The sequence below is a fragment of the Arachis stenosperma genome, chromosome 9, assembly GCF_014773155.1.
Source record: "Arachis stenosperma cultivar V10309 chromosome 9, arast.V10309.gnm1.PFL2, whole genome shotgun sequence".
NCBI classification, from domain to species: domain Eukaryota; kingdom Viridiplantae; phylum Streptophyta; class Magnoliopsida; order Fabales; family Fabaceae; genus Arachis; species Arachis stenosperma.
The window spans coordinates 5,027,923-5,088,870 of NC_080385.1; the positions used below are offsets into that span (position 1 = coordinate 5,027,923).

At 29.6% G+C, this 60,948-nt stretch overlaps 7 protein-coding genes across 10 annotated transcripts; 3 read left to right on the forward strand and 4 right to left on the reverse strand.

The window, feature by feature from the left end:
- Window positions 1-6,089: 6,089 nt before the first annotated feature.
- On the forward strand, window positions 6,090-8,910 carry LOC130947817 (uncharacterized). Of its 2 annotated transcripts, none has more exons than XM_057876533.1 (5): window positions 6,090-6,692; window positions 6,849-7,014; window positions 8,097-8,156; window positions 8,415-8,551; window positions 8,731-8,910. In XM_057876533.1, exons 2-5 carry the CDS (start codon window positions 6,907-6,909, stop codon window positions 8,732-8,734), a joined length of 309 nt encoding a protein of 102 aa, XP_057732516.1. In that variant the 5' UTR covers window positions 6,090-6,692; window positions 6,849-6,906; the 3' UTR covers window positions 8,735-8,910. The 2 variants fall into 2 exon arrangements, with proteins under 2 accessions (XP_057732516.1, XP_057732517.1); XM_057876534.1 differs by having other exon boundaries at window positions 8,493-8,551.
- A 2,216-nt stretch (window positions 8,911-11,126) lies between these two features.
- Window positions 11,127-14,727, reverse strand: LOC130947816 (29 kDa ribonucleoprotein, chloroplastic-like). Of its 2 annotated transcripts, none has more exons than XM_057876531.1 (4): window positions 14,215-14,727; window positions 13,273-13,374; window positions 12,921-13,193; window positions 11,127-11,367 (listed from the first exon to the last, which is right to left on the reverse strand). In XM_057876531.1, the coding sequence occupies exons 1-4, from the start codon at window positions 14,638-14,640 to the stop codon at window positions 11,218-11,220; spliced, it is 951 nt and encodes a 316-aa protein (XP_057732514.1). In that variant the 5' UTR covers window positions 14,641-14,727; the 3' UTR covers window positions 11,127-11,217. The 2 variants fall into 2 exon arrangements, with proteins under 2 accessions (XP_057732514.1, XP_057732515.1); XM_057876532.1 differs by lacking the exon at window positions 11,127-11,367 and adding an exon at window positions 12,315-12,648 and having other exon boundaries at window positions 14,215-14,708.
- Window positions 14,728-33,035: 18,308 nt separating this feature from the next.
- LOC130948907 (LRR receptor-like serine/threonine-protein kinase IOS1) lies at window positions 33,036-37,663 on the forward strand. Its single transcript, XM_057877770.1, has 13 exons — window positions 33,036-33,152; window positions 33,264-33,804; window positions 34,182-34,660; window positions 34,792-34,930; window positions 35,020-35,091; window positions 35,231-35,302; window positions 35,461-35,468; window positions 35,629-35,858; window positions 35,947-36,073; window positions 36,165-36,233; window positions 36,317-36,509; window positions 36,643-36,719; window positions 37,056-37,663. Exons 1-13 carry the CDS (start codon window positions 33,068-33,070, stop codon window positions 37,385-37,387), a joined length of 2,424 nt encoding a protein of 807 aa, XP_057733753.1. The 5' UTR covers window positions 33,036-33,067; the 3' UTR covers window positions 37,388-37,663.
- A 176-nt stretch (window positions 37,664-37,839) lies between these two features.
- On the reverse strand, window positions 37,840-39,990 carry LOC130951070 (cytochrome c oxidase-assembly factor COX23, mitochondrial). Of its 2 annotated transcripts, none has more exons than XM_057879681.1 (3): window positions 39,784-39,990; window positions 39,037-39,113; window positions 37,840-38,160 (listed from the first exon to the last, which is right to left on the reverse strand). In XM_057879681.1, exons 1-3 carry the CDS (start codon window positions 39,878-39,880, stop codon window positions 38,113-38,115), a joined length of 222 nt encoding a protein of 73 aa, XP_057735664.1. In that variant the 5' UTR covers window positions 39,881-39,990; the 3' UTR covers window positions 37,840-38,112. The 2 variants fall into 2 exon arrangements, with proteins under 2 accessions (XP_057735664.1, XP_057735665.1); XM_057879682.1 differs by having other exon boundaries at window positions 37,840-38,213.
- A 3,053-nt stretch (window positions 39,991-43,043) lies between these two features.
- Window positions 43,044-48,054, forward strand: LOC130950818 (LRR receptor-like serine/threonine-protein kinase IOS1). Its single transcript, XM_057879406.1, has 13 exons — window positions 43,044-43,141; window positions 43,617-44,157; window positions 44,624-45,102; window positions 45,414-45,552; window positions 45,660-45,731; window positions 45,846-45,917; window positions 46,004-46,084; window positions 46,243-46,439; window positions 46,578-46,807; window positions 46,899-47,025; window positions 47,134-47,202; window positions 47,284-47,473; window positions 47,567-48,054. The coding sequence occupies exons 1-13, from the start codon at window positions 43,054-43,056 to the stop codon at window positions 47,994-47,996; spliced, it is 2,715 nt and encodes a 904-aa protein (XP_057735389.1). The 5' UTR covers window positions 43,044-43,053; the 3' UTR covers window positions 47,997-48,054.
- A 559-nt stretch (window positions 48,055-48,613) lies between these two features.
- Window positions 48,614-53,814, reverse strand: LOC130950502 (vacuolar protein sorting-associated protein 26A). Its single transcript, XM_057879018.1, has 12 exons — window positions 53,541-53,814; window positions 53,245-53,283; window positions 53,018-53,092; window positions 52,682-52,756; window positions 52,468-52,540; window positions 52,194-52,238; window positions 51,946-52,057; window positions 51,749-51,815; window positions 51,357-51,401; window positions 51,016-51,071; window positions 50,429-50,604; window positions 48,614-49,379 (listed from the first exon to the last, which is right to left on the reverse strand). Exons 2-12 carry the CDS (start codon window positions 53,245-53,247, stop codon window positions 49,201-49,203), a joined length of 906 nt encoding a protein of 301 aa, XP_057735001.1. The 5' UTR covers window positions 53,248-53,283; window positions 53,541-53,814; the 3' UTR covers window positions 48,614-49,200.
- A 4,063-nt stretch (window positions 53,815-57,877) lies between these two features.
- On the reverse strand, window positions 57,878-60,118 carry LOC130948908 (transcription factor bHLH87-like). The gene is made up of 4 exons (XM_057877771.1): window positions 60,047-60,118; window positions 59,740-59,794; window positions 59,004-59,627; window positions 57,878-58,398 (listed from the first exon to the last, which is right to left on the reverse strand). Exons 3-4 carry the CDS (start codon window positions 59,587-59,589, stop codon window positions 57,878-57,880), a joined length of 1,107 nt encoding a protein of 368 aa, XP_057733754.1. The 5' UTR covers window positions 59,590-59,627; window positions 59,740-59,794; window positions 60,047-60,118.
- Between the last annotated feature and the right edge of the window lie 830 nt (window positions 60,119-60,948).

A 60,948-nucleotide genomic window follows, 5' to 3' on the forward strand; every position in this document is an offset into this window, starting at 1 on the left:
ACTAAAATAGGTAAAATAATTAATTCTAAATTTAAAAGTATAAAAGTTAAAAAATTTTAAATATTTTAAAATTATTATAAAAAATAATTTAGGCAAAAGTTAGACACCAAACAAAAGGCACCATAGAATTGCCCTTCCATTTATTGCTTCCAAAGTCTTTTCTCTCTTCTCTCTCCTCTCTCTCTCTTTACAATTTGGTCACATCCATCAAAAAAAGAAGATTGAAGAAGTTATCAAAAGCCTATAAAAGACAGACTATGAAGAAGAAAAGAAGATTTTTACTTCACAGAAGAAAGATCTGAAGTAAGGCAAAGCAAGATTCTTGCCATTGAAGGCATAGTTTGAAGAAGAGCCTCAAGATTTTCTTTGTCAAAAATAGAAACAATCCCCCTCTGTCAGAAAGTAAAATCTGAGTTGAAAAAGTTTATTTCCATTTTTGTTCAACAAAGAAAGAAGGTAGCCACCGAGCTACATGTAGGAAGAAGCAAAAATAAAAGGAAAGAAGTTGTCCAAGACCAGAAGCTCATCAATGGTTAGAATCAATTCTTGGGATCAAAGTCAAGATCAATGATCAAGATTAAAAAAAAAAAAGATGAAAGAGGTTGAGAGAGGTACATGCATGTAGTTTCGGTTTTTCCTCTCTCTTCCTTTTGTTCAAACCATGACTTAGTCTATGTTGGAGAAGAAGTTGCTGAGTTGGTTGAAACGATTTTAACCTTAGAAGCTTCCCCTTCTATAATAAGGAAGAACGGCCAAAGATTGAGACAAGGAGTTAGAGCACACGTTTGGATTCCTATAGCTCTTTATTTGAGTTGTTTATTCTTCTCCTTCATGGCTTTCATTGAATATTTCTTTTTCTCAGTTTAGTCTGTTTGTGTTTCATTGGTAAAAGATAAAATGTGAGGTTCTGTAAAAAAAACCCAATGAGTTGAAAAAGGCAGAGATAAAAAAAAGGCATAGTTATCTCAAAAATTCTTTGTATATATTTCTGTTTTGTTATCATAATCCTGAGAGGATTCCCTTACAAGTTGAGTTAGTACTTTGCGGTTGAAAGCTAGGTTTGAGTCCTAGTCAAGTTCAAGTTGGGTTAGAATCTGAACTTGTTTCCTTTCAAGTTGGGTTAACACTTTGCAATTGAAAGCTTGGTTTGAGTCTAAGTCAAGTTCAAATTGGGAATAGAATCTGGATTTGTCCCAAATAGGAATGGGTAGTTCCTAGGGAGAAATTAATGTTTGTAAACTTGAAAAAGAGATAGTGAAATTCTATCATTGTTGTGATGGAGACTGGATATAGGCCACATTGCACCTAGTGGCTGAACCAGGATATATCCGATGTTAATTCTTCTTTTCTACTCCTTTCTCTGTTTCTATTAATCAGGAGACGAAAACAAAAGCGTCTCTCAACTCAGCATGAGACAAAACAAAAGTGTCACTTAACTCGACACGAGATAAAAGCAGAAATATATCTTAAAATTTGGTTGGAAAATCAGAGATTGAGATTCAGCAAAAAGGGACTAAAATTCAACCCTTCATTTTCTTAGTCACTGATTACCATCAATAAAAAATATTAAAAAATTATCAAAATTTATTATTTTTTACTATTAGTTAATCATTAATATTTAAAAATATAAAATGAAATATCTTATTATATTATACTAAACTAAAAAAATTAAACTAAAAAAATTAAATTAATAATTAAATAATAATAAAAAATAATAAATTTCAATGTCTCTAGTATTTCTCCATTAATATTACTAGGATGCCTTTTATGTGTTAAATTGTATTAAAAAGAAAAATTGCATTATAGTGAGGAGGAATTTCAAAATAAGAAGGAAAATATGTATTACAACCGGCGATCTTGGTTTGGTACTGTCTTTAAATTTTCTTATGAAATTATAATTCATCGAAATTGCTTCTTTATTAAAGCAAATTCGGGCTTGTCAGGGATATAAATGAGCTTTAACAAATTTAAATTTTCAACTATAAAAAAAATGCAATAATTTAGTTTCAATTTCAAAGGGCATTTTCATAGGTGATAGGACAAAAGATATGATACTCTAATTTGTTGATTTTCCGCCCCGTTTTACTTTGACTCAACTATAAGTCTATAATACATATTAGTATAAGATCCACGCACAAATATTAATCCATTAGAAAAATTTGTTGGTGCTTATTCATTGATACTAAATTACTAATAATTTTATTTTTAATTTAAAAAAGTTCTTGTTTATAAAAATTTATTGTACATTGTATAACACTGTTCTATTCTCGACCTAAACCAATTTTTCTTATTAATTTTTAATCTATTTTAACAAATTCTATTTAAATATAAAAATTATTATATTTATGTGTTTAAATAAATGTTGTTACACAATATTACTATATATTATAAATCCAAAAAAATTAAAATTTTAATAAAAATAATTTATATTATAATCCCACAAACAATAAATACTAAGTGACATCTAATAATAATTATTAGACTGAACTGCTTAACCCAAACTTTCCTTGAATGGGTGAAATTCTATTTTGGGAGTCAGTATATATTTGATATGTAATTAACCTGCCTCATCAAACTCATGGATTTAAATAGACAGACCTAAACTGATAAGGACAACCCATTAGATATCTTTAGTTATTTCACACATTTTTAATTGTGTATTTTTATATTTTAGCATATATTTTTTACCGAATGATTGAATTGATAATTAGTCACCAAAAAAAATTGATAATTAATTTTTTTAGTGTGTGTACACATTATAATATAGTTGATTTTTAAATTTTAATTTTCTAAAATTGTATTTGAAAGAGGGACTAAGATTAAAAGACAGAAATTGAAAGACTGAAATTAAATTAAATCTTTATATTATATTTAGTATAAAATGTACAAAATTAAGTTATATTTTAATATCTTATTTGGTTCAAAATAAACATAAATATAAAATAAGAATATTTACTAAAACATTTTTAATTATTAAAAAAATATTGTTAAAATTTTAGTATCTAATTCAAAAACTTTTAATCATGTGTCTTTATTTTTTAGAGATATTAAAAGAATTGAAATTTTAATTATAGGGTCACTAAATACAACACAAAATTCTAATCTCTAAGTCTCAGTTATATATATATATATAAACACTAGAATAATTAACTTCAAAACAACACTTTGCTACAACGGGAGGTTTTACGTTTTGTTTATTCTGTAGCTCTTGGTGCAAGGAGAGGACAGAACGAATCAAGTGATATCTTAATTTTAAAATTATTTGCATAGAAACATAATTAAGAAAGATTCTAAGCTTATATATATAAAAGGTGATCTACCATAAATTTGTTATTGCAAGACAAAAAAGAAGAGAAGCTAATGGCCAAGAACGGTGCAACACTTGCAATTACAATGCTAGTAATTTTAGCAAGTTTTTGTTCTGCTATAGCTGAATTCCATGAAACAATTCGTGAAGAACCTTGGACTACAACATATTATATTCCATCTAACACTGTGCAAGGTTGTATGAAGGAGTGCAAGATACGCTTTGAGGCGAACCCGATAAAGAAGAAACATTGTCTTCAGGGATGTATTATCTACGAATGCAACAAACTCTATCGACGAAGTGAAAACAAGAGGCTCCAATGCATTGGGATTCTTAATGCTAAGTACATCAACTAATACCCGTAAGAATTTCTAAGCTTTGGTCTTTTTGGTTTTTATTATCTTATATTTTTAGTTGATATCATCATTTTTAAACTTTTTTTATAGTATCGAGACAATGAATCATTATTGAGAAAGTATTTAAGGCTGCGTTTGTTTTTTAGAACATGATAAGACAAGACACTGAGAATAAGAAAAAAAGATAGAGACACAAAATTTTGTGTTTTTGTATTTTATTTGGTGATAAATTAGAACAAATTATGAAAATCTAATTTATTCTCATTTTTTTCATTCAAAAATTTTGAGACAAAATATATAATAATAAAAAATATAATTATAAAAAATTAAACAGAATAATAAAAGAAAAAATAAAAAATAAGTTGTGTCTCTTGTTAGTGTTTTCCGTGTCTTCCCTGTCAGATAGATACAAAATACATTAATTCAGTGTCTCTATCTCTATCTATGTGTCTTCTATTAAACACAATTTTGTATCTCTGTGTCTCTGTGTCTCTGTCTCTGTAAACAAACGCAGCCTAAGACATTTACTATTTGATATAAAACAAATTTGTTAATAAGTAATTTAAAATAATTTTGGCACATATAATTCTTATGTAGTTATGCCTCTTTAGTTAGTCGGCTATATGATGCAACATTTCAAAATTTTAGTTTTGAATTTTTTTTTTATGGTGCTTCAATATTTTGTTTTAATTTGGTTTCTTTGCTTTAAACAATTTAATCTGGAATCATTGTACTATCATTACCATCAAGTTAGGGTGAAGGGAAAATAATTTCAATAAGTTTGTTCTTGTTCTCATATATGTGTATATTTTTGTTACAGGGTTTGACAATGCTGAAATTTTAATAAATTTTCCATTGGATGGAAGAATATTCGAGCACCTTTGGTTAGATCAGGAAGTGATTCACACTGCTGGTTTATTTAGTTAGGTGTTTTAATTATTTGTTTACAACATTTACTTTCTTGTTTTGTGCTTAAATAATTTTCATTCAGTTTCCAAAGTTTAAATGTATTTTCTAAGGCAATAACTTTTGCAATCAAATAAACTAAAATTATCTAAATGAAAATTATTCTAGAATTTGTTTCTGACAAGTTCATCCAAGTTAAAATTTAAATTAATCAGTCGAGAAATGGAAAAAGATCTGAACGCTTGGATAATAAGAATGAAAAAAAAATCATAGTTCTGGTTTTCTTCATTTTTTTTCGCAATCTTAATGATACGAAGCAAGCAGCATATAGGAAAAAAAATATTATTTACTTATATTATAAAAAATGAACTTATAAAATTTGATAAGCGGAAGAGCAAATGTAGAAAAAGTAACTAATAGAATCATGGATTGTAGAATTTGAAAGAAAATAGCTATAAATTTACATAACCAAATGATGCACATAATAAAATTGCAAGAAAACTAAACATGATGAGCTACAAAAACTCACATGCATCCACACCTCCCTTTTCCCATGTTTGTCAATGTGACTGGAAGTTTCTCAGTAAGTATGTATGTGAATCATGGATTCCCCCTTTTAGTAACCCTTGCTTCTTATTAATAGGCAAGTTTTTTTTAGTATAAACAGTTTTATTTTTGCTCCATATTAATATTTCAAGTGTGAGAAAGATTGCATAAAATTAGTCTCACATAAAAAAAATTAAAAAGCGTAAAAAATTTATAAGATAAAAAATTCATTAATTTAGTATTTAAAATTTTGAGTTGGACCTTGACCTTCGGGAGAATACTCTTGAATAGTTTCTCTTTCATATTTATTTTTGGTCCCACCTATGAAATCAATGGTGAAAGATCACACTTTACTCTCTAAAGTGAAATTCAAACTTCAAAGGATTCAAATTCATTAATGTTCATCTTTGTTGTTATGACTGGTTACTTTCTTGTTTTTATCGATGTACATTTCTTGTTAGATGAGGTCAATTTCAATTTCTTTTTTATCAACAAATTGCCCATCAAAAAGATGCACAATCTCTCTTTAATCACTACAAAAAAAAAGGCCTATAACCACGTTTTAAAAGTGTGGTTAAAAGTGGTCAATAGCCACGCTTTTACGAGGATAGCGATAGATTAGAGATTTGGCTACTTTTTTTTTTGCTATGCTTGAAAAGCGCACCAAAACTGCAAAAGGGGTTTACGGCCACGCTTTTATAAGGGTGATAATTGATTCGAGATTTGGCTACATTTTTTTTGCCACACTTAAAAAGTATAACCATAAAGAGAAACATTCATGCTTTTAAAGCGTGGCGATAAAGTTTTGTTATAGTGATATTTTAAAAGCGTGGCTGTTTCCTACAACTCTTTTGACATACTTCAAAAACGTGGCCAAAAAATAAAAAAAAAATTCAAAAAGGTTATAATTAATTAATTACATATTTACATTACACACCCTGTTTGAAACTCTACCTTTCTCCTTTCCTAAAACTCCTCCAACCCTTTGAATTCACCCAAAAAAGAAAAGCCCTTCTAAAGAACCCTAAACTCTTCGAAAGAACCAGTACTCCACGACCCCAGCAATCCGGAGAACATCGCCGGTGCTCCCTGTTCTGGCATACTAACCTTACCCCTTTTTAATTCACAAACCCTAACCTAACACCCACCACACTTCCCTCCTTTCCCCTCACAACAGCGCCGCAGCCCCACTCCCCCTTTTCCTCTCTCCAGCGCACACAACACGATACACACACGCACCACCTCACCCACGCGAAAGAGGAGAGCTCGAGGAAGGAGACGCCGCCTTGCTGCCAGCTCCGTCGAAGACCAGCCCGCCGCCGCTGTCGAGTCAAACCCGAGAGAGAGAGTGTGTGCGACGATGAGAGAGGAGGAGCCGTCACCAAACGCGTCGCCACCGCTGGAGGAGCTTCACTCTTCGCCGTCGCCGAGAAGGGGAAAGAGGAGCTGCTCCCGTCGGGCCAGTCTCCGTCGTACTTCCTGGTTGCCGATGAAGGTGCCGCGAGAACCGTTGCCGTCGCGGAGGACGGGGACGCGCGAGAGGGAGCCGTCAGTGTGGTCGCCGTCGCAGCTGTCGAGTAAATCTTTGTGCTTTTTCAGTAAATCTTCGATCATCATTTAACTGAAACCATCTTACAAAATTTTACTAACAGCAAGTTCAAAATGGGTCTATTAATTTTCATTGAATGTTATGTGCTGTCTGAATTTATGTTTTATTGTTGAATTTTTTATAGTTCTCAGTAAATCCAAGGAAATCCAAGTTCTGGGTTGATTCTTTTCTGGTTTAGTAAGATGAGTTCTCAGGAGAAATCTCTGACTTTGGGTGGAAATGAACAACAACATGCTGATGCTGATGCAGCAGCTTCTTGCAGAAGAAAAGTTTCTCTGCCAGCTCAAAAGGTATTACTATTGCAGAAGAACAGGTTTTGCTTCTGATTCTCTGCCTTTCATGATTGTTGGCTTCTTTGTTGATTTTTTTCCCCTCCTTTTTTTTTCTGATTTCTCTTGCTTTTCTATGATTATCCATGTCATCTGTTTGTGCTTTTCTTTCACCTTCTATTTGTTTTTATGTTATGTTTGGTTTAGTTGACGATTCCTCAAGACTGAGATTTTTTTTTTCAAAGTCATGTGTAGTGTTTTTTTTATATATCATAGACATGATCCTAATACAAAAACTAATTAGTTATGGTTGCAAAGTTGTCGTGTTGCCGTCTCCCTCTCCTTCACTCATCGCACCTCCGTTTCCATCTCTCAACCTCCTCCTCGCTACCGGTCAGTGCCAACTGTCAGCCACGTTCAATGTTTGCAGCGTCGTGGTAATGATGGTTAGGGTTTTGATACTTTAAGCATTCACGGTTACGGTTTTGATTTTTTTTAATTTTTGTTTTGTAGTTAGATATAAGTTGGTGGGCTTTGTTATTTTGATATCTTTACATAATCATGCATACTGTAACTCCGAAGAAAACATTGTTGAATTCCGCAGACCAGCCTCGAAGAGTCCAAAGCACAAGAGATATCGAAACTGCAGAAAATCTTATAGGTTCTTTATAACTGCTTTTTAAGCCCGCTGTAACTTGGCCTTAGTGGGATGCTCGAAGCAAACTTTTGTGTTTTGATATGAAAATTAATACAATTCTTGTGAATTCAGCACTAGATAAGTACAATAATTGAAATTCAAGGATTAAATTTTATTTATAGAATAACTTCAACATATAATTTGCTAATTTACTCAATAAAACATGTATCTATATTTAAACATGAAGTTGTATTGATTGTGTGTATAGTATGGTAAGCTTCAATGAAAATATTTGACAATAGCAACTTTGTATGGCATGCCTTTTTGCTGCCAATATTGTGCATTGTCTGGTAGTTTCTTAGTTTTTGTTGAAATATCTTTGTTGACTATTACACTTATTCTTTCAACAATGCTGAATTTGTGGTTAGATTGCTTCGAGTAATACTTCTCTTTTTGTTATTTGAAGGAAGAGCTGCAATTGGCACTATTGAAGACCCCATTTGGCGAGAATCTTTTCCTTGATAGGGTAATTCATCTCTAATGTCGTTTTCATTTCTCTTTACCTCTCCCAATCCCCCTTCTCTTAAATATGTTTTTTTGCTCTTAGTCTTATCCCTATTTGTTGTATTAAAAGGAAGGAAAATTTAAGTTGCATGGAAAACATCTTTCATTAGCTACTTTGTATCTGAGCAAAACTCTTTGAAAGATGTCTTTTCTTTTATTTTCTGAGTTTTTATATTTGACTTGTCTAATCTAGGCCCTTTTGATTTATGACCTTTCCTAGGTGTGTGATCTCTTCGAATTCCATTCTTATTTGTGTAAAGTTGACCCCTTTTGTTTTTTGCTACTGTGGCTACCGAAGGTGGCGAAAATGGAGACGTCGAAGAAAACCATGCATGAGGGTTATGGAAATTACTCGGGGTGACGACATTTTGTACTATTTAAAGAATATCATTTTTGTTGTTAGTTGGTAGAGGACAAGCATAGAATTCATTATATATGTGACTTTTAATTTTAAATTCTTGAATTCCTTCAGTTCTTTTATCCATATAAAAAGAGTGCCCTAATGTTTTCTTTCTCGGTGGGACTAATTTATGCAGATGATGGATTTGGCCATTTGATTATTTCTATGCTTTTATGCTGAGGTTGAGAAGCTTGTTGAGAAATCAGAGTTTTGAACTCGAGATTTATTTTGTATTTGAGTATTAATGTATAAAACAATTATAGAAAAAATGTCACTAATTACTGTTTGATTTATCTTGTAATAAAAATTGCATATTAAAAAGGATTGAATATTTATATTGTACAGTGATAAAGGTAAAGTCAGAAAAAGATTTTTTTTTTAATTTGACAAGGCTATTGCCACGCTTTTAAAGCGTGGCCATCTCTTAAGCGTGGCATCTCTTGCTATTGCCATGCTTTTAAAGCGTGGCCATCTCTTGCTATGGCCATATGTAAAGGCGTGGCCGTATCTCTTACACAGCCATGTCTTTAAGCATGGCCATCTGTAAAAGCGTGGCGATAGAGTAACCGTCACGCTAGCAAACATGACCCTTTCAAAAGCAGTAGTAGCTCAAAAAACGTGACAAAAAGTTATCGCCACGTTTTTTTCAACTTTTTGCCATGCTTTAAAGGGGTGGCAATAGAACTGTTTTCTTTATCGATGTACATTTCTTGTTAGATGAGGTCAATTTCAATTTCTTTTTTATCAACAAATTGCCCATCAAAAAGATGCACAAGCTCTCCTTAAAATTCAAAAACGGCAGTGGATTAAGCTTCCACTATGCTTATCATTGGTTTTCAACTTTTCATAAATACTTCAAGAAGAAGTTTATCTTTCATTGTTCACCTCTCTTCTTCAAGGCTCTCATTTCTTTAGAAATTTCAGAATTTTTTTTTCATTTTCTATTCAGCTAAACATTCTCCATCAACTTTTCTTTTTCCCTTTACTATTCACATGACTTTTGAAAAGACAGTCACATTCGTTTATAACTTCACACTAATTTAATTTGATCATAACTTAAATGGCAATGATCTAGATCATGTGATTCTAGTGTCTTTAGGAATTTAAAACACAAAACTTCAAAATAATATTCATATATTTATATAAAAGATTAATGCCGCGCACGCAAATGGAAGCCGTGCCAATGGAGTTAAGCTCCACTTTGGTATCTGAGATTGACGAGTTGCACTGATTTAGTCCTTGAGATCTTAATTGCACTAAGTTAGTCTCCATATTCTTGCCACCGAAACATTGATGTCGTCAGTGACGTGGCCAATTCTTACCACGCTAGACATAGTAATGATTAGATGACATGACATAAAAGTGTATTAGCTCCAATTTGGTCCTTTGTCTCCTTTTATAACCTAAATTTCTTCCTCTACTTCTTTCTCCTCTTCTTCTTCCCATTTTTTTTATTCTTCTTGTTCTTTCTCGTTGTGCACCTTTCCGATTTTGGGATCATGATTGCAGGTAGGAACTAGAGTTCCATGCGATTAAACACAAGGACCCCCAGTCGAAATAGATCATCAAAAGGTGGTGCGGTTTGTTCGTGTTGGATGACATTGGACAAAAAGACATCGGTGGAAGGATGATTTCCACAAAGGATATTTGACCAAGTGAGGATAAATTTGTCTTGGAGAATTAGGAAGTTAGAAACTGAAGTTAAAACCCAAAAATTGTACATGTTGTTGTTGGCCGTATTTGTAATGTTTGTTGGCCGTATTTGTAATGTTTGTTGCTGGTTTTTATGTTGGTGTTTAAGGTTTGAGGATGATTTTGTTTTAATGTGTTTAGGGTTGATATGTAGTAGAAGAAAGAAAAAGTTTCACTGTCAAATGTTCAAGTTGTTAGTCCTGTTATAAACATGCAGTAAGTTTCTTTTTTATCATCCAACAAAATTATGGGAAAAATGTTGCAAAATAAAACTTTCCAGGCAAATGTACAGTTTACATCGTTTTTTAATAGTCTCCGAAAATTCAATTGCAGCTACCAATCACTAATTTCTATTACTCATGGAAGAGAGATTTTTTTAGCATCACTCATGGAGAAATTGAAGAAGAAGAGAAGAGATAAAATAGGGGTAACATTTTATTTCTCATCAAAGACAAACGATGTCGTTTCAAGTGGTGTTAGGGGCCAAATCACAAACAACATCGTTTCTCTGTATCCAGCATGACAAAAATTGACCATGTTAGTCAGTGATCTGGTGACGAAAAATGGGGAAGAGACTAGTGTGGTGTATTGTTTAGAATCTGGGAGATTTATTCAGTGTAATTGAGACTTCAAATACTAAATCAGTGCAACTCGTCTGTTAGAATTAAGAGACTAAACTGGAGAAAAGATTTGTGTATTATTGAGTGTATTCAAGTTGTCTTAAAATGATACAAAATAAAAGGGTATTTAATTATTTATAGGTGATAAGAAAATCGTAATAATAGAGACGTAATATTCTATAATAAATATTCAGATATATTAAATACTTCTAATGAATGCTAATTGATCTTAATATATGCTGACATCCCCCTCAAACTCAAGTGATAACTTGAGTTTGAAACTCATTTAAAACAACAAAAAAATGCATAAACTAATAGAACGGGTGCAGACGGAACTGTCTGAAGGAAATGCAGACGGAACTGCCGGAAGGAAGCACAGACGAAACTGCCATAAGGAAACGCAGATGGAACTGCCACAAGAAAACGCAGATGGAACCGTCACAAGAAAAGCACAAATGGAACTGCCACAAAGAAAACACAGATGGAACTGTCGGAAGAGTGGCCAATTGGCGAAAAACTGCGGAAAATATGGTAAACTGTTGGATAACTACTAAAAAAAGTGACAAAGTGTAAATAGATGACAAACTATCATAAGGTGACGAAAAATATATGGTTTCTCCATGAGAATAAGTATGTAGTGAATGAGCTAATCAGTTAGGTACGGTAATTTTACCAGAAGAAAAATAACATATCATTATCAAAGAAGATACCATGTCTCTGATACCATGTTAGAAATAAGAGATTAAATTGAAAAAAAATTTGTGTATTATAGAATATATTTAAGTTGTCTTGAAATAATATAATATAAAAAAGTATTTATAAATGTTAAAAAAATCATATAATAAAAATTTAAATATATTAAATAATTCTAATAAATACTAATTAATTTTAATATATTCTGACATGGTTAATCTTAAGAATTAAAACAGAAATGAGTTCGTGCACAATGATGGCCGCATAGCAAAGAATTGTCCCATAGATGGCCGTGGTTTCACCGGTCTTGCTTAAGTGATCACGTGCATAGGTGCCTAGGTGGCACTGATTTTCAAAAATAAAAGAATAAAAATCAAAGGAGCTAGCTAGAGCTAGAGAGTTGTATTAGGTTTAGTTTATATTTTATAATTTTAATTAGTATTTTAAGAAAGAAAATTTCTCTACATTTTCTAAAGAGAAACTCTCCATATATTTTACTAAACATAACAGGTCAATAAAATTGTTACAGGTTTTAAAAAATAACTTTCAAAAAGTAAAAATAAATCAACAAATTTTTCTACATTTTTTTTAAATAACTCCAACACCAAATTTACTGTAAATTTCCCTAAGATGCAGAATAATTTTTTCTCTTCGTGTGTATTGCTCAACTTATAAATTTTCGAGTATAAGTTGTATTTTGAAAGTGGCTCATTCATTGTAGTAATAAAATTACATCTTTTAAGATGCTGAATGATTCCGGCATTGTTACATCGAATAGATGATGTGATTCAATGAATAAATAGTAGTCGGCCAAGAAAGAAATAACATAAAATCAATGTTAACATTATGTTACACAAAATATTGTTGCATAGTAGAATTTTTGGAAACGGTAGGAAATGATACGTAGACAAGACAAAAAGCATTTCTCTTCATAAGTTTCAAGGTTTCCCTTCTCATTCAACTGACACCATGTCCAAGTTTTAGCGCTATTAACCTTGCGAACGCTTACCTTGCGCCACACTTACACGCATTGCCCGTCCCTCTAGTTCCTGATGGTGTAGGGTTTAGAAGAAGCAGAGAGACAAATCGTGAATTTCTAATCTATATTTACATAATGCCTTACGTGCTAGATTGATCAATTATAAGAAGACAAATTGTTAGATATATATGTGTCTAACTAACATTATATGATAGTACAATATCTTACCTCTTTTAGCTATAGTCATTAGGTTCTTTATATTTTAATAGTAACTTTGATTTTCCATTTTTTCATGTAACACAAAAGCAGTATAAACGAAGAGACCATAGGTTTTTGGCATACCACATCATTCAGAGATGTAAGGGCAGCTTCCATTTCTGCCTTTGTCGAATAGCAAACGAAGCCATAGCCGCGTGACCTTCCTGTTTCGCCATCATACAAGACCCTAGCTCCAACCACAGTTCCATATTCTTGAAACGTTTCTGTAAGGCTCTCAGAAGTTACTGACCATGACAGATTTCCAACAAATAGCTTATGCTCAGTTTCAGGGTACAATGGTTCTTTTGGTTTTGGTTTGTCAGCGAAGTTTACCCGTAAAGTTCGGCCCAAGAATTCCTAGGATGTTAGTACAAACCTTTAGCATGCCAATAGTTTTGAAAACCAAAAACAATTCTCAAAGGGGTAGAATACTAACTTTTCCGTCAAGATTTTGTATTACTGCATTGCAATCTTCAATGCAACTCATTGTCACAAATGCAAAGCCTCTGCTTTTTCCAGTGTCCCTGTCATAGAGAACCTGGAAATATATATATATATAAAAGATTATTAACATTATGGAAACTTCTGGAACGCATCACATCCTTGTAGAATGAAATAAAAAAATGCAATTTAGATTAAGAACTTGCAAGTATGAGGAATCTCAAACCGACATGAAATGCAATTTCCATCAAAACAGTTATCAGCTATGAAGAATCTCGAACAGACATTAATGAGAAGATGAAGAGACCTTATTTACACTTTAAAATTTGAAGATGCTACTTATAAACATTTTGTAGCATGTTGAATATTGCATAGTATAAATTTTTTTTGTTTAGTCTGGTTTTTGTCTTGAATCGTCTTGGTTGGAGGATCTTCTTGACCATGTTAAGTATGGATTTTCAACATTGATTGAATATTTATGTGAGTGTGCTGAAAACTTATACTTAAGTAGATTTTCCAATTGAGAGAATCTACTCCTGCTTACAAGAGAAAGATTTACATGAACCAATTTCAATTCAAACCCTTGAATACACCAGCCATAATAAACGGATGGCTGAAGCCATAAGTTGATGAATCATTGGATTAATTTAAATAGAGGAAGTTTGAAATTTCGCACATGATACGATTTATGAATGTTTTCTCATGATTAAACATTAAACATACTATATAGTTCGATCCATTTTGGTGAATTTTTCACGAGGAATATTTTTTTAATTTTAAATATAATATTTGTTTGAAATATAATGGATGACTTCAAATTTTTGTTTACATGATAGATTGTCTATACAATAAAATAAAATAACACAAAATTATTTAAATACAAACAAAAGATTTAAGTTGGCAAACAATCAATATATATAGACAATTACATAAATACCTCAATTAGTTCTGCACTTCCATAACTCTCAATTAAACCCGCAAGTTGTGCACTGTCAACACTGTACGGCAAATTTCCAAAGTAAAGCTTAGTGTTGACAGAGGACTCAGCAGAATCATCTTGTTGCTGTTCTCCCAACACTTGCCTTTCTTTTTCCTCTTCAACTAAGCCCGCATCATCAGACAAAGCAATTTCTTCTTGTGAAACAACAACGGCTGCTGAAGTTTTAGGCGTCCATAACTTAGTAACACCAATTAATGACAAAGGTTCCACAAAATAATAGCACTGGGTCAGTGATGATAACTTGCGATTTGAGGATATTGCTATGAGAGGAGGGTCTATTATGGTTTTTGAAGCGAAGCAATTTTTGACAGTAGTGTTGATTGAAGAAGAAAATAAGGAGGAAGCTATGCGGGTCGCAGCCATGTTGAGCAAAGTGCGTGATCAATGTTTATTACCGGTTGGGGACTTTAATGTTTGATTATATGAGAGAAAGAGAGAGAGAGAGGAAGAGGCTGGGATTCTGTAAGGTGTTGGTGCTTATGTGGCAGAATTGTGTCCACTGTCCACTGATGGAACCAGATATATGGAGATAAGATAAGTTGCTGTTCAATTGAATTTCACTGTGTGATGTTTAATACTCGTTAGCAGTGACGCTAATTTGAGGTCAGGACGCATAGCAAAAACTGAATAATATAAATAATATAAATAAGTAATTATAAAATAATTAATTTTCTTAATTGACATTATAAAATAATTAATTAGTAAGCTATATTTTAGTATATAGAAAATAATAAATAATATAAATAAACAATCACATGTCATAGTTTTTTTAATGCATTAATACATCATATTAAAAAAGATATTCATGTACAATTATTCTTAATAATTAATTTCATTAATTTTACCTATTTCATAGTTTGGATACTTTGTTTTTAGTTATAAAAATCTTATTAATTTATTTTTTAGCAAAGTAGAGAAATTATCTTAAATCATCGTTTTCCTTATCTTAATGATACTCTCTTGATATATTTTCACTCATCATTCTAGAAATAGTTTTATTTATTTTTAAAATTTCAATTGAAAAAAATACAGGATGAGGTTACTTAGTAAATTTAGATGGCATGATGCCAGTCTTTGATGGTGAAGTTCTTGGTGGTAAAGTCAGAGTTAACAGATCTAAAGACACTTACGATTTTAGTTAAGGATTCTGATGTAAAAGAAGAACAATTAATGATGGTTTTACGTAATAGGAGTATTGTGGAGTAGATTAACGGCAAAATGAGAACAAGCTGGAAATTAATAATAATTTTGAGGAACTAAGATATAAAATAAAGCAAGTGATGAAAAATTGCTGCGTGAAGTTCAGAGGTAGAAATGACTTCAAGGAAAAGAAGAAATGGGAGTACATGGCGTTGAACAATCGCAATTTCGCAACAATTGCTTGGAATGGGAAGGAATGGATCATGGCAAGGCAACACAAGATGGAACATGTAGAGTAGGTTAACAATGGAGACTATGTATAGAAAATATTTTGTGGAACAGGAAGATTGGATATGGGTAATGGGAATGCAACAATCATGTTGGCCATCTTTGGAAGGAGGTGACAATAAATACAAGGTGAATCTAAAGTTGGGCATGCAGCGGGTGCTTTTACATGAGCACAAAATGATATGTGTATGTGTTAGTGCTATTTAATTTGTATGTAAATTTCTTATGTATGTTTTGTTAGTTGAGATTTGAGGTGCTTTTGTTGTGTTTGACAAAAACTTGTAATTTGTAGTGGTCTTTGATGGCATTACTAATGGGGATCACTAAGAGTCAGTAACACTTCTCTCCTATTTGAATCGAGACTAATACTAAGATTACTAACTATCTAAAACAATTGAGAAAATACATTAAGAATGTGTGTGGTTCAGGTATTACTTTGTTATAAATATTTCATTCTGATGAGAATCAAAGATATTCTAATTCCTTCAACCACACATACTAAAAAGAATGTTAGGGTATGAGACAAAGAGGTGACTGGAATAATTATGTTGAATTTTAGGATAGTTTAAAACCTTTGAAGAAATGAGTTGATTAAATAAGATTACTTCAAAAAAAATTATTACGATTTTACTAAGAAACTAGAGTAAATAACCATTCCTAATCACAAAAGATATAAACAATGACAAATTTATCCCTTCTTTACCAAATTCATTTTCACAACCTCTCTTTTTTTTCCTCTTCCTCTTCCTCTTCCTACACCTCTACCGCCGCACTTAACTTCAACTTGATAAACCCACCAGAAATTCTCCCTTCCAAAATTTGTGATGATTCATATCTATCGTACCTATCCCCAATCCCTTTCAATTGATACAAAAAAAATTGAAGATCCCGTTAGGTTTTCCCTCGCTGGATTGAACCTGGTAGCTAACAGACCGCACTGCATTAGATTTGATGCCGTTGTGGACAAGATTAGCCACGGGGACGCGGCATTCGTCGATGAGCTTGTTGCCGAGGAGAGTACCATCGTGGCAGAAATCGAAGCATAAAAAGAGGCCCTCGGAACCTTCTAGAAGCGAGGGTGTATCACGCGAGGTCAAAGATTCCGTAGTGGTGCCACTCCGGGTTAGCTCCGTCGCCATCGGTTTCTCTTTCGATTCTGGTCCGCTGCTATTGACTCTAGCATGGTAAAGAGAGATCCATTGATGGTGTTGTTATTGATCTGCTTCCAGCCATCGTTAAAATCAGAAAGAGCTGCTTTTGACTTGTTGAGAAGCAAGTGATGGTAAAGGTGGTGGTGATGAGTTGATTTCACCGCCGATTTTGATGTCGAAGTTCCTCCTTTCATCTGATCTTTTTGAACTATAAAAGGTCTTTTTGAACTATAATTGTTGCTCCAAATGAAATCGTTCAAAGACAGGTTCGCCAGTTTCAAAGCCTACACATGAAGTTGGTCACCGAATTACCAAAATGACTATTCTTAATTTTTCTCCATCTTCACAAACCCAACACATATTCCTTTAAATCCGAATGCACTTTTGAGTATATGTTAGCAATGAATGAATACATAGATAAATAAATTGTTACTGCTATGCAGAGAGAGAAAGAGAAAGAAATAGAAGAAAAAAAAGCATTTCATGTGCAGAGAGATCTGTAGGACACTAATGGATTGGATTGGATTTGTAAAAAAAAAGAAGATAATTTTAAATTCTGAATAGTTTTTGAGATTTTGGTTAGTTTTATCTACTGGAGTCTATCTTTTATAGTTACAGTGCTGGTTTTATTTTTTTCATCAATAGATTTATCAACGTTTATATCATTTGTGGTTAGAAATAGTTATTTACTCAAGAAACTAATTAAGAGTGTAACCAATTTCAGTCAACTAGTTAAAAAACAGACTCGTTACAAAAAAAATAAAATTCACAACTTCTTGTTATACTAATTTTTTAAATTTTAAAATTAAAAATAGAAAAAGATTTGCTTAGTTGGCCTATATTGTAATTGGTTCATTTAGATTTTTTCATATTATTACACTAAAACCTTGAAAAAAAAACAACAAAATCAATCCTGCACCTCCTGATAAATTATCATCAACATAAAATCAAGTTCATTCCACTCTCGTCGCAAAATAATAATAATTGATGGTAATTAATAGTTAAGAGAAGAGGAGTTGAATCTTAGTCCTTTTTGCTGAGTATTACTTGTTGCCCTTTAAAATAATTTCAGAAGATATTTTTTCTTTTTGTCTCATAACAAGTCAAAAGACATTTTTTTTCTTGTAACCGGTTAGGAGATATTTTTTAATTTTGTCTTCTACGCAATAGAAACAGAAATAGAGTAGAAGAGAAACAGAGAATCACACCCAGAAATATCCTGATTCAGCTGTTAAGTGTAATGCAACCTACATCCAGTCTCCATCACAATAGTGACGGAATTTCACTATAATAATCTGATTATATACACCAATTCTTCCCTAGGAACTACCCATTCTTATCCGGGACAAGTCCAAATTCTTTCCCCAAAATTGAACTTGACTTGGTCAACTACCAAGCTTTCAATCGCAAAGTGCTAACCCAACTTGCAAGAGAATTCCCACATGATCATGAAACACAACACAAATGTACAAAGAAACTCTTAGACATTTATGGCTTTTTTCTTTAATTTTGCACTCTCTGTCTTTTTTTTCTCACTGGCTTTTCTTACAAACCTCACTTTATTTGTCTTTTTCACCATGAGACTCAAACAGACAAAACTAAAGAAAAGAAAATAAAATAAAACCCATTGAAGTAGAAGAACTCTGTTAGCTTAGCATAGCTATGAGAACTCTGTGCTTTCTCTCCTTGTCTCAACCCTTGGCCATTCACCCTTATTATAGAAAGGGAAGCTTCCAAGGTTGAAAACGGTTCAACCAAGCTGTCATCTTCTTCTCCAACACAAAAGCCGGCTCGGATAGAGAGAAGAGAGAGGAAAAACCAAAAAGCAAATCAACATGTATGTACCTCTCTCTCATCCCTTCTCATCAAGTTTCATCAATCTGAGCATTTCATCTTGACTTTGTCCCCAAGAATAAATTCTGACCTTTGATGACTCCTTGATCGTTGACAGCCCCTTCCTTTCCATATTTGTTTCTTCCTCCACGTAGCTCCAATAGCTACTTTCTGTCTTGGATGAACAAAAATGAAAATGAGCTTTACCACTGAGATCTTCTTCTCTGATCGAGGCCGGTTGTTTCTATTCTTGGTATGGAGATCTTGAAGCTTCTTCTTCACATATTGCCTTTAGTGGCAAAAATCTTAACCATGCCATGCTTTAGATCTTCCTTTTGCAAAGGCCATCATCAACCTAGTCTTTTGCTTCTTCATAACTTCACTACTTTTCTCTAATAACTTCTTCAATCTTCTTTTCCGAATGGAAGTGATAACCGAAAACAAGAGAGAAGAGAGAGAAAAAAAAGAAAACTTTCAATGGAAGTAATTGAATGATATTAAAACAAATTAATTTTCACTTCCATTCCTCTATGCATAAAGAAACGTGTGGAGTCATTTAATACAATCAAATCACTTTTAATTTTTCCTTTTCAATTACCAAGGCATGAATTTAATTTATTCTATCTATTCTATTATATAAAATCGGATTTCTACACTTAATGATGGAACTGACGTGGCATGTTTCTGAGAGTATTTTTCGATTTATTTCTTTTAACTCATTAAATACAAGTTATTACAATAAACTAACTATATCAACTAATTGATTTGATTAGATATTTAAATATCATATAATTTATTATAATTTATATCAATTTGATTTGGTAATATTTCCTAATTCATTTATTTTAATATTCTATTAGTATTTTTTTTAATTGAATTCTTTTAATTTATTAAACCAAATTTATTGTGTATACTAATTAATTAATTTGATTAATTTATTAGTCATTAAATAATAAATTTATGAATAAAATAGACAACTGAGATATTTTTAACTAATAATTAAATCAAATAATATATATTAAGCTAAATTCAAATCATGTGAATTAAAGACTAAATTAAAATAAGATAATTTCTTACTTATTCAAGTTGAGTGCAATAAATACAAATTAATTTTGTTAGATAATTATAGTTGTCTGGTCTACTATATATAGAGGGCCACACAAAATTATAAGAATCATAATTTTTACTACTCTTGCTATTTCAACTCTTCTTTTCTTCTTTTTTTTTTATGTATAATTTTTTTTTATAAATGTACCCAAAATGAGAAAGTATAGATGATTGTTTTATTGATTGTTTGTTTGATGAATATATCTCAATTTAGGCATTCTACTAATGTGGATAGAAATTGACCTGTAGCAATACAAAATGACCAATGTATTTTTTTATAGTATTAGATATAAGAATATTTATTAAAATGAATATACCCATTTAATAATTTTTTTTAATTGTTATATTATTATGTTAGTCGTGTAAATTCTTTGAAGGCACGAGATAATAAAATAGGTTGACTTTAATATCATTAGAAGCTAAATTTAATGGTTCAAACAAGCATCCACCACTAATTATGTTAAAAAAGTAATTTGTAATAATAATGTGATTTACATATTAATTTTTTTTTTGAGTAAATTCATTTCAAAATGTAGAAATTAGACTCAATTACACTAAAATTTTAAAGGTAATATAAAATTTGACAACAAATTTAACACTCATTAAGAAAATAAATTTATTTATGGCTATTTTCTAATTTTAAATAATAACAAGACTTATGAAAAAATATTAATGTTATCACTCTTATTAATTAAATCATAATATTAGGTAGTTGATAGCTTCATAGGCAAAAATTATTAAATAATGATGTAAAAAGTAGGAACAAACAAGCAATAAGAATTTAAAAAAAATCTATTATATAATACCAATTTCATAATTAAAATATGTCTCATATCATATTCTCATCTATTCTATTATATAAAAATCAGGTTTCTGCACTTAATGATGGAATTGACGTGACATGCATGCTTATGAGAGTGTTTAGTGATTTGTTTTTTTAACTCATTAAATACAACTTATTATGATAAATCAACTATATCAACTAATCGATTTAATGAGATATTTAAATATCACATAATTTATTATAATTTATATCAAATTGATTTGGTAGTATTTTTTAATTTATTTCTTTTAATATTTTGTTAGTATTTTTTAATTTATTTTTTAATTTATTAAATAAAATTAATTATACTAATTATCTATATTAATTAATTAATTATACTAATTAATTAATCATTGAAAACAAATCTATGCATAAAATACATTCTCAATATATTTTTTATTAATAATTAAATTAAATAAAATCATATATATTAAACTAAATTTAAATCATGTGAATTAAGGAATAAAATAAAATAAGATAATTTTTTATTTATTTCAAATTAAATGTAATAAATAAAATTAATTTTGTTAGATAATCACAGTCTTCTGATCTTCTATATATAGATAGCCACACAAAAATTATAAAAATGATCACTTTTATCACTTTTGCTATTTCAACTTTTTTTTATGTATAAATATACTCAAAATAAGAAGGTATGGATGAGTGTTTCATTAATTGTTTGTTTGATAAATATTATAGTATAAAAATGTCTCAATTTAGGCATTCTACTGCTGTCAATAGAAGTTGAACCTGTAGTAATTCAGGATGACCATGATATTTTTTATAGTATTATATAAAAAATATTTTTAAAATGAATATACCCATTGTAATTAATTTTTTTTGTCAATCTGTTATCTTTTACCTAACAAACAATATCCAAGTTGAATATATTATTTTCATCAGAAGTCATACATAATTGATTGATAATTCTATATATACAAATACTCATGTGGTAACTAAATACTATATTGTTATCTTGCTAAAGTTAATTCTTCTATGATTATGCGAATGTATAGCACTATCAGATGAAAATTGATTGGATTACATTTATGTCTAACGAGGTAGGTGATCTTTTAGGCCTAATCACAATCAGAGTTGAGGAAGGTTTGAAAAATGCTAACAATACAAATACTTTTTATTTTTAATACCCAATAATAAATATATAAATTAAAATTAATATTGTTTCATACAAAATTATAAAATGTATAGCATACTCAAAACATATCCAATCCATATTAACTATCATTATTTATCAGTTAAATTATGACAAATCTGGTTATTAAAAAAGATTAAAATTAACTTAAATATACACAATATTATTTATGCTTTTTATTTTTATTTTATTATCATAAAAGTCATACATATTATAAGAGAACCTCATCTTTTTACTAACAGTTCTTTCATTCAATGGTTTCTATAAAAAAAAAAGCATAATAATATTGTGTTTGGCAAGAATATATGGAATTTTGAAAGATTGAAGCATAAGTTTAGTTCTTAACATATTCGTAGATGAAGTGTAAAGTAGATAAAAAGATAGCTAATAAAAAAGAATAAATTACCATTTGTATCCAACTATCCATGAAAGATACAAACGCGGACAAATGTATCCATATAAGAATAAAACGACAATTGTACCCACGAAAGATAGCTTCCGTGTGCCAAAAATACTCTAACGAACCAATTGTGTAACCAACATCTGGATATTCTTGGCACACGAAAGCCATATTCTGTAGTTACAATTGTTGTTTTATTCTTATATGGGTACATTTGTCAGCATCTGTATCTTTTATGGGTACAAATGATAATTTATTTAATAAAAAAATAAATAGTTAAAGCTTTCTCAATACTAACCGTCGTAGTGTATGACAGGTGTTCTATAATTGTTTTGAATTTGATTGTTTCTTTATTATTATATGTTGTTCTATTTAATTTATGCTAAAAAGACTTATAATAATCATCTTATCGTAGTAGTGTAAAAGTTGTAAATACTATATTTACTTTGTATGCTCTTAAATCTCATGTCCTTGATGAATATTTGTGACTCAGTAATTATTAAAAGAAATAATTGGTTTAATATCTATTTTATATTCTATTTAAATTATAATAATGAGTAAATATTTTTTTCAAAATAAATAATGCGATTTTTCATAAAAACAACGTTTAAAAAATTGTAAAATTAGATTATACCACAGATGATGATAAATATCTTGATATTAGATCTGCTATAAAACCAATTTTTAAGAATATTATGTTGTATTATATAATTTAGTTATATTTTTTTATCTTCAATCTATATTATTTAGATTGGCATATTTTTAAAAAGGGTTATTTAATTTTTTTTTAAATTATAAATCAAATCAGTTACAATTTATGTTATGGTTAAACTCAAATTTTTATTTATCTGGTCATATTATTATTATTATTATATATATATATATATATATATATATATATATATATATTAAATTCTTTGATTAAACACTTATTTGATTACGAAATGATGTTATATATTACTTTTATATTGGCAATTAAATTTCAATTACTACACAAATATTATATTTTAAGTAATTGTATATTTTATTGTTATTTTGAAAATTATTATATAATTTTAAGATTATTTAATTATGTTTATTTTTTTAAAAGCATTATCATTATTGGAGAGAAACTAATATTTGTGATAGTCTAAAATTAAAAAATAAAAGTACAAAATATTAATATACTGAGTTTTTAAAGTATAAATCTTAAAGTAAATATATGTGATTATAATTAATGATCATAATTAAAAGTTTTTATTTTATTTCAATTTGTTCAGGACATATTTATCTTAAATTTTATTTTTTTATTAATTCGTATTTTTTATACATTTAATTATCATTAATTTATATAAATTAAAATATATAACTTAAAAAAATAGATATGTGTCTAAAAAATAAAAAATATATTTTATTTTTGTTAGTAAAAAATTTATGTTGCTTTAGCTTTTTTTTTTTGGCATCATATCTAACATTTTTACTATAATTAAAAGTTAGAGATAAATTATTAAATATAAATTAGTAAAAAAATATAATACTTAATGAATTATCATAATCACATTTAAAAGTATTTAAGTTATTTTTATATAATAAAAACATATACTTTAAAAAATATTTGTATATAATTTACTAACAAATATATAAGATATTTATCATAAATTTATTTTTAATAAAAATATCATTATATTAAAGTAATGCATTTTAAAGATGTATAAATTAAATTTTTATTAAAAAAATTTTAAGATAGCAAATGCAATTTTATTTTATTTTATCCCTAACATTTAGTTTTAATTTTACCTTTAGAGTTTCAATATGTTTCAATTAAATCATTAGGTGAACAACATTAATTATAACTAATTAATTATATTATTTGATTTGACCAAAATTAAATAAACATTAAATTATTTAATAAATAATAAACAAATAAATAAAATAAATAAATTTAATTTGAATTATTTTCTTATTAATTTTTATATCTAGAAATCATAATGTACTTTATGTATTTTGATTAATAATTCTTAAAGGAGTTACTATTTTATTTACTAATATTTTAATTTTTTTTATAATATTTTCATAAAACTTTATTAATAGGTTCTTCTTCACAATATTTTTTTGAATTTTTTAACAAAAATATATCTTAATTTTTGTCTTTCATCTTTTATATTCATTGATTATACTAATTTTTTTTACAGTGTATGTTGAGTTAAGAAATTAACTAAACTAATTAGTGATGACAAACATTATTTTTGGGTAAAATAAATAATTAAGTGTTGATTATTTATATCTACATATTAACTAATTATTTATTGTTGCAGGCCAAATGTTAATAGCCCAAAAGGAATAAAATTAAGAATATTGGGCTGAAAGCAAAATTAAGAGCCCAAGCAAAAGCAAAGAAAGAAGCCAAAGAAATCAAATCGGGCCAAGCATACCAATACCCGATCCAAGCCCGATCTGGTTTCAGAAAAGCAAATCCCTCTCTTTTGATTAACCAAAAGCAACGTTCATCCCTCTCTGACCAAGTCAAATCAGCTTCAGAAAAGTAAGAAAGAGAAAGAGAGAGAGAACTTCTTCACCAAGATAGTCACCAAAGAAGCAAGAAAGAGAAACTAAGCTTGAAAAGTAGAAGTCATCTCAACAAATCCAAACCAAATCAAGCTTAGGTTATAGGAAAATTTTTTCCTCATACATGCAACTCGGTCTCATCTCTTCTTCCCAACTCTCTGCTCTATCCGAAATGGGATACATGGGAAAGAGGATCTCTGTTCTTCCCTGGTGTGTATCTATGGTCTTAAACAAGACTTGGGGACCAAGTTGGTTTTCAAGGGTTCAGATCAAGTTGACCATTGGAAGATTTCTATGGTTGCTGTTTTATGGCTTTCAGCCAAGATGAGGAAGTCAGAAGGAGAGTTTCTATTCTGAGGATTATTGAGAAAAAGTGAATCTGTGGTTGGTGAAGCTCAAGGCTCAAGGTGTTGTTGACCTTGGGAGAATATCCCAACAACATGCAAAGAGAATAAAAGAAGACTTCTTGCTCATTCAGAACTAAGGAGAGAAAATTAGAGTGTGAGAACAGTGTTCTGAAGTTCCTCTACTTGAATAATGCTTACTTTCAAAGAAGCATTTGGCCAATACTGAAGAACTGTATCTGAGGTTTGCGAATCTGGTTATGCACATAGCAAAGAGGCTGCTGATGAAGTCAATCTCCTTCATGTTTTACTGATTGTAATGTACTTTTCTATGTTTATCTTTCTGTAATTTCTGTGAGAGAAGACATTGTGAGAAAACTCAAGTAAAAGCCATGAGTGGAAAAAGGCTGAGTGAAACACTTGAGGAAAAAGCCTATAGTTATTTTCTGATTTCTTTAGGTTGATTAAGTGTCTTGTATCTTGTACCTGTTTGGTATCCTTTTCTTAGTTGGGTTAGCACTAAGAATGAATAGTTAGGTGTTAGCATAGTCAATGTCAAGTTAGGTTAGAACTTGAGAGTGAAATTGGTGTATGTAATACTGTTAACTATAGTGAAATTCTTCCATTGTTGTGGAGGAGACTGGATGTAGGTTGCATAGCACAAGGCAACCGAACCAGGATACATGCTGGTGTTAGCTTTTCTCTTCTCTGCTGAGTTTTGTTTTCTGATATTCATAAGACAAAAATAAATTATCTCATAAATTTCTGCTGTTGTGTTCAAACAGAACCTGAATTGAAAGTTTGTTTAAAAGGGTAATAACTACAACAAAAAGGAAGGCATAGATTCAACCCCCCTTCTCTAAGCCTACCACAACCTTCAATGTATTTTTATCAACTACATGTATTATTTTTCTGCTTTTTTTTTTTACTTTTTTAATTATTTTATTACCTTATTTTTAATTATTTATTTTAATTTCACTCCTCATATGTTTATTATATATATTTTACTTCATCTTAACTTCAATTTCATAGTTAACTTTCAATTGTATAAAATGGCTTTCAAAACATGCTTAAATATATTATCTATTATATACAATCATTAGGATAAATAAATAAATATAAATTGAATATATAATTTAATTTTAATTTAAACTAAAAACTAAATGAATTGTCAGAAAAATAGCAACCAATTTTGTTTTTAATTTTTCTATAATTTATTTAAAGGTAAACATCTCTCTATAACCACTAACATCGCCGATAATAAAATTATAAGTCTCTAAAAAATAAAATATATATATATATAATTTTAAAATTATTAATCATAGATTATGAACAAATTTTTTTTTCACATGTAATCTTTTTATTTTTTTTCTAAAATTTTTCAAACTTATCAACATTTAAGTTGTCTATACATCACTTCTCAAAATATTATGATTTCACAAGTTATAATATGTGGAGTAAATCACCTTTATAAACTATTTGCAAATCAATTTTACGTATATATGCCAAAGTAAAAAATTACGCGCATGTCTCAATTTACATATATATGTAAATCAAATCTACGGAGTTCGAATGATGTGTTTTCGTAGTAAATCGAATCTATAAAATTCGAATTACTTGGATGCTATCTATATTACTAAATCGAATGAACGAGATTTGATTTACAATAAACTAGATTGCTATTAAGTGAATATAAATCGAACATTATTGCTTTGATTTAGCATGGACCATATAAATCAAAATTTATAAATTCGATTTAGTAAGGGATGACATAATTCGAATTCAATTTACTTTCAAATCATAATGTCAAGTAACTCGAATCCTATAGATTCGATTTATTACTTATTACCCTAATTCGAATTCATTAAATTCGATTTATATAGAAATGTAAATGGAGATAACTAGGTAACATTTTTGGGTTTGGGGGATTTAGGTAATTTTGGGTGGCTTTGGTTTATTAACATAAATTAACCTAATATGTGATATTAATATGTTATATATATATATATATATATATATATATATATATATATATGCATTGTTTGATTAAAAGAATTTGTAGAGAAATAAAATGCTGGAGAAGAAAATAGATGAAAAAAATTAATTTTTTATTATTTAGATCAACAAAAAAATTGAATAAAAAATATAAAAATGTATATGGAGCTCATGTAAATTTTTTCTCTTCAAAGTTGCGAAAAAAATTTATGTTGAAGTGCAAACATGGGTTAAAATACAGAGATACCATTTGAATTATAATTTATATATAATATATAAAAATATTAATATAATTTTACTCTATTATAATTTTTTCTCTTCTTACTTTTTCTTCCATCCAAGTAAAAGAAAATTTTTCTTCTATTTTCCTTCCATTCATTTTTTCTTCATATAAATTTTCTTTCTTTTTATTTTTTTTCCTCTTATTTTTTTATCTTATATTCAAACAATAGCTTAGTATTTATCTATTTATCTTCTATTAATATTGTTATAACAAGGATACATGTGACTATCTAAAAATAATATAACCGAAACTTTGATTATCTGAGAATTTATTGAGTGGCTAGAATAGCTCCACGTCACAAACCAATAAATGCTAGCAATAGGGATGATCACAAAAGCAGTAAAAAAATGTATTTGTAGGGATTACTCACATTTTGGGGCTAGATGGGGACTCGTGAAATCCTCACGACCTGCCACCCAAAAATGGATGGGGACTTGGGGTGACAAACGGACCAAAATCTGTTGGGCTGACCCGCATAACCCGACAAAAAAGGAGGATTGGACTAGAAATTTGAAACTGCCAAACTTAAAAAGTTTCCCTACTCCGCACCGCCTAATCCATGAGCTTTGGCGGGCTTCGGTGGAACGGTGTAGGTTTCTCCGCTAGGCCAAGCTTTTATTTTGTCAAGACCATTTTTTTACAAATTTCTATGATGTTATTAATTTACAAGAGGATGAAAATGATAATTGAAGATATTCTAAGTTATATTTTGGATTATGTTTTTATGTTTGATTGATTATAAACTTGATGTTTAATTATATATTTTGGACAATATTTATTTTTTTTGGACAATAGTAATTTTATTATTTTATTTCAAAAAATTTGGTTTATAATTATGTTTATTACATATTTATAATTATAATTTTTTATATTTTTAAAAATTAAAAATTTATTAAAATTATTGTGAAATTATATATATTGTTTAATATTTAATAATTTATAAAAAAAAGGGAGAGCCCACCAACCCGCCAGCCTACCATTAGGCGGGGCGGGGGAGAAATTTAAGACCGTCTTACTAGGCGGGGCGGGACAGGCTAGCTCACCAGATCGCGGATTTTTGGCGAGACAGGACGGGTTTTCCTATTTGTTACCCATAATAGCGACACAGACATAAGTACCCGCTCCATGGAATAAAATTATTAATTTATCCCTATTTGCTACTAGGCCCAAATATATCTTAGATTAATATTTTGAGTCATTGTTATATAGCAAATACTATACTGCAATATTATAACACTTAGTATATGTAAAAGTTGAATATATTTACAAGACATTTTTTTAATTCAAATTAAAAAAAATAATTATCTCTTTTTTAGTTTTAAATATTATTTTTTCAATGTAGCAAAAAAGTAAAAATAACAATAAAAACTCACATAATTAAAATAGATAATTTTAATATATACATGACACTATATATATCAAAAATTATTATATATGATATATAATTTTTTTTCTGTAATGACTATTTATATAATTTATTGAACAATTTTTTATTTTAATATTTAATAAATTAACATACAAAATATCATTTAACATACAAAATAAATAACTTAAGTCATCATCTAGGACAATAAATATGATAGTGCAAATATTTATTTATTTATTTATTTATTAGTAGTGAAAAATATATAAATAGTATAAACTGATTTTTTTAGTATAAAAGCAATAATAAAAATTATTAATTAAGTTAATTATCTAATTAAAAAATTATAAAAAATTATTTAAATAATAATAACAAATAAGTAGATTACTATTTTTACATATTACAAAGTTTATAAAAAAATTTTGGATAATAAATCAATCCTCAATAGATTATATATTAATTCTATCAAAAAATAAATAATTAATACATTGGATATTATTATTTACGTACTAATATAATATATATATTATCGATTATTAAATTTATAATTAATTTTTAATCTAGTTTTTGGTAATTAAAAATTAAATGATTGAAATTATTAAATGCTAAATATTTTATATTTAACCAATTTATTTTTTATTGAAATTAAAAAAAAATGAGTCATTAATCAATTCTAAATTTAAATTTAAATTTGAGTAAGAAAATAAAAAATATTTTAAATTTTATCTTACTAACCAGAATTAATTTCAAGACAAGAAATTATTTTGCACATCATATATATATTGTGAGATAGTATGGTCATTTACTATTTTTTAATGGTAAATATTGTCAAATAAAGTGGTGTAAAAAATTAGAAAAAAATGTATTTGTAAATTTAGGAAATATTAATTTATTTTTTAATAGAATAAATTATATATTGAATACCAAAAGTTATTATTGGTTTCTCTTCACACTAACTAATACTCAATGATGGTGTTTCGCTACACCATGTTATCAAGAAATATTAATCAATCTAATAACTTTTGTAATGACATAAGTTTATGAATTTGAAAATTTAAAAATCATTTCATAAAATATAAAATTTTAACAAGTAACAATGTTAATTATATTGTTTTGACTTTAAGAATGAATACGATACCAACAAATAAAATTGTCCTAAGTAAATTTTAACAAAGACAAAAGTATATAAATATTGCTATTAATGAAAAATTAATCTATTTTAAAGAGAAATACAATTTTTTTCTATGGATTTCCTAACTCGACAAGTCGAGAATTAATCCATCACATATTGATGTTCTATTTATTAAGGATGAGATTCAAACTCCAAAAACTTACTTAAGTAAATAAATGAGATAACTATTCAACCAATCTAAATTGATTAAAATAAATATTAATTATTTTTAATATTTTTAAATTATAAAATATTTATAATAATTAATATATATATATTTTTCATTTAAATTTTAATAAATTTTTTTTATATAATTTTATATATTACCCCGTGTAGGGCACAAAAACATACACTAATTTAATCAAAATTTGAATTTCATAACCCATTAAAGTAAGCAACCGAGGAAAGCATGCTCCACTACTTTTTTCCTTCTTTCAATTTCGGATCAAAGTTTGTTGGTCTCTCATCAAAAATCAAGTTAGGCTATTCACATGGTACTTAGCCCAAATAACTTTAATATCCATTTAAATGATTCAGCCATATAGTTTGAAATTATTTTTTGCACAAGGGCTGAATAATTTTTTATCACATTGGAGTTATGTGACTTTTGGCACAATAACAAAATCTGCACACTAAATAAAATCATTAAACAAACAATTAAAAGCATAAATTAAATTAATAATTTTTCTAATTAATAATGTTTATCATATTTCAAGTTTTTGAAACGCATCAATAATAATAATAATTTCTTCGTCAAATTTTAGTTCTTAACTAATTAATAACTATCTAGGCATGATGAAAATTTAAATTTAGGATTGAAATATCTGCACAATGCCTGTAAGCAACCTATAATCCAAATGCACAAATATTTTATTAAACTAAAGCTTCGATTTTGGATTGTCCGAATGCTTTGCGGTTGATGGCCACACGCATGTTTCCACAATTGTAGCTGAAACTCCAGATTACTTAAATCCTTAGTATCTTTAATTTCAGTGATACGATTAATATTATTCATAGAGAAGTGATGTGTATAGTTTTAGAGCAGTTCTTCTTGTAAAGATAATCACGGGTTCACCAGTGATAATACTAAGGAAAAACATGATTCATCGTATAAAGTCAGCGGGTTAACTCGATGGTGGCTGAAGGGAATATAACAAAAGCTGTTGACTCAAGGTTACAAAGATTTTGACAGCAACTCTGCGTGGATATGTTATCATATAGCATAATTTTGTAAACATACATTAATAAATACCTTAATCTCCTATATACAATATTTTGTAAAGGTGCATTTAGTTTACAAATTGATTAAGTTGTGCATAAATTATACAAGTATGTATACTAGAGTTTTTTTTTACATTTATTTTTATCAAGTTGTATAATAAATTGATAAATATTAAATTATATAACAACTCTTTTTTTTACTAAGTCAAAGATTATAACTAAACTAACTTATTTTCAAGTTGTAAATTTTGACTAGAAATTTGACTATACAAGTTGGACAACTTACAAGTAGTTTTATACGTCTTCTAACTTGATAAGAACTATATACATCATACTTGATTCTAGATCAAATTTAAATTTTATAATATTTTTTAATTTTTTTAAAATTTTATCATGCTCTACTTATATCACTTGTAATCTCTAGTCAGTTTTGTTAGCTTCAAATTTAAAGAAAAATTTTGCTTCTTCTTTTCACATAATAGCGGTTGAAATAGCAATAGCCATTTAATTGGTACTTACATGACTCCCTTAGCTGGGTAGGTTCCTAGTTCATTCCTAACTAATACTAATATTAGAAATAAAATAAAATAATTTGGGAATTATGTTGCATTTTAAGTTCAACTTGTTGTAATAAGGTTTTCTTATTCTATCTAGCTAGCAAGCAACATACTTATATGTGTTAAAAGTATAGATCAATGATTTTTTTATTTTTTCTTTTTTAATTTATCCATGTTACTCGCCTTTCTCTCCTCTCAAATACTACCACCAACATCATCTTCTCTCAAATACCACCACCACCAACAACCCATCGTCATCAACATAACAATTAAGCACAGCCAAAAAATATAGCCTTCATCCTCGTAAATTTTTAAACAAACATCTGTTCTAACTTACTAATTAATATTACAATGTCGCTAACTTATTAGTTAGTAAGGAGATCTAAATTTGTTAGTTGTTACCCATATAGACATTTAAAAACTTTAATATAGTAGATGAGTTTATTTTCTTATTTAAAAATAAATGTAGAATGTCAACTTCATGAAACATTATGTATTATTTTTAAGTTTCTGCTCTTGATTTTGTTAGCAGTAGGCTGTAGCCGAATTGAGAGTTGACAATCACATTTAGACGCATGTCATTTGGACTTTTTTGTCTTAAAAATAAAGACGAAATATGTCATACAATAATAAGGTAGGTTGACTTTTTGAGGTAAATTGCATTATAAATTTATAATAACTAATAAGGATGATTTTAAATAGTTGTAATATCAATTAAGTTGTCTTATTTTTGTATAAAAATATAAATTTATTACTATGCAACTTAATTAAATGGTGAGAAACAATATTATGAAGCCGTTAAGCCATTGTTTAATGATTAATCTTTTGCATATCTCTAATTTGAGTTTGAATTTTTTATGTTTTTATACCCCTTTGCTAAAAATGGAATATACATATTGCAAGTTGCAACCGACCATGTGTTAGAAGTGTAAAGTTTTTATGAAAATTATAATTCATCAAAATTATTTCTTTTTTTAAAAAGACATTCATGCTTGTCAGGGATATAAAATGAGCTTTAACCAAATTAAAATTTCAACGACTAAAAAAGCCCCAAAAAATTAATAATTGAAGTTTCAATTTCAAAGGGCATTGCAATAGGACAAAAGATAGGGAATGATACTCTCATTTTCATTTGTTGATTTTCCACCCCGTTTACTTTGACTCAAGTATATAATTCTATAACACATATTTCACTGGTTAGTGCCTACATATATTATTAATTAATTATATCTCCTAAAGTCTAAGCACAATTTTAAAAAAAGAAAAAAAAATGCCCTTCAATGTTTTATGCTCTGGCAATTCTATTCAACATTAAAAATTGTCAAATCCAACTGGAAAATTGACTATTTTCCATCTAAATCATTATGTGACACACTTGTATTTGGCACTGAAAGCAAAAAATTGGATACAACAAACAATGATGAGAAAATCATTGCATTCTCTTTTTCTATTGCTCAGGACTCTTACTATTGTTGTCATGGTTCAAGCCCAGGATCAATCAGGTTTGTATTAAGAAAAATCTAAACAGTTGCTTTCAACTATAAAACCATGTACTATAATCTTAAAATTTAGCTAAATTCTTTTTGTTTATTTTCTTTCCTCCTTTTTCTTAGGATTTATTAGCCTTGATTGTGGACTACCAGAAAAATCAAGTTACACTGAGGACACCATAGGCATAAATTACATTTCAGATGCTAACTTCATTGAAACTGGTGTGAGCATGAGTGTATCACCTGAAGATAAGGCCACTCATCAAAAGCAACTAGGTTATTTGAGAAGCTTTCCCAACGGTGCAAGAAACTGTTACAAAATAAATGTTGCAAGTGCCACTAAATATTTAATCAGAGCTAACTTTTTGTATGGAAACTATGATGGTCTAAATGAGTTACCACAATTTGATCTTCATCTTGGAGCTAATTTTTGGGAAACAGTTAAACTCACCAATTCATCATGGAGCTACACCACTGAGATCATTCACACTCCATCATTGGATTATGTTCATATCTGTTTGGTTAACACAGGGAAAGGGACTCCATTCATTTCAGCTATAGAATTAAGGATGTTGGATAATAAGACTTATGATGCTCAATCATCTGGATCATTGGCACGTTTCCTAAGACTAGATTTAGGTTCCATTACCAACTTAACATACAGGTGAGTATTTCCATAAGATTTAGATAAACTCATTTACACTATGTGCAAATTTTGTGTTCCAATTTCCAACTATAGAGTAAACTATCAATTAAGTCTCAGACGCTGAATCGATAAAGACATACAAAAATAAAAAAAATTGTGTCTCTATTCTTATCATTAGTGTTTCAGTTCTTCAAAGAAAGAAAATTAAGCGAAATTTGTCCAAAATAGAGACATTTTTTCCTACTTCTATATCTATTTTATTCTTAGTACAAATATCTATCATAATATTTCTATATTTCAAATGCCATCTTGAATCCTTCTTTATCTCTTTCGAGTATCTCAGACTTATTTCTATATCCAACACTAAGTAAAGTGAAATTGTGGTATACATGCAGGTACAAAGATGATGTTTATGACAGGCTTTGGGATCCTCTTAACCTAAAACAGTGGAAACAACTGAGTAGCACACTTACCAATGATGAACTATCACAGAATCATTATAAACCACCAGCAGTTGTGATGAGCACTGCTGCTGCACCAGCAAATTCTAGTGCTTCTCTTGATCTAATGTGGGAACCAAATAATGTGGATGAGCAATACTATGTGTACATGCACTTTAATGAAGTTCAAAAGCTAGCAGCAAATCAAACAAGGTCATTCAATATCACCATGAATGGCAAGTTCTGGTTTGGACCTCTTGTACCTGCATACCAAAGCACAACTACCATATATAGTCCTTCAGCTGTAACTGGAGCAACAAATTATACTGTTTCGCTTTTTCGGACAGAAAAGTCTTCGCTTCCTCCCATCGTCAATGCTATTGAGATTTATCTGGTAAAAGATTTCTCACAATTAGAGACTCACCAAGATGATGGTACCTTTCTTTACCAACCATAATTTTTTTCCTTTTCATTTTCATAGTTAAATTGCTTTGGACATTCCAATAGTTTCATTGTAACATTTGGTTGAAATTGTTATGAACCATTTCCAATCATCAACTACTAGTTGCTGCTATTTCAAACATCAAGGATTCATATAATGTTGCTAGAAATTGGCAAGGAGATCCATGTGCCCCAATAGCATATATGTGGGAAGGTCTAAATTGTAGTTTTGAAGGCAAAAGTTCTCCAAGAATCACATCTTTGTAAGTTAATGAACTAAAAAACAGATCATGCTTTTATTCATTAATTAACACCAATCATAAATTCTTACTGGTTTTTGAAATGCAACCAGGGATTTATCTTCTAGTGAATTGACAGGGCAGATATCATCCTACATATCCAAGCTCACTATGTTACAATACTTGTGAGTATCTCATCTAATATGGTTTACAAATGGTGGAACCAAATTATTCCATTTATATTTTTCGCTTTCAATTTTTGTTTTTAAAATTATTTGATATCCCGAATTGTAATAATAAATGCATTTGAATTGCATGTTTCAGAGATTTATCAAATAATAGCTTAAGTGGATCGATACCTTATTTTCTGACACAGCTACAGTCACTGAAATTTTTGTAAGTTAATCCCTTGTTTGGCTGATAAGTATAATTTCCTTGGTTATAAAAGAGAAAAGCATGTCATATATGTATCTTCTTTAACAAAGAAAGCCACAAGGTAACTAATGCTCACCATCATTTTAGCTCACAACAAAAACATAGAGACACTTTGGCAGGTACAAAGGTTTTTTTTTCTAAGAAGGGACAAACACAAAAACAAGCAAAATGTCTCTGATACACTCTTTTTCTCAGTATCTTCGTATTTTCTGTCTTTAGTCATAAATGTTTCTAGCTTTATAGTTAATTTGTTAGCAACTGAAATATATTTCCCCCCTTAAAATTAGCTGCTGTGAACATTCATATGAAGCCCAAATATCCAAATGAGCCACCAATAAAAGCCAAGCAACAACAATATTCATTTAATGAACTTGTTAATATCACCAACAACTTTGAAAGGTTGCTTGGTGAAGGTGGATTTGGTAAAGTTTACTATGGAATTATTGATGACACTGAAGTAGCTGTCAAGATTCTGTCTGCAACATCAGAACATGTATATCAGCAATTTCTAGCAGAGGCAAGTGTTGTCATAATCTGCAAAAATGTTTCTAATCTTGAGCAACATTTTAAGCCATTATGACCAATATGTGGTTTTTGAATTCTAGGTTAAACATATGATGAAAGTACACCACAAAAATCTTACTTCTCTTATTGGATATTGCAATGAAGAGAAAAATAAAGCTCTCATCTATGAATACATGGCAAATGGAGACTTGGATGAACATCTCTTAGGTATATTAACTACTTTGTTTTCTTTCTTTTTCTTTGACATAAACTAACTCATGCAAATAGCATTCAAAATATTAAAATTTGAAAATTATAGGGAAGAAAAGCAACCCAAAGTTCTTAACTTGGGAAGATAGACTTCGAATAGCTGTGGATGCAGCCCAAGGTTAGTTAAGACAAGAAAATTTGTGAATTTCTTCATCAAATTGGAATTCTTCTCATCTAGTCATGTGAAAAATCTTATGCTAGGACTGGAATATCTGCATCACGGTTGTAAGCCGTTAATAATTCACAGAGATGTGAAATGCGCAAATATTTTGTTAACTGAAAACTTCCAAGCCAAATTGGCTGATTTTGGCTTATCCAGAAGCTTTCTTGCTGACGGTGACACACATATCTCCACTGCCATTGTTGCCGGAACTCTTGGTTACTTAGATCCTCAGTAAGTTATTCGATTCAAGTGTCAATTTTCGTTAGTAAACCATTCAACACATTACTAAGACAACCAAGTTTGAGTTTGTGTTCATCCAAAATAATTCTGAGAAGATACTAACCAAATTGCCAATGACCTGTAGGTGTACCATGTTAAACAGGTTCACAGAGAAAAGTGATGTTTACAGTTTCGGAGTAGTTCTTTTGAAGATAATCACAGGTCAACCGGCAATATCAAAAACCGAAGATAAAGTTCACATAAGTCACCGAGTTGATTCCTTACTTTCTAAAGGGGATATAGAAGGTATTGTTGACTCAGAATTACAAGGAGATTTGATAGTAGTTCTGTCTGGAAAGCTTTGAAATAGCATGGCTTCTGTGTCATATAGCCCTGACAAAAGGCCATACATGAGTGATGTATTGGTTGTGTTAAAGGAATGTTTGGCATAGAGTTGGCTCGGAACAATCCAAAATTGACACAGAAAACACTGATTTAATTGAGTTCACCTATAATCTGACTTCTGAATCGGAGTAGTTCTTTTGAAGATAATCACAGGTCAACCGGCAATATCAAAAACCGAAGATAAAGTTCACATAAGTCACCGAGTTGATTCCTTACTTTCTAAAGGGGATATAGAAGGTATTGTTGACTCAGAATTACAAGGAGATTTTGATAGTAGTTCTGTCTGGAAAGCTGTTGAAATAGCAATGGCTTCTGTGTCATATAGCCCTGACAAAAGGCCATACATGAGTGATGTATTGGTTGTGTTAAAGGAATGTTTGGCAATAGAGTTGGCTCGGAAACAATCCAACATTGACACAGAAAACACTGATTTAATTGAGTTCACCTATAATCTGACTTCTGAAACTGGCCCTTTGGTGAGGTAGTGCCTTTGTGAAAGTTGTGTTTTTCCTGTGTTTTATTATGTCACGTTGTACTAAGGATTATTATGGTCATAAATCATTCAACTAAATTGCTTTATTCTTTTTCTTCGAATGTACATTGTATACACTATGCAGCCAAGATTTACATATATAGTTCTCAGATATCAATACGCATGTAACTTGGCAAGCTCTGACTCCCTCAATGATCTACAATTCAAAGGAAAGGTCCCAAAAAGAAAAAAACAGAACACCATCTTCTTCACAACCTCTACAGTCAATATAAAATGTGTTTAGTGATTTACAGATTTAGTCTTTAAAGGTTTCTTCAATGCCTTAGTTGATGTTCATTTTATTTTGGTCATTCAATTTATAGCTGTCTTAAAAACTTAAGACATAAAAACTGCAATATAACTAGTACAAAATAATAATAATAATAATAATAATAATAATAATAATAATAATAATAATAATAATAATAATAATAAAAGAAAAGTCACATTAACATGGGGGAGAATAACAACAGAAACATAAAAGGAATATATATTAAATGGTCTCAGATTAACTAAATAAGAAATTTATTTAAACCTAAAAATGTGCCGTAAATACCAATATACAAATTTATTGAAACATCTTTCTTGTCATAGCTTCATAAGAGATGAACCAGCAATCTAGTAAACTCTTTACTTCATTTCCTATGATACAATAGAAAAAAAATCCAGGAGAAAACTTCACGAGAAGAAGGACCGGTTTTTGTTACGTTCCAATCGAGCTTCCCTCTGTTAAAATTAAGAAGGAATTAACCACCAGCCTTAGTAGCAACAGGATGCACCTAAACCATATTTAACAATCAAAACATTTTATAAAGCAAAACAAAGCAATGCTATCAAAATAAGTATATTTACAAGTAAATCATATTAACCTCCCTTGGTAAAGTGATAACACTACTCACAGAAAACCTTATTTTGTTATAGTTATGGCCTATGGGGAGGTTCAAGTCATGTTTACTCAAAGAAGAAGATTGACTGATCAAGTTAGCAAAACCTCTCCCTCCTGTGCACCGCCCAAGGGTTTTTATCAAACTGACCACAACTTTACCAAAGAAGTGATGAACATGCGATCAAACAGTTACTCTCAAATGGCTGTTCGTTGTGGAGCTTAATCAAACAATCACAACAACGAAGTTATACCAGCTGGAGTGTTTCTGAGTTCTGACAAGATGACATTGATGATCAATTGAGTGAAAGTCATTGATCTCAATGACATGCTTTGGAGAGAAATGGAGCGAGATGACGGTGAAATTGGATAAGATATATCATGCAAGCACTGATCTAAATCAATGCTTTTAAGAAATTACTAGCACCATGCATAAAGAAGTAAGCACCGAGTTGAATAGCACAATTAACCACCAGAGCGTTGTTTGAAACACTATCACAATCAATTACTACCACCACTTAATCATAACAAACAAACCCTAACTTGTTCTCTTACATGATGTACCTAATTAAAAATCGCATGTAAAAGTGGTAGTATAAAAATAATGACTCATCAAAATGTTAAATGTGAAATATGAAAATGTAAAACAATAATGTTAAATGTGAAATGTGAAATGTGAAATGAAAAACAATGAAAGGCAATACTGAAAATTAATGTACCTCCTTTTTCTTGCACTCCTTGTAAACATCAAAATGTTCTTGACATTTACTCTTATTAGAACTAAATTCTTCTAGACCTGATGAACAAGAGTACAAGAGCATCAAACAACCCTCAGTTTAAGGATCACAATATAACTAAAGCTCAATAAAACATGAGGTGCAGTTAAATCGTTTTTTCACATTATTTTTCTTTGTTTTATTCTTCATTGCTAATGCAAACTAACCAAATGTTCATACCCAGAATTTTGTAGTCCTTCCTTCCACTTCTAACCCTATTTGTCCATTTTTCTTTTCTTCAGTTTCTTCTTAACCTAACCTAATCTCCTAATTGAAGTCACTTTATTTTCTCTACTCCCTATCTGATATTTCTTCTAAGTTAGTGATCTTCATTCTTATCAAGGTCAGCATTGAAGAACAATTCCATCTACTGTGTGAGAAGGAACTCAAATTTTTCATGAAAACAGATTTAGCTCACTATCTTTGTCAAGGTTATTAATTCCTGAAAAACTAGAAAGTTAGGGTTCATAGTGTTCTTCAATCTTCATTTCATAAAATATTATAGCTTGCAACCGGCACCTGAATTATTCACATATACTAAAAAAGAGAAAGTTGGATTTAAAATTTAAAGGTTTATTATTATTATTATCGGGTATAGTATACTCAAAATTGGATGAAAAAAATGAGGGCAGAGAAAATTAATTCAATAATCTAAATTAAGAAAAAAAAAGGAGGTATGCGAGTAGTTACATTTGAGAGAAGCAGTATATTGAGGAAAACAGGGAGAATCAGAGATTCTTGCAGCACTTGCATACGGAGGAGTTGAGCCTTTCGAATTCGAAGCCATCGCCGAAGAAAGAGAGTGAGAGACTGCTGCGTCGTCGTTTCGTGGTTGCTGACACGGCAGGAGAACCTTGCTGCTGCTACAAATCTAAGCGATATTTTTCGGAAATTAGAAAATTTATTCTTTTTTATCTACTATTGTACAATAAAATTTAAGAATTTAACGTCAATAAGTAATAGTTCAAATGGCATAGTCTCTTTATATTTAATTAAGAGGTTGCGAATTTTGGTAAAAAAAATTAAGAGGTTGCGAATTTGAGTCTCCTATCTCATTTGATGTATACGTATTTAATATATGAATTAGATTTTTTTATATATTTTAGTTGAATATAAAATATTATTTTTAAATTAAATTCTAATAATTAATTTATAGTATTATTTTTATTCTCATGATACTATAAATTTTGAGAAATACTTATAAAGTCCTAGAATATATTTAATATATGTTTTAAAAATTTATTTTCAACCAAACTTTAATGTATAACTATTTGCATTATAAATAAAATCTAATTTTAATGTATTAATAATGTAAAAGAATTTTACACATATATTCAATTACGTATTATGATATCAGTAAAAATAAATAACTATTTTTAATAATTAACTCGTGAATATAATTAAATGATAATATAAAATAATTTATAATATAAGTGTATTAAAATTAAACACTCATTAATATACAAAATAAATCTATTATATAGGAACGAAAAAATAATTTAGTTTCTAATTTCAAAAGAATATTAAAACAATTATCATACACTCAAATAGAGGCTAATTTTTTTTAAATGGATAAACATGATGAATTATCTAATGATATAAATAAATTGAGTTTTTTTTAAGGTAGGGATTAAGAAATCTAAGGATCAGATTTTACTGTGAGAATTTTTAGTATACAAATTTTATTTTGGATTTCTGATTTTAAAAAATAAAAAATTCATAAATACACTTTTACTCTCCTCCCTTCATTCTATCACACTCGTTTTTCTCTCAACTCTTTTCAACCATATTTTGATTAGTTATCCCTTTATGCACTATTTTATTTTCAATTATAATTGTTTGAAGTAGTATAATATCTATTTGTTAGGATAATTTTATATGTGTATATTAGTTTTTGCAATTTATGTAATTTTAGAAATATGAATTATTATGTAAGACTTTTTAAGTTAGTTGAAATTAAATATTTTAAGTAGGTTAAATTAGAAAATAATAAAGTATATTATTATTTGATTCGAACTTAATGTTCCTTTTTTTAATCGATTAAACATAATATGGATTACTATTTGAATTATTAAGATTTTCTAGTTACTCAATTTACTCACCACAATTAAATATTGTGATCAAATTTTATTTTATCTTTTAATTATTACTATTTATTTATTTAAATTTGCCATAATGTGGTCCGAATAAAAGTCAAATGATAAATAGTATAATATTATATATAAAAAATTATTTTAAAAATTATTATTTAAAAAATCATCTAAATGCAAGAGTATGATTTAATGATTATATTAAAAAGTGACAGATAAATTGGTATATGTTGTTGAAATCCTGGATCATAAGGAAGAAATTGTTGTTCACTAGCAATATTGTAATTTGTAAATAATGTGAACCTACAAGCTACAATAATCTTAATAAATATATAGAAGCAAGCTGGTACTTTGAATTGGTCTCGGTATGAAATATGAAATATGAAAACTAGTATAAGATTAACGCGGAAAGAATTTTTCTTAGCCTTATCTTTTATTTGTAGAATTATTAATCATAAAAAAAATCCGTTATTTGTATTCAAGAATCTATGACTATGACTTTATTTGGCCTTCTTATGTCAGAAAATAGCTGGAAATTCCAAAATCGTCATTGAAAAATGACAAAAATTCCGTCATCGACGACCTCGATTTTAATTGGAAATGAAGCATCTTCAACATTATAATGTCAAAAGAATTATATAGTGCATACTGCATAGTATACGTAAACTATACATGTGCTCAAATTGTGTGTGATCATCATACATATACATAGTAGGTTTAATTAATTTATGAACATATATACATACATATCTCTTAAATCTTTTAAAATCAACCAAATATAATACTATCAGAAAAACAAGTTGCTAATTAATTTATGAACTTTTGTCATTAATATACTATATTACTATATCGACATTGCTTTGCACTTGTTAACCAAACATTTTTTTTTCTTTTTCAACATTTTCCAATATCAAAGACAAAGAGTATTATTTTCAAGGGTTAACCACCAAAAACGTTCCTGAATTATTCAAACGCTGACAAAAATGCATCCGAATTTTATTATTGACAAAAATATCTACAACAACAATACCCAACAGTAAATACATATTTAATGTAAGATAATCTTGCAAAAAAAAAACTAACATAAATATGTATTTCTCAAAAAAACATTAGAGATTGAATTTTGATGTAATTTTTTGCAATCATGATTATAAAAATGAGATATTATTATTTTTAAAATTTGGTGATTTTTTGTTATATATATATTGTTTTGTGATTTTTTAAAAGTATTATTAGTTGTTAACAAAAAAATTATAAAAAATATATACTTAACGAAAAATTACCAATTTTTATGTATAATAATATCTTATTTTTATAATCATTCTTGTAAAAAATTACATTAAAATTCAATCTCTAAATTATTTTTTAAAAATATATATTTACTGTTGGATATTGTTATTGTGTTTTTAAATTATTTGAAGACATTTTTGTTTGAAAAGTAAAATTTGAGTGTATTTTTTATCAGCTTTTAAATAATTTGGAGACGTTTTTTGTGGTTAACCCTATTTTCAATGCATAAGATAAATACAAAGAAAAAATATGCTCCCATACTTGTTGCTTTTCTAAGAGAGTATCCATGCTCATTTTGTCAACCCCGTTGACTTTGACTCAAGTGTAAATAAACCATCACCACTTAGCACCTTCCCATAACACCTCAAATTTTATTTTGAAAAAAAAAATTGTATGTTCATGCTCTGCCAGTTCCACAAAAGAATGTCTCTTATTAAAACAATAATTTCTCTAAAACCTAGCATGTATATTTGACTAATTTGCCTAATTAATTAAAACAATGAATACGACTTTAGCAGTATAAATCATTGCATGAAACTATTGGTCACCCTAAGCAAAGTAGGATACACATCAAACAATAATGGTGAGGAGAATTTCACCACGTTCACATATTGTATTGCTTCTTCTTCTTACTATTGTGGCTCTAGTTCAAGCTCAAGATCAATCAGGTTTGGTTATCACTTACCAAAAATTGCAAACAAAAGTTAAAATTAATCTTTATTTTAAAATATCCGTCACTTCGATAATTCAGTACATCATTGAATTTTTTGTCGATGTACCAAATTTTTTAAGTGACAGATATTTCGAAACAAAAAAAAAAATAGCACATCAACTTTCAATAAGTAATTAACATTAGCTAATTTTTTCTCTTTATTGTAAATTTTTTTAACTTCTATTTTTGGAGAATCTAAAATTTTAGTCTAAAATTTAGAATTAAAAAGAGTTAGCTAATGTGGGTCGAAAAAATTGATTCTATAGTCAGACTCTTTTTAAAAGAAATGAACGTGTTATAAATATAACAATTCGTGTTATTTCTTCCTTAAGTTTTTAAGATGAGTAGTTTCATAGTATGGTATCGAAATTTTATGTCTGAAAGTTCTAGAGTTCAAAGTTCTTAATTCTTTGTTTTTCTCAACATCTCAGGATTCATTAGCATAGATTGTGGTCTACCTCAAAATTCCAGCTACACTGAGAAGCACACAAGCATATTCTACATTTCTGATTCTGGATTCATTGACACTGGTGTAAGCAAGAGTGTATCAGCTGAATTCAAGATCAATCTTCAACAACAACTAAGCAATTTGAGAAGCTTTCCAAGTGGAATAAGAAACTGTTACAGAATAAATGTGACAAGTGCTACAAAATACTTAATCAGAGCTAGTTTCTATTATGGAAACTATGATGGGACAAATGTGGCACCAAAATTTGATCTTCATCTTGGTGCTAACTTCATGGACACAGTGAAATTCACCAATGCATCAGTTACCACATTCAGTGAGATCATTTACACTCCATTATTGGACTATATTCATCTTTGTCTAGTTAACACAGGCACAGGGACACCATTCATTTCTGCTATAGAATTGAGGACTTTGAAGAATGATACTTATGTGACTCAATCATGGGAATCGTTGGCGCGCCTCCGGCGATTCGACTTAGGTTCCACCACCAACTTACAATACAGGTCAGTCCGTACGATTATTAGCACAATTACTTGTGTTACAAGGTACATTTGTTAATGTTCAAGATACCAGATGTTGTTTGATAATTATATTAGGAGAAAAAAAATACAAAAAACAGGAAGATAAATTTTTTGTTTGGAGAAGAGTAGTACATGTATAGAAACAGATAAAATGTTTCTGTTCTAAAACAAATTTTGTCTTGTTTTCTTTTTTAAGACACCTATCAAATACAATGACAAGAATTTGTTTACAGAAGATAGATATTGTGTATATTCTAGGACTAAATTTGTCCAATTTTTTGTATTCAATTTCTATTTTGTCTTTGTCTTAGTATCTCTATTTTTGTGTCTGTATTCATTGTTGTGAAACATAGTAAACAAACATGGCCAAACATGGCCAATATTCCTATCATGAGAAGCAAAAGAAAGCCTGAATGAATTCAAGACTGAAAAAAATGGTGGTATGCAGGTACAAGGATGATATTTATGACAGAATTTGGGCACCACTAGGCTTTGATCTATGGACACAAATAAGCAGCAAACTCACCAATGATGAACTAACTCAGAATCATTACCAACCACCAACAATTGTAATGAGCACAGCCGCCACGCCAGTAAACGCTAGCGCTTCTTTCGATTTCTACTGGGATCCTGATAATGTGGATGAGCAATACTATGTGTTCATGCATTTTAATGAAGTTAAGAAGCTAGCACCAAATGAAACAAGATCATTCAATGTAACACTTAATGGAAAGTATTGGGGTGGACCTCTTGTACCTACATACCAATCAACATCCACCATTTTTAGTCCTTCAGCTTTGGCAGGAGAGTCTAGGTACCTGTTTTCGCTTCTCCGGACAGAGGATTCGACGCTTCCTCCAATCATCAATGCCATTGAGGTTTATACAGTGAAAGATTTCTCAAGACCAGAAACTTCACAAGATGATGGTATTTATGCCTTACTGTTGGTGAAAACTCACGTGCAGTTATTTTCGTGCGAAATTGATAATTAAGACTTATTAGATGACCATTTAGTCAAACATGTCAAATCATTTAATGATTCTCAACTACCATTTAGTCAAACATGTCAAATCATTTAATGATTCTCAACTATCAACTTCACATGAAGACAACTGCACGTGAGTTATTTATAGTGTTATCTAAAGTTCTAAACATGAGTTTTATTTTCTTAGTGTCATGTTTGTGATTTTGACTTGTTATGGAAATTGGCTTGAGATTATTCTTTTGAACTCTTCTAGTTGATGCTATCACAAACATCAAGAAAGCTTATGGGGTGGCAAGAAATTGGGAAGCTGATCCATGTGGCCCCACAAAATACATTTGGCAAGGTCTAAATTGTAGTTATGATGGCAATGATCCCCCAAGAATCACATCCTTGTAAGTTGATTGTACCAAAATCATGAAGTTTACAGCAACAAAATTTATTATATATTTTCATGAACTCAAACCATCAAGTTTGGTGATATGGTTGGAAATGCAACCAGGGACTTGTCTTCCAGTGGATTGAAAGGACAGATATCATCTTACATCTCCAAGCTCACTATGTTACAATACTTGTGAGTGCCTTAAATGGTGCAAATGAACCAAATCCATTCAACTTGCATTTTTCTCCACTTGAGGACTTAATATTTTAATACCAATAATGATGCATTTGAATTGCAACTTTTCAGGGATTTATCAAACAATAACTTAAGTGGATCAGTACCTGATTTCCTGACACAACTTCAGTCATTGAAAGTATTGTAAGTTAGTTCTTTTATCAGTGCATCAGTGTAATTTTATTGGTTACAAGAGAAAAAAGGTATCATTATTAGTTCTGTTTTATCAGAAACTTGGGAAACAACAATCTCACAGGCTTAGTTCCCAATGGACTCCTTGATAAATCAAAGAAAGGTTCACTATCATTGAGGTATGCATATTGCATATGCTTCCTACTTATTAGAAACCAATAAATTCTAATGAACTTTCAAACTAGATAATCTTATCTTGATTATAACATTAGATTTTCTGAGTGGTGATGTTTTAATTCTTGATCTGGCCTCATTCTTGTTCTCAATAAAATGATAGTGTGGAACACAATCCAAATCTATGTGCATCAACTTCTTGCAACCAACAAACAGGTGGTGCAATAAGCAACAAAAAGAAGAAGAATAACAACAATCACATAGTTATTCCCATTGCAGCATCAATTGCTGGGGTTTTGGTGCTTCTAGCAATTGTAGCAACAGCTGTTATCTGTGGACTTAAAAAGAGAAAGCCAAAAGGTAAACAATTTCAACTAACTACACATAGCCTTTTCTATTGTTGTGCCTTTTTATCAACATTTTGAATTTGACAATTGAAACATATTATTGTGATCTATTTGAATTTGTAAATAACTGAAACATTTTGCATGAAACTAGCAGCTGTGAACATTGATGAAGAACAAAATGCTCCAAATTTTTCACAAATTGGACCCAACCAAAGACAATATACATTCAATGAAATTGTTAAGATCACCAACAACTTCAATAGAATTCTTGGTAGAGGTGGATTTGGTACAGTTTACCATGGACTAATTGGTGATACTCAAGTAGCTGTCAAGATGCTTTCACCATCGGCAGTGCGAGGATATGAACAATTTCTAGCAGAGGTTAGTGGCCAAAACCTGAAAAAAATGTTTCTGATCAAACCAAATATTTTTAGCTATATATCATGACATATAAGTGCCTTTTGTATTGCAGGTTAAACTTCTGATGGTAGTACACCATAGAAATCTCACTTCTCTTATTGGTTATTGCAATGATGAAAGCAATATAGGACTCATCTATGAATACATGGCGAATGGAAACTTAGAAGAACATCTTTCAGGTATGTTCAGGAAGATCGAAATTGCTTTGTTCTAAGATACATTCCATTCCAAGTCTTTACCACCTGTGCCAACTCTCATTCGCCTACTAAAATAATATGATTACACAGGAAAAAAGAACAATGCAAAGTTGTTGACATGGGAAGATAGACTCCGAATATCAGTGGATGCAGCACAAGGTAAAGAAATGAGAACCAACCTTGTAAAGTTTTTATGAGTCTTCATATTTATTTATTTTTGATGAAATGTTATAATGTCAGGATTGGAATATCTGCATAGTGGTTGCAAACCACCTATAATCCACAGAGATGTGAAATGTGCAAACATTTTATTAAATGAAAACTTTGGAGCAAAATTGGCTGATTTTGGATTATCCAAACCTTTTCCCACTGAAGAAGGCACACACATTTCAACTGTTGTTGCTGGAACTCCTGGTTATTTAGATCCTGAGTAAGTGATTGTATGAAATTATGAATCATTGGAAGACTTTATTGAAAAAAACTAAAAACTCTACTTACTAAAACCATGTGATCTGCCTTGTAGGTATCGCGATTCAAACAAGTTGGCAGAGAAGAGTGATGTTTACAGCTTTGGAGTAGTTCTTTTGAAGATAATCACAGGTCAAGCAGCCTATGTGAAAATGCAGGACGACGACAGCAAGCCTCACATAAGTTCTTGGGTTAGTTCCATGCTTTCCAATGGAGAGATAAAGAGCATTGTTGACTCAAAGTTACAAGAAGATTTTGACAGTGGCTCTGTGTGGAAAGCTGTTGAAACAGCAATGGCTTGTGTGGCATCTAGTTCTAACAAGAGGCCTCACATGAGTGATGTTGTGACTGAGCTAAAGGAGTGTTTGGCTGCAGAATTAGCACGCAAAAGAACTGATCATGCCACTGAACAAAGTGATTCACTTGAGAGTGACTTGGCTTCCATAAGTGTCACTACAACTGAATTTAAACCCATAGCTAGGTAGTTCCTTCAAGATGCCATCAATGTGGTGTTCCCATTTCTGTTTTCATTTCAATCTTGCTTTTTTTTTTTCTCTGTTTTTTAAGGCTATGGGATAAGCAACTGTGAATTTGATTATTATATGCTTTGATGCATTTTTCCCCATGTATTTGACATTTGCTTTTGTACAATTCTAAAGTATAAGAAAATAAATAAAGGAGGATTAACTTCAATTCAGATTGTTCTTATAAAAGGCTTCAATGAACGGAACCAGAACCACAAAACATGTTTTGTATAATGTATAGAAATTACTCTCTCATTCTTAAATAAACGTGCGTTCTTAAAAGTTTATTTTACCATAAATAACTATCCACTTTAACAAATCAATGTAACATTATTATTATTCGGTTTTAGTTATACCACTAAATTAATCAATTAATGAGAATAAACTAAAAAATAATATTGTAACTAACTTTTTAATTTTTATAACTCAACACATTTTAATATTCTTAATTGAAGCGAAATTTTAGAGGTGAACAAATTAAAGGCAGAGTACAGAAACAGAGATTTGTACTTTTGATTTTTTTTTTTCCTTTTCTAAATCCGTTCTTAAATAGAGTTCAAACTTGAAAAACAAAAAAATAAATAAATAAAATACTTGATTCAATAGCCAATAACCAAAATGGTGTATCAAATGCAGTGTTACTTACAGATAAATCATATCCAACATCATAGAAACGAAGATGTCAATGCATAACTAAACAGAATCCACATCATATTCCGAATAATCATTTATCACCCCAAATTAATTTTTAAAAATGACAATGGAAGAAGGGTAAGACATGCCTATGTTCAGCCAATAGAGCAATCCTATAAAAGAAAAACCAAAGATACCACACTAAATATTCAGTAATAATAACTTCAGTCACCACACTCTCCATAGATATCACCAACCACAACCGAGAACAGATGCTTCCTTCAAAGGGTATGTCTAAAAGATCTAAAAACTGTGTAAGACAAGAAAGAGAGATCAGCCAATGTACACAATTGCAAGCTTTGAATTTTCAAGCATTGATCCTTTTGCTAGAATCCCAATCCTCATTTTACAACTTAGAAAGATAAATGATTCACATGACTGATTCCCATATTTCCAAGTTCCTTCAATGTTCACCGCAAGCTTGTTTATTCCTAATACAGACCTAATCCTCATTCCCTGTATTGATAATTGATTATGAAGATTCTTGCAGCCTATACATGGTGATTTCCTGCTGCTTAAAGTATCGTCTATCCTCTTCATCAACCAACACAAGATTTAAGAAGTACTTGACACTGAATTTGTTATTGATGTTCCTATGTGTTGGTGTGAGCTCATAAGGACTGAGGAACAATCTGATTGGGATGGATTCACCTGTGAAATTAACCACACATCAATCAACGCATTTACGGCATATATGAAGTACCTTCCGCTGAGATGTCCATTATAACTTTAGTGTTACTCTTCAGTAGTTTTCATTGTGAAATTGTAATTTATATTCAGATTGATGCATGAATTATCCTTGAACAATAGATGTAATGTGCATATGCTATTGTGAGAACAACTAATTAATTATACTAAGAGGTGAAATGTATTCTATGAAGATGAAATCAGCTATTTGAATAAACATTTTTTACTTCAGAAATTGGTTTTGCTAATTGCTTGAGATTTGAGCAGTAAACATTATATAATCTTGGTTGTTTTCTTATATCTAATTCAATGTACTCTTCAATTTTTGCTGGACATCAAAGTATGAAACCATTAAGAACACAATATTTTCTGGCCTAACAATAATTATTGTCCCATGTCATAATAGATTTTTAAAAGTCTTAGTTGGCTACCAAGGCCTAAACAATCATCCTTCTTGTAATATTTATTGTTAGCTCTATAAACATGCGCTGGTTTTATGTAGTTGAATTTGCACTGCGGGCAAATTGCAAAGGAATGTGTAACATGAGATGTTGCTAACTTATTCCTTTTTATTTGCTAACTTATCAAGATTTTATTGCAACATGAGATGTTGCTAACTTATTCTACAAGCATTATTCCATGATGAGTAAAAATCTTGAATTCGTAATGTAATTCATTCCGTTAAAATTCACTTTCATTTTACTTGATTCAGTAATACTTCTAATTAAGAGTGATGTATCGATTTTATCCCCAACGTTTTCGTCCTATTTAAATCCTAACGTTTCAAAATCGTCCCAATGTTATCCTACTGTCAACTCTGTTAACAGATCACTAACGACAGGACAACATTGAGACAATTTTGAAACGTTAGACTTAAATATGACGATTTAAACGTTATGGACAACTTTAGAACTTATCCCAAACGTTGAGAACAAAACCAATACTTTACTCAAATAAAATATTATTTTGGAAATATGGGGAAAAGGGGTTTTTCTCCAAAACGAAGAACCTACCTCTGACAGGCGCACCATCCATCAACTCAAATTTAGCCAATGTTTCTGTCTCAACATGGGTATTGGTTCCAGATCCTGTTGATTCTCTACGCCTAATCTCAAGATCCATGTTTTTTATCTTGATTCTGACAAGTAGAAAGTAAATCTTACCAATGATGACATCTTTTAGATGATACCTGAAAAGTTGAAATTTCAATTAGACTCTGCTATTTTTCTACTCTTTCAACTGTCAACTAAAAATTTGGTAGATGAGAGAAAATCATTCTCAATATATATATGTTGCTATTTCTAGCACTTGAAACACTTAAGAGTGTAAAGTATTTTTTCCATCTTGACCAATTATTATTACACACATTTAATAAATAAAGGTATTAAAAATCATTTCGGATCATTTGTCATAATTAACAGGAAACATATAAGTTGTTACAGCTAACAAGGTATAACAATAAATAAATTTCATATTCCAAGCTGCACACAGAAACTTAATGGGAGTTGACTTGGTACATAATTAAAGGAAATAACATGATATATAAGAGAGAAAATATATGCAACTCCAGTCATATGGTCTATCAACGTGTCCAACTTACTTGCTCTTGTTGTATTCAAATTCAATGTGTAGACAATCTTCAATGCCAACTTCCATCTGTATGAGCCATAACATTATGCTAATATAACGAATTAATGTCCGATAAGGAAGATGTTAGATAATCATAAGGCAATAGCTGCATGTGCCTATAGGCCTATACGGACTATATCAATGAGTAAATGAAAGGAAATGGGTTACAACACAACTGCATTTTACTATCGTACGGGTTCATTATAGTTTTAATTGATGGTCAACAAGAGCATGAACCACTATCACAATTACATGATGCCAAACTTTGTGCTAGTAACCATTGAAATTCAATTGTTGTGTTATTGAACTCACCTTGATGCTATTATTAATTGTTGGAGGCGGACTGTAGTTGCGAACCTGAACAATGAAAGTAAAAATAAGTACAAAAATTGTTGGAATAGGATGGTAAAAAAATACATTGACTTATTCAACATATACAGACAACACACTCTTTTGGATGTGGAGCAAGTGTATTCATATACAAGTATAGGCATATCAAAATATCAACCGGAAAATACTATAGTTGTGATATGATCATATATACACTTTTTTTTTAAACATATGTGGGGACTGTTTAAGCAAATGTAAAAGTATACTTTACATCTACATCCAACACATAGAATGATACAACAAAATAACAATGATGTCAAATTGTCAATATATCAGTAAACAAATCAAATCTACTTTACTAATAGAGAACATACCACAAAATCCTGGTACTCTATTATGCTTCCTGCATAACCACGATTAATGGTAACTTTCAAGACATACCTGGAAATTAAAAATGCATTAAAACATTACATAATATCATATTAAAGATCCTACAACCTATTATTTGCAAAGCAAGCATTCCTTAGATGAGCAACAAAAACCAAATGCATATAACTTAGAAAAATCATACCTGAGCCTCACATTGACTCCATTGTATGTTTCATATGGCATTTCAACAGTAGAAAACTCAAAAGGATATGTTTTCCTTTCATAGATTTCTCCAGGAACATCCAGTTCTCTTACTGCAAAGGATAACAAAATGAAAAGCTATCATTTATCAACAGTACAAAAGTAACTAACTTGAGCATTAAAACAATAGCTAACTCCAATGATTTAGAATATGTCACTATAGAATAAAAGAGACAGATAATCAATTACCAAGGGAAGTAAAGTCATAAAAGTTTCCTCTGTCGAAATACATCTCTGCATAGTGAAACAAAACCAAAAGGAACTTTGAATTAGTAATAAAGTCACATTTCTTTGAAGGATTGACAAGGTAAATCATTCTAAGTAATTGCAGCAATATTATATGAAGTATGACATTAAATAGTGATATTAGACAAAAACAAAAGATTTTCAAGTATCCACCATTTAGACTTTACACACTCAAAATGACACATCAAACAATTATAATAATTAGTCAGGTAGGAACCTATTTGTCCAAGGAGTTCAACTTTTACACCATTGTGATCAATCTTCTTCCCTTGCATTGGTTCTATTGTAACCTAAACATGGCAACAAATAGTTAAACATTCCATACTGCAGGGTTAACAGGACAAGATATCAACAGATATTCAACAATAACATCATGGGATTAACATAAACTCAACATTTTATAGTACTACAGATATTAACAAACATAATACCTTCCCAACAATGTTTTCTTGACTTTGGAAAAGTGGGACTGTAACTGTTTGTCCATTCTCTTTTTTAAATGGAACCTAAAAACCACAATTATAAACACAAGAAGTCACTAATATGAGCCTCTGGGAAGCTGCTTTATTGAAAGGTCATTAAGCATTAATAGTGAAGTATTTGTGAAGCACTTCAGCATAGCTTCAAACCAAATTACAATTGCTCCCCCTGAACTTATACCAGGCATCAAGCTCAGCCCTTTTGTAACGACATTACAGATATCAATTAACTTCACGTAAATCACTACTATGGTTCATATCATCATATTAGTTAAGAAAGTGGCTCACCTGCTTCCGGTTTTTCCCATCGTTAAATGTGATCAAAACATTACAAGCTGGCTTGAAAGCTCCAAGAAGGTAATTCTGTTTGTTTTAATTCCCCAAAATGGTAATCAATGAGAGAGGCCACAACCAACACCAAAATTAAACGAATCAAGGTTAAAATAGAATGAATAACAAAAGAGACACAATCTTTCAACCAAAAAATGAACAGTAACAAAGTAAATAACACTCACCATTCTGTTCACAGTTCAATCTTTTCACTACCTCAGCACCTGTGGAACACAATCTTGCATTAGAAATTTTCACCATTACAAGATCAATGGCATGCAGACACAAACAAGAAATTTTCCTAATCAAATTTTTCACCTCAACATGACAAATTAAAATCACTCAATGACCAAGTCTGTATCCCAAATCATGCTCAAAAATCCAAAAACTCTATACAACCATAGCTCATGTTATCAACCCTAAAACCTAAATCCAATCGAAATTCGAGTGATAATGGAAGGGATCAATGAAAACACCGTACCGTATATCGAGATCACGTCTATGAGTTTCGATTTGGCGGGTTAAGGATCGGAAATGATGGAGAGATCTGAACTGTTCGATGCAATGAAAAAGCGATCGAAGAAAAGAGCATTATTCAAAGGTGGTGATAGGCATCGAGCGATGATGGTTAATTGGTGAATAGGAAGAATTTGAAAAGGAATCTGCAACGCAGTGAGCCCTAACACGATGCAGGAAGAAGAAGTCACACTTCGTTTGCGTTTTCTTCTGTACTGTGTTTCCAAGGTTTAAACGCATCGTCGTTTTTCTCTTTTGGTTCATTTATTCAAGTATTTAATTTAACTGTCCATCTTTTTTTTTTTTTTACCCTTAGTTTCATGCTCTTCTAACTAGTAAAAAGAACCAATATGAAATTATCCACACAATTTCAGGAAAAAAATAGGAGTAATTTTTTTTCCTTAAATGCTCAATTTAAGGGTTTGATCTTTATATACTATCAATATCAATATCAATATCAGTATAAACTATAAACCTTGTTTGCACTAATTTTATATAGTTACAGAGGTAAAAATTAAAAATATAATACTTCTGTCTGTCAAAATTTAAACTTGACAGTACAAAATCTGTATTAATAATAATTAGATGTCAATAATAATGTGATAAAAGATTTTCATTTTTAAACATATTGCTAACCTTTTTGCTTCATTTTAAACATATTGCTAACTGATAAAATATTTTGGTTATTTTATTTTAACAAAATTGATAATGATGAAGGTTAGCGTGATGTAGAGGAAGGTTTATTTTTGTCAACGAAAAAGGTTAGCTCTTAGCAGCATAGTTGTCAGAACCGAATCGGTAATCGAACCGGTCAAGTCACTGAGTCACTGGGTCACTGGTTCAATCGGTGGGTCACTGATTGAACCGGTTGACTCGGTATTATGCAAATAAAAAATAAAAATAGTCAAAAACCTAAAATTAAATTTTGAAATACATATTTTTACTAACATTTTAAGAACAATTAAGTCGAATTCTATAAATAACTAATACAAAAATAGACATATAATTAGTTCATACTACTATATAGTATTTTAATTAGACACAATAAGAATAACAATCTATGAATTATATCCAAAGAATAATTTCAAAGTCTAAATATTTTTATATAATTAAATAATTATATAAATTTTTTTCTCAGGATAAATAATTTTTATATTCATTATTATTTTTTATTTTAAAATTAATTAATTTGTACTTCAATCAAAAAATAATTAATTTAAAAAATATTGAGTTAAGTATTTCCATGTATATATATGTATTAGTTATAAAAAATTGAAATATATATTATAAAAAGCATTAACAATACTAAAGAAACGGGTTAGTGCAGTGGTTGTCAACTTGGTCTTCAATTCAGAAGATCCAAGTTTGACTCTTACTCCCCGCAATAAATTTTTCCAAATTTCACAACCCGCATGCTGACGTCATCGGCATGCGGGTTGACCGTTGACTGGATGGGTTCGGCTCCGGTTCGTGTCGGTTTGAGCCGGTTTAATCGGTTCGTACCGGTTTTGACCGATTCATTTCCTTAAACTGTCAATATACCAAACCGGACCGGTACAAGGTCCGGTTCACCGGTTTTTCGGTCGAACCAAACCAATGATTCTGTTTAGTAATTGATCTGAATAACGATTCTAGGGGTATGAAACCCAAACCAACCCGTAGTCCAAATCATATATTAATTAAATAAAAAAAATTTAAAATATATATGTTTTTTAATAATTTTGAGTTTCTCTATATTACATTTTTGTATTTAGCTTTTAATGTACTTGGTGTTTAATATGTTTAGATTTTAATGTGTTTAGTGTTTAATATGTTTAAATTTTAATGTGTTTGGTATTTAATATGTTTGGATTTTAATGTTTTTAGTATTTAATATATTTAGATTTTAATGTGGTTAGTTGTTAATATATTTGATGTTTAATATATTTGGATTATTTTTATTGATTTTACATGTTTATTGTACTTACAGAATTTTTAATATAAAAATTTCTTTTTTTATGAATTTTTGTTCGGTATCCAATTATCCGAACCAAACCAATACGTTCTTAATCGATTTGGTTTGATTTAGATACATACACAAAAAAACGTAAATCTGAATCAAACTAAACCAATTACAATTCAATTGGTTCAATTCTAATTTTACCTAAAACTTGAACCAACTTAAACCATACTCACCTCTAATGTGAGATTTAAATTATGACACTTGCTTAAAAAGGACTAGCGAGCTAATTACTAAACCAACTCAACCTAGTTAAGAACATTTTGTTTGTCTTGAAAATTTATCACACTTATGAAGTGATGGAGACAATTCCAAAAACTAAATGGGCTAAAGTAGCGTAGGCCCAAATAGTAAACATAAGCCCCAAATCAATATAAGCCCAATATGTAAAACTCTTTTAATTTTATATTTTGGGTAACTTTTTGGAGTGATTTTAAATTTTTTACTCTCAAATGTACTCGTACTAATATTTTAATAGATTTTGTTTTTAGAAAAGATCACGTAATTATTATTGGTGTTAAATTTGTTTTGAATTTTATTATATAATTAATATTATATTATCAATACTCCTACATTATTATTAGTATCACACTATGCTATATATATAGGATCTAATCATCAAGGAAAGTATATATGACCAACCTTCAAATAATGTTACAATTATTTTTTTTAGGCATTGATTAATGTTATAATTTGAAGAACAAAACAAGTAAATTACCTGGGTCCAACTAGGAGTGAGGCCCACATATTTAACAATGGTGTACAAGTTGTGCATGTGTTCACCAATCAGCAATAATTTCCTCAAGAGACGCACAAGTGATTCTAGGTATTAGTGACTATGAGTTATGGGCTTATGGCATTCATTTTAAAGACGTGCTTAATGATGCATATAATGGAGTAATAATAACGAAATTAAAATAATCTAAATTCTATGACAATAGCAGAAAATCTAGCTTGCACGAGACCCACATTAAAAAGTTTTGTTGCATATAGATGTCGTTACATAAGCATCATCATTAACAATATCATTAGTTACATTATCTTAGTTTCAAAAGTACAACTATATAACATTGCTTGTTAAGAGACAAACACTCGGGGCCAAAAAAATGAAGAGAATAGACATAAAGATGCACGTGGCGAGCAATGCATGCGTTTTAATTTGGGAGTGATTTTCATTTGTTTCAAGATCAGAGCACGCTTAATTTGGGATTTGGGTTGAATCAAGGACAAGAAGACAGGACCACTGATTTTTCTCACTAATCCTAAGGGAATGTCTCTTGCATTGGTTACTTAACAAACCACATTATTTAATAATTAATAATTAATAATGATCCTCATAAATTAAGATCACAAATGGAAAAACCAAGGGAATTGGGAGTTATATGAGTTTAATTTTGATAAAGTGTTTTATACTGTCATTTAATAACCTCTATTTTTTTTGTAATTATTCACGTAGTTAACGTAAAAGATAATTATTTTTACGAATATAATGTTATGTAATTAGTTATATGTGTAAAACTATTTTATACTAACAGTATATGAAAATTATATTTTATATATATTTAATTATTTACAAGATATATATCATATGTCTATAGTTACAATTTGAATTTAATTAAACAAAAATAAAAATTAATTATTTATATCATTTAAACTAAAATCTTTATGAATATTAAACGTTAGCAGAATAATAAAACCTATCATAAAATAATAAAAGCTGATAATGCCATTTATTTATAATTTATGTAAATATATAATATAAAAAAATCACGTAAAATTTATAATTTAATGTTTAGAATTTAGAGTTTAAAGTTTAGTTAGAAATGTTAAATATGTGTTTTTATTGTAATTGACGTTTGATATTCTTAAATTCTATAATAGTATGTGGTAATTATATTATTAACTTAAATAAATGGGAATTTTATTATATAAATACGACATTAATAACTTCACAATTAAAAAATATACTAATCATATTATTGTTCTTAAAACTAGTATTGAACAGAAAAAACTCAATTCCAAAAAGGTCACAGTTATACAGACTTTACTATTGAAAGATGTAAAAATTATAATAACGAATTAATTATTCTAACACTTATGTCATCATCATATGTCACCACTATATCTATATCTAGATTATGAAGCTAAAAAATAAGTTAACCATAATTGTCATTGCTAGTAATGAAATGAAATTAGATATCACAGCAGGGTTTATAATAAGTTGACCCCATGGTACATTATTTTCCACCAAAACCAAGCTAATAATAATAATGATAAAAAAAACAAACACTTGACTATTGATATCAAAAATGAATTTGAGAATGGAAGGAAGGGTTGAAAGAGAATACAAAACTATTATAATTATTATAATCCATTGCTTCAACTTTAGTAGTGTTGTTCCCTAAATTTTCAAGTGCCTTAACCTGTGACCTTAAAAACTTAAGATAATTTGCAGCTTCATCAAGCATTGATGCAGTGTCCATTTTGGTTCCACCAGGAACAATCTTCTGCAAAACCCTGATTTTTTGGCTTATTTTCTCTCTTCTTTGCCTTGCAGCCACAGTTTGTGGATCACTTGAAACCCTCACATTCTTCCTCTTTGGCTTCTCAATCACTTCATCTGAGTCTAACAAGTTCACTGGCCTGAATGCTGCTGCTCTGTATATCATTTCCTTCATTTGTGCTATGGCCTCTGGATCAGCTTCTTCTTCAGTGGTTGAAGTTGATGACATTGTTGCTGATGCTTCATTTGGGATTTGGAAACTTATTGTTGATGAAAATGGAGTCTTTTCCCATCTGGGTTTCTTGGATCTTGGTGGATTCTCTGAGATAACCATGAAACTTGTTTATCAGTATCACCAATAAGCTACCATATGTAAATACTATCATTATTATTATATACTAGTGTATTAATAAGTGCTAAGTTTGGCAAACCAAGGACTAATCCGTCACGGATCGAAATTCTTTTTAAAGGTTTGTTTATGACAATGAATTGTTGTATGCACAAAGTGAGATTTGAACTTCTGACATTAGCTTAAGTAAACTAGTAAACTAATTACTAGACCAGCCCAAGTATATATGTAAGATTAATAAAAGTAAAATTAATTTAAAATGACAAGTAAACTATAATTTAATTAAGAGGTCTTGGATTATCTATGTTATTTCTCATGTTTTTTTTAACAATATAATTAGCTATCAGAATATCAAACTTGTTATAACAGTATAATCAAATTTTTGCATGAAAATCAAATATAAATATATATATATATACAATGACTTATTTTTAGTGTTCATGTAGGATGATTATAGATGTTTATTGAGAATTAAGATATAATTAGAGAAAATGTTATTTTAAATTTTCAAATGCATAACAGAACTACTAACATATATATTAGATATTCAGAGAGAATAAAACTTTATTTGGATTACCTATCTTGATAATTGGTGATTGATCCTTATTAGTGATAATAATAGGATTGAATTGTCCTCCTTGGTTGATGTATTGTTGATGATCTGAGGAGTTTTGATGAGAGCATGGAAGCATAGTAGAAGCATCATTATTATTGTTGTTGCTTTCAGATTCAGCAGAGGAAGCAGCATCAGTAGTGGAACTACTCAAGTTCCACAAGTAGTTTTTGCAATCATCATCAGATAACAAGATCTTTGAAATCCCATCATTATCATCATCATTAGTGTTGCTATTTGTAGCTGATGAAATCAAGCAATGATGATGATGATCATGTTGTTGGTGGTGTTGGGCCATGTTGAAATCTGTCATGTACTTACCACTTATCTGGTAATAATTATCCATGTTGTAAGGTCCATTTTCTGATAGTGACATTATGGCTGAAGATTTCACTACTGTTGCTGCATCTTGCTGCTGATAATTAATCAAATGTTCTGAATTTGGGTATGTAAGAATTATTTCTTGACTTTGTTGTTGTTTGCTCCATAAGATTGGTGTGTTATTTCTTGCAATTTGTGAAGTTGCATCATCCCAATTGAGACCATCCATAATAGAGTTGAATGAAATTATGAACACTACTAAATCACCTATCACATTAATTCAAGACTATATTATATATATCAGAAAAAAAAAGAATAAGAAAATGGTATGTCACAATTATATATATTAAGGTATAAAATAAAAACAATTAGGCCTTACCCTTTTTGCAGTTCTAGATCCAGCTACTACTTGATCAAATCTTCAATTTCAGCAACTGATTAAACAGAACTCAATTCAACTTTTGAAGATTGAAGATTCTAATAATGTTATTAGTAGTAAAACAAGTATAAAAGGACAACTATTACTAATGAATTTTTAATACTATTCTAGCTTATATAGTCACAAGAAAATAAAATAATCAAGTAATTAGTAGTACTGAGATTGATATATAATAATAAACATAGACTAGATACATTGGCCAAAGAGACAAGAGAATAGAATGAAGAGTGAGACAACAAGTTTGTACCTTGAGCTGCTGCCATTGAAGACCAAAAATCTGAATGCTGATACAATTTGTGTGTGTTTTGTTGTGGAGAACCTTGGAATAGGTAGGAAGAACAAATGGAACATTACTTTTATAATAAAAACAAATATTGGAATTTGAGCAATTACGTCAGGAAAACTCTATAATAAATATACCCACTACTTGACTAAAGAATTAGGAATATAATATACTAGAAAAAATAATATTATGATAAAAAATAATATCATTTGTATATTTTATTTGGTAGGACAAAATAACTTATATAAATATCTAATCATATGTTGCTATACAGGGAAATAAAATATTTGACCTTATTAATAGTGAATTTCTAAGAAATTGTACAAATATTAATGTTTGATTAAATAAAATGTAAAATTATTTAAATACTTGTTTAAAAATTAAAGTTTTACAATTATAAGCTTTGATAATTCTAGAGAAGTGCAGTCAGTGCAGTGTTTTTTGAAAATAAATAAATAAGATAAGGCATTTTTATGAGGTAGAATATAATAAGCTGGACCTATAAGGCTATATTGAAAGATGTGAAGCATGAAATATTTTATTTCTTTTTGGATTCTTTTCAAGTGGCTGGGGCATGTTCTGACCTCTTTTTGGGTGGTTGAGTGAAGAGTGAAGACTGAAGTGTAAACTCAAAAGCATCTGTTAACTACAATAATATTTTTTTTTTCTTTTGAATAATATAAAAGATTTTACTGTTAATCATGGTTTTAATCATAGGCTGTGATGTTCTCACTTTCTACTGCAGTTTACAGTGATTGATTATTTGTTTGGTAGCAAAAATAAATTAACAAAAATAATCGCCAATGAATTATAGCTCAAACGGCAAAGATCTTCAATATTCACCTAAGAGATTGTAAGTTCGAATT

What these genes read in the sequence shown, in the direction of transcription:
- LOC130948907 (XM_057877770.1), top strand. Translation starts at nt 33,068, where the DNA reads ATGATGAGAAAATCATTGCATTCTCTTTTTCTATTGCTCAGGACTCTT. An exon ending in TCTCCAAGAATCACATCTTT is followed by an intron (nt 34,931 to 35,019) that starts GTAAGTTAATGA and finishes AAATGCAACCAG; the next exon opens with GGATTTATCTTCTAGTGAAT. An exon ending in CTCACTATGTTACAATACTT is followed by an intron (nt 35,092 to 35,230) that starts GTGAGTATCTCA and finishes TGCATGTTTCAG; the next exon opens with AGATTTATCAAATAATAGCT.
- LOC130950818 (XM_057879406.1), top strand. Translation starts at nt 43,054, where the DNA reads ATGGTGAGGAGAATTTCACCACGTTCACATATTGTATTGCTTCTTCTT. An exon ending in CCCCCAAGAATCACATCCTT is followed by an intron (nt 45,553 to 45,659) that starts GTAAGTTGATTG and finishes AAATGCAACCAG; the next exon opens with GGACTTGTCTTCCAGTGGAT. An exon ending in CTTAGAAGAACATCTTTCAG is followed by an intron (nt 47,026 to 47,133) that starts GTATGTTCAGGA and finishes ATGATTACACAG; the next exon opens with GAAAAAAGAACAATGCAAAG.
- LOC130951070 (XM_057879681.1), bottom strand. Translation starts at nt 39,880, where the DNA reads ATGGCTTCGAATTCGAAAGGCTCAACTCCTCCGTATGCAAGTGCTGCA. An exon ending in ATATACTGCTTCTCTCAAAT is followed by an intron (nt 39,114 to 39,783) that starts GTAACTACTCGC and finishes CTTGTTCATCAG; the next exon opens with GTCTAGAAGAATTTAGTTCT. An exon ending in AGGAGTGCAAGAAAAAGGAG is followed by an intron (nt 38,161 to 39,036) that starts GTACATTAATTT and finishes TAATTTTAACAG; the next exon opens with AGGGAAGCTCGATTGGAACG.
- LOC130950502 (XM_057879018.1), bottom strand. An exon ending in TTATGACTTTACTTCCCTTG is followed by an intron (nt 52,058 to 52,193) that starts GTAATTGATTAT and finishes TATCCTTTGCAG; the next exon opens with TAAGAGAACTGGATGTTCCT. An exon ending in GGAGTCAATGTGAGGCTCAG is followed by an intron (nt 51,816 to 51,945) that starts GTATGATTTTTC and finishes TTTAATTTCCAG; the next exon opens with GTATGTCTTGAAAGTTACCA.
- LOC130947816 (XM_057876531.1), bottom strand. Translation starts at nt 14,640, where the DNA reads ATGGCTGCGACCCGCATAGCTTCCTCCTTATTTTCTTCTTCAATCAAC. An exon ending in GAAGTGCAGAACTAATTGAG is followed by an intron (nt 13,375 to 14,214) that starts GTATTTATGTAA and finishes ATATATTTCCAG; the next exon opens with GTTCTCTATGACAGGGACAC. An exon ending in TTACATCTCTGAATGATGTG is followed by an intron (nt 11,368 to 12,920) that starts GTATGCCAAAAA and finishes TCTTTGTGGCAG; the next exon opens with TTCCATTTGTGCTTTTCTTG.
- LOC130947817 (XM_057876533.1), top strand. Translation starts at nt 6,907, where the DNA reads ATGAGTTCTCAGGAGAAATCTCTGACTTTGGGTGGAAATGAACAACAA. An exon ending in TTTCTCTGCCAGCTCAAAAG is followed by an intron (nt 7,015 to 8,096) that starts GTATTACTATTG and finishes TGTTATTTGAAG; the next exon opens with GAAGAGCTGCAATTGGCACT. An exon ending in AGAATCTTTTCCTTGATAGG is followed by an intron (nt 8,157 to 8,414) that starts GTAATTCATCTC and finishes GACCTTTCCTAG; the next exon opens with GTGTGTGATCTCTTCGAATT.
- LOC130948908 (XM_057877771.1), bottom strand. Translation starts at nt 59,589, where the DNA reads ATGGATGGTCTCAATTGGGATGATGCAACTTCACAAATTGCAAGAAAT. An exon ending in ATCACCAATTATCAAGATAG is followed by an intron (nt 58,399 to 59,003) that starts GTAATCCAAATA and finishes TGGTTATCTCAG; the next exon opens with AGAATCCACCAAGATCCAAG.